Source organism: Babylonia areolata, chromosome 35 (genome assembly GCF_041734735.1).
Source record: "Babylonia areolata isolate BAREFJ2019XMU chromosome 35, ASM4173473v1, whole genome shotgun sequence".
NCBI lineage: Eukaryota > Metazoa > Mollusca > Gastropoda > Neogastropoda > Buccinidae > Babylonia > Babylonia areolata.
In genome coordinates this window covers 14,474,114-14,542,377 of record NC_134910.1, presented here as the reverse complement: position 1 = coordinate 14,542,377, position 68,264 = coordinate 14,474,114, and the positions used below count along the sequence as shown (strand labels likewise).

Sequence of the window (68,264 nt, the reverse complement as noted above, 5' to 3'; positions counted from 1 at the left end):
TTTCTCACCTAACACCATAACTATTTGATGCCTTGGGTGTCTTCCCTACCCCACTCCCCCTCCCCTTCTCTCACTGACTTGCAGTTATGATAATGTTTTAACTCTCTCCATACGAACGGCGAAAGAGACGACGTTAACAGCGTTTGTCCCCAATTACCACCATCAAAATATTACAAGCGGAAGGCTCTTACACTGAAGAGGTGAATGTTGACAAAGAATACCACAATTCTGACGACGGAAGCTAAAGGTTGGGTCATTAAAACACCCACTGGACATCCGAGGGGTCTGTGTAGAGAAGAGAGGACTGGCCGTACTGAGTGAGTTAAAACCAGTCTTATTTGGTTGTTTTTTTTGTTTTTATTTGGGCGTTTTTGTTTGTTTTGTTTTGTGGGGAGAGGTTGGGGTGTGTGGGTATATACTGACCATGACAGACTGGTGTAAGTTATAGCTGTTGGTAGTTTCTGCTCCGTTAGCCAATGTTTGAGGCTGACAATAGTAAATACAAAGAGAAGTCGACTACGCCAGGCCCACTTCTGACTCGGCCGGGCAGCCATGAGTAATCCTCCCTTCAGCACTGAGAAACAGGTTCTATGAGATACAAAACACAGATGAAGCAGCAGTGTAAGAAACTCTGTCCTGCTTTCTGGTACAGACATCTTTTTTAAGCTGATTCCCAACACTTGTTGCATTTCATATTTCAGTTCAAAATTTGTGACTGGAAACAGATGATGTTGGATTGGGAGGGACGGGCGCAATAGCCGAGTGGTTAAAGCGTTGGACTGTCAATCTGAGGGTCCCGAGTTCGAATCATGGTGACGGCGCCTGGTGGGTAAAGGGTGGAGATTTTTACGATCTCCCAGGTCAACATATGTGCAGACCTGCTAGTGCCTGAACCCCCTTCGTGTGTATATGCAAGCAGAAGATCAAATACGCACGTTAAAGATCCTGTAATCCATGTCAGCGTTCGGTGGGTTATGGAAACAAGAACATACCCAGCATGCACACCCCCCGAAAACGGAGTATGGCTGCCTACATGGCGGGGTAAAAACGGTCATACACATAAAAGCCCGCTCGTGTGCATACGAGTGAACGTGGGAGTTGCAGCCCACGAACGCAGAAGAAGAAGAAGAGGATTGGGTTGGGGGGAGGGGGGCATGGGAAGACTGGGCCATGCTTGAACAGGGTAGGGCATGGAGAGAGTTGTGTGCTTAGGTCGGTTATTAAAAAAAAAAAATTCCAACAAAATGTCGATTTGACTGGAAATAACGTCAGACCTTTGAAATATATAATAATGTCAACATATGGTTTTGAAATGTCAACGTTTGGATGAAACGACAGCTCGCCCAAAAGTCTGGCTTAGTGAAATAACATGTCCATCAACTGCACTTTGACCATGTTGTTATCATCATCAACTACTTTTAATACAAGACATAAAAAAAACTTTTTTTAAATCACACTCTCTGAAATATTCCATAAAAGGGCTACTGAAATATAAAGTTCTGACAGCACCTTGGCTGGCATTTTTCCAACATGGAAATCAAAACATTCAGTGTATCACTAGACCCAACACACACACACACACACACAAAGTGTATAGCACACAAACCATCCCCTCCTTTTCAGAGGTCTCTCTCTCTCTCACACACACACACACACACACACACACTGAAGCTTTTTTTCTGGGCCAGATTCTATTGCATGTATTCAGTTAAGGTTTACATGCTATACTGCATTCATCAGAAAGAGATACGTCAACCAGAGATCAATCTTCAGTGTTAGTACCCACAACTCGGCCTTGAAGTTGAACAGACAAACACACATACACACATGTACACACAAACACACTCGCACAAACATACACACACATCCAAATACACCAAAACACACACACACACACCTAAACCACTCAACACACACTCCCAAACACACACACACATCCAAACCACCCAATAAACATACACAACACACACCCAAACACATACACACACTCCTAAACACATACACAATTATTCCAATCCAACCACTTCCAAAAGATGAAAAAGAATACAAAAGACAGAAAGAAAAGAAGAAAAAAATTACAAAAAAACTTTCCAATACTTTGCATCCAAATGCCAAGTCCTTTGACTCGAACTTCAAGAGACAAGAGAATAAAAAATATATTAAAAAAATAAAAAGAAACTAAATAAGTAAGGGAAAAAGTTGCATCTGGTTGGCTCTCAGTCCTGAACAAACAAAAATCAGATCCGAACCCAATGATTACATGAAGAGCAAGTTAAGACTAAGCTGTCTGACAAGGAGAGTAAAAGTGTCCCACACCCCTCTCCTCATAAATAAACAACAATCTTCTTCTTCTTCTTCTGCGTTCACTCGTATGCACACGAGTGGGCTTTTACGTGTATGACCGTTTTTACCCCGCCATGTAGGCAGCCATACTCCGTTTTCGGGGGTGTGCATGCTGGGTATGTTCTTGTTTCCATAACCCACCGAACGCTGACATGGATTACAGGATCTTTAACGTGCGTATTTGATCTTCTGCTTGCATATACACACGAAGGGGGTTCAGGCACTAGCAGGTCTGCACATATGTTGACCTGGGAGATCGTAAAAATCTCCACCCTTTACCCACCAGGCGCCGTCACCGTGATTCGAACTCGGGACCCTCAGATTGACAGTCCAACGCTTTAACCACTCGGCTATTGCGCCCGTCAAACAACAATCAAAAATCAGATCCGAACCCAATGATTACATGAAGAGCAAGTTAAGACTAAGCTGTCTGACAAAGAGAGTAAAAGTGTCCCACACCCCTCTCCTCATAAATAAACAACAACAACAAACAAACCCAAATGAACCCAACTTGCCTGCTTTATGCCAACAACAGAATCAAAAACAACTGTCAGAGGCACTGCTACTAATCGCATAAAGTAGCTGGGGAAAAAAACCCACACAACCCCCTCCCCCCTCTACATTATATAGTACCCCAACACACAGCTGACAGAAAACTTTTCAGGACTACACTGGTGAACACTGGATCTGAAGTCCAGTGTCTTTATTCTTATCTTATCTGTCTATTATAATCAATGTGCAGTATAGTAGGCTATGTTTATAATTATATTCAAATAATGTTTCTTAATTCTTTCTGTTTTTACATTAAGAATACTAGTTATTACCTGCAGTGTGTGGATGTATGTATGAAACGATGTATGTGATATTTTTTACATTTGTATCTTCGTAATATTTGTAGGGGCTGTTGCTGGCTTTTACAGTTATGGCCCCCATGTTCTTTACTTGTCTATGTTGTGATAATGCACCTGACCAAATTTCTCCAGTTGGAGATAATAAAGTTATTCTTATCTTATGTTAACCAATTCTGCCACAGCGCCTCAAGATTAAAAAAGGTCGTCAACACTCTGCAGGGTGACGTACAAGTCCAGTGCACTGGGAACCCCCTGGGGATGTGTGGGGGTGAGAACACAACTCGTCAGTCTCAGTTTCTCAAGGTGTCACTGTGTTCAGACAACTCCATATATGTTACACCACATCTGCCAGGCAGAAGCCTGACCAGCAGCACAACCCAACATGCTTGGTCAGGCCTTGAGCGCATGCTTATATATTTGTGTACCTATCAGAGTGTATTTCTTCAACAGAATTTTGCAAGAGGGCAACGTTTGTGTTGCCATGGGTTGTTTTTTTTTCAGCGTGCCAAGTGCCTGCTGCACACGGGACCTCAGTTTGCTGTCTTATCCAAAAGACTAGATGCTCAGAATGATTTATTCCAGTCAAACATGGGAGAAAGGGCGAGAACGCGAATCGAACCCAGACCCTCAAGGACGCTGCACGGGCAGATGAGTGTCTTAACCGTTCTGCCGCCTTCCTCATCACCCAGACCAATAAACCACAATCCCAAGTCCACAATGTCCAAGCCATGAACTGGGAACAGTGCCAGCTACCACAGTGATCATTTTTTTTTTTTTTTTTTTTATGTATGTACGCTTATCTATCTATCTGTATATATATATATATTTTTTTAATCTATCTATATATATATATTTTTTTTATCTATCTATATATATATATATATATTTTTTTTTTTATGTATGTACGCTTATCTATCTATCTATATATATATATTTTTTTTTTTTCTCAAGGCCTGACTAAGCGCGTTGGGTTACGCTGCTGGTCAGGCATCTGCTTGGCAGATGTGGTGTAGCGTATATGGATTTGTCCGAACGCAGTGACGCCTCCTTGAGCTACTGAAACTGAAACTGAAACAGTGATCAACGCCACCACCCCTCACACACACAGTATGACAGAAAACTATGCAGTATGAAAGACAGCTGAGAGAAAACGCTGTGCAAAATATATCAAAGACAGCTGACAGAAAACTCTGCAATAAGTCACAGACAGCGGTCGGAAAACTATTCAACATATCGAAGACATCCCCCACCCTTCCTGAAAACGGATTATGACTGCCAGCATGGCAGGTGGAAAATAACGGTCATATATGAAAAAGCCCACTCGTGTACACGAGTGAACGTGGGAGTCGCAGCTCACAAATGAAGAAGAAGAAGAAGAAAATCAAAGACAGTTGTGAAAAAAAATATGTAAAACATAAATGACAGCTGATGGCAAACTCTACAATATATCAAAGACAGCTGAGTAAAAACTATGTCATGTTAAACATCAGTTGAGAGAAAACTGTATGCAATATACCAAAGACAATTGATATCAAACTCTATGCAATACACCAAAGACAGCTGATATCAAACTCTATGCAATATACCAAAGGCAGCTGATATCAACAAAGCTGATACCAAACTATGCAATAATTTATCAAAAGACACCCGAGAGAAAAAAAAAAGCCTCTATGCAATAACCAAAGACAGCTGATATAAAACTCTACACAATACCAAAGACAGCTGACTAAGCAGCAGTGCAGGGTCTCCTCTGGTGTGTGGCCTCCTGGCGACATAACATCAATGAACTGCCGATGCTGGAACCGCTACAGACGAACCCTGGTGTGATTTTATACGGGGGATTCGGAATGTGCGACGTGGGAGGAATGCCACTGCAGCAGGCGCAGATAGTGGAACAGCAAAAAGAAAAAAAAAAAGACATTAAAACAACTGACAGAAAATGTTATGCAATATCAAAATACAGCAGACAAAAAAACAAAAACAAAGAAACTTCTGTACTCTACATCAAAAACAGCTGTGAGAAAACTCTAAAAGTATGCAATATCACAGACAGCTGAAAGATAAACAGAACCATGTGATAATAAAAGAATTGTGTTAAATTCAAAAACAGGGGTGACATAAGACTAGAAACAGAATATTATATGTGAAATCTTTGTAATAAAGAAAGCTCAAAGAAATACTGATTTATGTCATGAGACAAGAAATCTGAAAGCTGATAGAAATACTGATTTCTGCAATGATACAAGAAATCTGTATTTCAAAGAAAGCTGACAAAAATACTGATTTCTGCAATGATACAAGAAATCTTCACTTTGAAGAAAGATAATAGAAACATTGATTTATGCACTGATACAAGAAATCCCTGCTACAACGAAAGCTAACAAAAAAAATAAAATAAAATAAAATAAAAAAATAATAATAAAATCAAAATTTTTAAAAATAGAAGCATGGGAAATTATATGAATATATTTCATTCACAGCTGATGAAGCAACTCATAACTGTGCCCTTTAAAAATCGTTTCCCTTTGAAACTGCCTTAGCAACATTACCCTAAAATCGTTTCCCTTTGAAATTACCTTAGCAACAATACCCACAACAGCATACTAGCTAATACACAGCTCTTGGTCAACTCTCAGGCTCGAACAATGCGATGGGTTAATGCCGAGGCCTCAGATCAGCTGTGTTAACACTGCATTGTCCTGTACGGTATACAGATACAATGATGCACTATGAATGTGGAAGATATCGTAAACGTGGTCATGCTTATAATGTGTATGTGCAACAGTCTTTATGTTCCCTTAAACATAAATAAATAAATAAATGTGTGATAGTCAGTCATGTCCTATGACTACCAGAACAACAGACGAGGCATCTGTTGTCCTGACTATCTGGGCTAGAATTTGATTATAGTGGAAAGTGTCTTGCCCTGCGAAGACGATTTTAAGACAGTCGGCATTGGGATGGTTCCCAAAGGCCAACAAGCCCCTCAGGCTGCAGCACTAAGTGCCTGAATAATCTTCCCTCCCGATTTCAGAGTCAAAGACTAAACCGTAACTGACTTGACACTGCAGTGGAGAAACCACTGATGATACAGCTCTCACTATGCTGTTGGCCCAACTGTAAGCTTACATCAATTTTATCAAGCTTACATGTGATATAAGCCGAGCGTTGGACCATAAATCAATAAATGAATGAATACATAAACAAACATATACACAAACAAACAAACAAATAAATAAAGAGAAAAGCAAAAAGACCATTCCACACCAAAATCACACTCGCCCTAAGACATTCCAGACTCCAACATGTTTCAGTAAAACAGACTTATAATAATAAAAGAAATAATAAATAATGTCTCAAAGAACACTCTTAAATAACCAACAACTTACACAAACTTTCACATTGCTGCTTATAATCCAGCTGACTACACAGGGCCATATCAGGACGGCCTAACTAGATTAAAAAAAAAAAAAAATCACATTAAACTGATTGAATCCCCCCCCCCCCCCCCTTCCCCCATACCCCCTCCCTCCCCCCCCCTACCCCCCCCCCAAAAAAAGCATACACAAAATAGTGTTCAAAACAGACACAAGTTCTTAACACCTTATGGAACAAACTATTATCATAAATATTTTCTATCTTCCTACGTCGTCATCCGGACAAGTGGGGGCTATCACACACACGACTGCTTCCTGCAGATCACTCAACCATTTCACTGCCAGCAACAACAACTTATTCCATCATTTATCAATCATGAAAATGGCTAACCTGTGCATGCGGTTGTTTCCATGATGTTATGTATGTATGTATGTATTCATACGATCGTCACTTGTATCTGACTATGATCATCTGAACAGTGGTGGAGACAACTGCTTGTCCCAAACTGAACTATCTGGGCTGGAACTGGATCAGAGTGGAGTGTGTCTCTTAAAACATCCTGTGTCATGTGTCACTGGCATTATCAGCAAGAAACAGTTCAATTTGTAATTGTATTTGTATTTCTTTTTATCACAACAGATTTCTCTGTGTAAAATTCAGGCTGCTCTCCCCAGGGAGAGCGCGTCGCTACACTACAGCATCACCCATTTTTTTGTATTTTTTCCTGCGTGCAGTTTTATTTCTTTTTCCTATCGAAGTGGATTTTTCTACAGAAATTTGCCAGGAACAACCCTTTTGTTGCCGTGGGTTCTTTTACATGTGCTAAGTGCATGCTGCACACGGGACCTCGATTTATCGTCTCATCCGAATGACTAGCGTCCAGACCACCACTCAAGGTCTAGTGGAGGGGGAGAAAATATCGGCGGCTGAGCCGTGATTCGAACCAGCACGCTCAGATTCTCTCGCTTCCCAGATGGACGCGTTACCTCCAGGCCATCACTCCACTTCCTTACAAAGTACCAGAAAAATCAAACGCAGAATCATGCCGGTCTTTACTCAACAACTGTGGTGCATCAATCGTCATTCTGTTATAAAACAATATGCTGTCGCTCCTTTTTTTTTTTTCTCTCTCCCACCTTTGTCACATAGACAAGTCATAGATATACGTATGCATAAACTATAATTTACAACAACAACAACAAACTGTGCAATTTTCCCTTCTCTTTAACCAGACTTGCCATTCTTGTGGAACCGTTTTAATTTTCACAAACTAGAATTGTTCTGCTGAAGAACAAAAAACAACAAAAAAACAAACAAACAACAAAAAAAGACTAAATAAATAAATATCTTTATATCATGAAAATCCTGGTAATTATCACATTGTAACAGGTAATTATGCCATTTTCAGGAACAACATCCTATTATATTCCACAGTCCCTCTTCTCACAAACAATATGTTTACCTACTCTTTCATTCTACCAACAACAATGTTTTCGGAAAAAAAACCCACAAAAAAACAAGCAAACAATCTCCCCTCTTCCAAACCCGATCTAACCCCCCATCCCCACCCCTCAACTCCTGCCCCTAAAAAGAGAGAGGGAGAGAGAGAGAGAGTGAGCAAGAGAAATGAAATGGGGAAAAAATCACATACGCAAACACTTATTGCATAATAAATAATTTTAATAGCCACGGTAGATTTTATATCAACATAGAAAATCAATGATAAATCTAGTGAGTATGCACACTTACACAGAAACACACAAACACACACATAAAAGTAAACCATCTCGACAGATCCATAAAAGACCAAAGCCATAGACAGACTGATCACTCACCACATGGCACCCTGACTCAATCATCCGTTAATTATGCATAATAAACCAGGAAAATAAACAAACAAACAAAAACCATTGAGAGATCAGCAAATGAACAAAAGGAGTAGTACATAGCTTCGGTGTCAAGATGGTTAATCAAAGCATGTGGACTAATCCACAAATGCTACACCACATAAAACAACAACAAAAACAACAACAACAACAACAACAAAATCGTAAACAGCTAACTGATTAAGCTCCTCCAGTGTGACTTTCTTGCCGTGAGAGAAAGAGAAGAAAAAAAAACAAAACAAAAAAAAACACCACCAAAAAGTAGTTGAACTTTCAACTTCTGCACCGCACATTTTCACAATGCAAAGGATTCTGTGTCAACAAAGGATACATCTGTGTCATAAGTACAGATACAAGAGAAAGTAAAAAAAAAAAATAAAAAAAAATAAAATTTAAAAAAAACAAGAGAGGCAAGGCCTTCAAGACTCACTTGTGATACACTTAAAAAAATTTTTTTAAAATTCAAAGCTTTTTATGTATTGAGTATACTTTTAAAATGTAATGTTTAAGATGAGAAAGATCAGTTTAAAGCAAATTAAGTCCCCTAGCATTAATTACAGAGTAATTTCCCTTTTTTACTATCTGCACCAAAACGTTTGCAAAATAAATAAAAATTCCATGCTTAGCAAAAGAAGTTCCTGTTTGAACAAAAAATGATAATAATGACTCCTCTTGTTGTTGGGTCAGAATAAGAGGTCAAAGTGCCAAGTTTAGAGAATACAAAAAATATAAATATAACAGTAAATGCAGTTTGCATATAATTAGGCTTCTTTTTTTATTTTTTTGTGCCCATCACAGAGGTGCAATATTGTTTTAAACAAGATGACTGGAAAGAACTGAATTTTTCCTATGTTTATGCCAAATTTGGTGTCAACTGACAAAGTATTTGCAGAGAAAATGTCAATGTTAAAGTTTACCACGGACACACAGACACACACACGCGCGCGCACACACACACACACACACACACACACACACACACACACAGACAACCGAACACCGGGTTAAAACACAGACTCACTTTGTTTACACAAGTGAGTCAATAATAAAAAATAAAAAGGAAAAGAAGTGAACATTTCTTAATCAACATCTTCCACTTCAAACTTAGCTGCCTGAATTAAACATTTCCTCCCCAGTTTCCCCTAGTGGTGAGGCTGCTCCTCACTCGGAGCCGAGTCATACCCCCTGAAAACAGAGTATGGCTGCATACATGGCAGGATGAATACCAGTTATACATGTAAAAGCCCATATACATGAGTGACCATGGGAGTTGCAGCCCAGGAATGCACACAAAAAAAAAACAAGAAGAAAAAAGAAGAGAAAAAAAGGCCATGCCTGGTATAGTAGTATGGCTGGTGATGAAGATCAAAAGTGAAGAAAACAGAAAAAATAGACTTCCTCAGAGAAGGCTTGATTTTTTTTTCTTTCGAAATTAATTTCCTCCACAAAAAGAAACAGCTCTTAAATTTTGAAACACACTGTGAATTTCAACCTTAAAATTGACAGTAGATTTCAACCCTAAACAAGAAAAACTGCAACTGGAGGGGGGGCAGGGGGGGGGGGGACAAGGGGGGGAGGGGGGGGTCAACAAAATGCGATGAAATGATTGGGGACAGTTGAATAGCCAAGTGGTTAAAGCATTGGACTTTCAATCTGAGAGTCCCGGGCTCAAATCTTGGTGACGGTTCCTGGTAGGTAAAGGGTGGAGATTTTTCAGATCTCCCAGGTCAACATACATGCAGACTTTCTTGTGCCTGAACCCCCTTCATGTGTATACACAAGCAGAAGATCAAATGCGCACGTTAAAGATCCTGTAATCCATGTCAGCGTTCGGTGGGTTATGTAAACAAGACATGTACCCAGCATCCACATCCCCGAAAACGGAGTGTGGCTGCCCACATGGTGGAGGGGGTGGGGGGTGGGGGGTAAAAATGGTCATACATGTAAAAGCCCACTTGTGTACATACGAGCGAACGTGGGAGTTGCAGCCCATGAACGAAGAAGAAGAAGGGGACAGTTGGCCTAACTGGATAAATGAACCGACAAGGGTAAAGCACAGAAATGAACAGCGAAAACTGAGTGACTGGCTGACAGCGACCCACCGTGCAAGTTGTCACACTGGAATCACAGCTGTGTGGCTTTGTAACAAATGGAAAGCGAAGGAACCGGGGGGTGGGGGGGCAAACAAACAAACAAACAAAAATTATGGATCATCTCTACACACACACATGTGCAAGCATGTGTGCATATACACACACATATATATATACACACACATTGTGTGTTTTGTCATACACTCTCTCTCTCTCTATCTCTCTCTTCTGTATGGGCATGACAAAATATAAGCCACCGACAAAAATAAATTCTCCAACACCAACACCAACATTACGGTCCCATCAACTCTTAATATGAAACTACTCTAAGACACACACACACATAAGCAAAGGAAAACACCGGAGCAGTACTTGGACATAAACACCACATGGACTGTTCAACATGACACTATTTCCATGAGGGGTAGCACAGCAAACAGACCGCTGGACAGTTCCGCGACCATCTTTGTTCTTGCGCATGCACGTCTAACTTTTACTCAAAATAGCGAGCAACACCAAAGGCGATCGATATATGCAAAGTCAGCAAACATTTGCTGTTCTCCAGCTCGTAACCTTCATTGCTTTAACCAAACTCATGTACAATGACGTGTCATGTATCCACAATAGAAAAACAAAATATGAAGCAAAATGTCTATATAGAAAAAAAAGTTAGAAAAAAAAAAAAGCTTGCTGTTTTGTACGTTCTGCCTCTGTTGATCGCCTTTGATGCTCGCAAGTTCGGGAGAGCCAATCAACTTTGAGATCACAGATCATGTGACAATGCCTCTATAAGTCATGAAAGCTTGCAACTCACCTGCGATACACTCAACACACATTCCTGTCCACCCCACACAAGCCATCATCAGTATCATGAAATTATTACCATTATCAATATTGCATAAGGCCCAGCTGACCACAATGAGTCACATCAGGGCTGAAAACATTGGTCTATATAGTATATTATCTGGAGACAAAAAATGAAAAAACAAAAAACAAAAAAATGCAGAGAAGACATAGTATGAATACCTAATTTTCCAGTCCATAATACAAGAATCTGAGGCTTTCAAAAGCAAAAAAAAAAAGAAAAAGAAAGTGAATGAATCAGCAAGGCATAAAACAAGAAAGGAATGGACAGAAAAGACAAAAGAAAAAAAGAAAAGAAAAAAGACGGAACCAAAGTGAGCGACAGAAAAGAGGAAAATTTTACAGTACAGAATTTCCAGAAGATGGTGAGAGGGGACACTGTTTAAACCGTGAAAAAGCCAACAGATTCCCTCCCATAAGGGACTATTATGATGATATTTGCCATTGATGCTTCAAGTCCAACCAATCACACAGGGACATTTCAGGACTGTCCCAATAAAAATTTAAAAATTAAAAATTTTCTCAACCATTTATACACAAAACTTGATAGTTCTCTGAGGAAAAAAAAAATCACTCTCTCACTCAGGTAAAGCACAAAGTCAAGGCATGGGGTTTGCTGCATATTTCAATCAAATGAAGGCTTTTTCAAGTCAAGGCACTAGCTAGCCTGTCGGGGAACCAATCTGCTTTCTGGGGACAGAACTGATGAGAAAAGGGGAATATCAGGAAAAGTTAACTCTGAAGTAGAGTCCATGTCTAGTGGTGAAAAAGAAAATAATGGTAAAGTTTAACTATAGCTGTGATTTGTGTGGGGGGAGGGGTTGAGGGGGGTGTGTGGGGGGGGGGGGGGCAGGTGGGGGGTTGTGCAGTGTTGTGTGTGTGTGCGTGTATGTTTGTGTGTGTGTGAACATGTGTGTGTGTGAAACAATACTGATTAAACCTTAACAAGGTTTTTAAGACATACGTACATGCGTGTATGTGTGTGTGTGTGTGTGTGTCTGTCTGTCTGTGTGCAGTGTGTGTGTGTGTGTGTGTGTGTGTGCATGCATATGTGTGTGTGCATGCATATGTGTGACTCTCAAAGAAACAAAAAGCAAATGGGGTGTGGAATAGCAATGGAAAGTAAAACTGACAGGTTCTGTGGTGTGAAAAGTGAAAACAAGTGCGGACACTCTCAAAGTCATCACACACCTGCAAGGTCCTATACCACACAGCATACACAAAAAAAAAAAAAAAAAAAAAAAAAAGACCTCGAGGGCCGATAGTTTCAGAATTCTAAGCAGCTTTGAAGTGAGTGAGTGATACTCTACTCAACGATCACAGCTTTGAGGTAACAACCACAGCTTTGAAGGACGTGGGTGATACTCACGACCCAACAACCACAGCTTTGGGTGATACTCCACCCAACAACCACAGCTTTGAAGGGCGTGGGTGATACTCATGACCCAACAACCACAGCTTTGAAGGGCGTGGGTGATACTCCACCGAACAGCCACAGCTTTAAGGGGAGTGGGTGAAACTCCACCCAACAGCCACAGCTTTGAAGGGAGTGGGTGATACTCCACCCAACAGCCACAGCTTTGAAGGGTGTGGGTGATACTCCACCCAACAACCACAGCTTTGAAGGGCGTGGGTGATACTCCTGACCCAACAACCACAGCTTTGAAGGGCGTGGGTGATACTCACGACCCAACAACCACAGCTTTGAAGGGAGTGGGTGATACTCAAGACCCAACAACCACAGCTTTGAAGGGCGTGGGTGATACTCCACACAACAACCACAGCTTTGAAGGGAGTGGGTGATATACCACAGCTTTGAAGGGAGTGGGTGATACTCCACCCAACAACCACAGCTTTGAGGGGAGTGGGTGATACTCCACCCAACAACCACAGCTTTGTGAACAACCACAGCTTTGAAGGGAGTGGGTGATACTCCACACAACAACCACAGCTTTAAGGGGAGTGGGAGATACTCCACCCAACAACCACAGCTTTGAAGGGAGTGGGAGATACTCCACACAACAACCACAGCTTTGAAGGGAGTGGGTGATACTCCACACAACAACCACAGCTTTGAAGGGAGTGGGTGATACTCCACCCAACAACCACAGCTTTGAAGGGAGTGGGTGATACTCCACACAACAACCACAGCTTTAAGGGGAGTGGGTGATACTCCACCCAACAACCACAGCTTTGAGGGGAGTGGGTGATACTCCACACAACAACCACAGCTTTAAGGGGAGTGGGTGATACTCCACCCAACAACCACAGCTTTGAAGGGAGTGGGAGATACTCCACACAACAACCACAGCTTTGAAGGGAGTGGGTGATATACCACAGCTTTGAAGGGAGTGGGAGATACTCCACACAACAACCACAGCTTTGAAGGGAGTGGGTGATATACCACAGCTTTGAAGGGAGTGGGACTACCCACCCAACACCCACAGCTTTAAGGGGAGTGGGTGATACTCCACCCAACAACCACAGCTTTGAAGGGAGTGGGTGATACTCCACCCAACAACCACAGCTTTGAAGGGAGTGGATGATACTCCACCCAACAACCACAGCTTTGAGGGAGTGGATGATACTCCACCAACCAACCACAGCTTTAAGGGGAGTGGGTGATTACTCCACCCAACAACCACAGCTTTAAGGGGAGTGGGTGATACTCCACCCAACAACCACAGCTTTAAGGGGAGTGGGTGATACTCCACCCAACAACCACAGCTTTGAGGGGAGTGGGTGATACTCCACCCAACAACCACAGCTTTAAGGGGAGTGGGTGATACTCCACCCAACAACCACAGCTTTGAAGGGAGTGGGAGAGGGAGGGGGGGGGGGGAAGCAAGCTATCAAACTATCTTCCTTCAAACACCCAAAACAGGACCTTTACTATGATGAACAGTTTAAGCAGAGAAAGGTACATGACAACAATGATCACACACACACACACACACACACACACACACACACACACACACAATCATCTCCCTCTTTCTATGATAGCATTCTCTCACCTACTCCCTAGGCATGGAGAGAAACAGAAGAAGAAGAAGAAGAAGAAGAAAGATGGACTGACAAAAAACTAAAAACAAAATAAAAGATCAAATAAAATTTCAGAACAGACATGGAAACCATTTGCAGAGACTCTTGCAGGCTATCGCACACAGCCAACAGACCTGGAGAAACCTGGTGAACAGTTCTTCAGTGTGGTGACAGCCTGGATTACTCTTCATTGGGTTAAGGTAGAAGAAGGAGAAAAAGAAGAAGAAGAAAGAAGAAAAAGCAGAACAATAGCAAAAAGAAGAAGAAGAAGAAGAAGCAGTAGAAGCAGAAGCAGAAGAAGAAGAAGAATAGTAAAAACAAGAAGAAGAGTATGAAAAAGAAGAAGAAGAATAGTAAGAAGAAGAAGAAGAAGAAGAAAACGCAGAAGAATTGTAAAAAGAAGAAGAAGAATAGTAAGAAGAAGAAGAAGAAGAAAAAGCAGAAGAATAGTAAAAAGAAGAAGAAGAAGATAAGTAAAAAGAAGAAGAAGAATATGAAAAAGAAGAAGCAGAAGAAGAAGAATAGTAAAATGAAGAAGAAGAAAAAGTAGAAGCAGAAGAAGAAGAAGCAGCAGAAGCAGAAGAAGAAGAAGAACAGTAAAAAGGAGAAGAAGAATAGTATGAAAAAGAAGAAGCAGACGAAGAGGAATAGTAAAAAGAAGAAGAAGAATATGAAAAAGAAGAAGCAGAAGAAGAAGAATAGTAAAATGAAGAAGGAGAAAAAGAAGCAGAAGAACAGTAAAAAGAAGAAGCAGCAGCAGCAGTAGAAACAGAAGAAGAAGAATAGTAAGAAGAAGCACAAGAAGAAGAAGAAGAAGAAGAAGAAAAAAAAAAGAGTTCAATTCAGTTACTCAAGGAGGCGTCACTGCATTCGGACAAATCCATATACGCTACACCACATCTGCTAAGCAGATGCCTGACCAGCAGCGTAGACCAACGCCCTTAGTCAGGCCTTGAGGAAAAAAAAAAAGGAAGAAGAAAAAAAGAAGAAGAAGAAGCAGAAGAAAAAGAATGAAGAAGAAACAGAAGAAGAAGCAGAACAGAAAGAAGAACAAAGACAAGAAGAAGAAGAAGACTCCCAATGGACTCTCTTGTAATCTATATTAGTGCCCCTCCCCTCCAAACCCCCAACCCACCCTTCCTTCCTTCTCCGTAGGGAGTGACCCCAATGAGCTCAAACTCAAAAAAGGTACTTCAGTAAAGGCCATGGCCAATTTAGAAACGAGATTTAATAATAATAATAATAATAATAATAATGGTATTTATATAGCGCTGGATCTTGTGCAGAGACAAATCAAAGCGCTTTCGCACCAGTCATTCACACGCATGCATAACTTATTACATCATTTTCAGTTTCTCACGGAGGCATCACTGCATTCGGACAAATCCATATACGTTACACCACATCTGCTAGGCAGATGCCTGACCAGCAGCGTAACCCAGCATGCTTCATCAGGCCTTGAGTTCCTATATATATCTGTGTACCTATCACAGTGGATTTCCTTTTCAGACATTCCCCCAGAAGACAACATTCTCATTGCCACGGGTTCTTTTTTATTGCGCCAAATGCAATACTGCACACGGGACCTCGGTTTATCCTCTCATCCGAATGTCTAGACGCTCAGCTTGATTTTCCAGTCAAACTTGGGAGAAAGGGTGAGAGCAGGATTCGAACCAACACCCTCACAGACTTTCTGCATTGGCAGCTGAGCGCCTTGACCATTCCGCCATCTTCCTCCTCCAAGTGATTTATCAGAGGGGGTGAGCAACAACAGACAGATTTTTGAAATGACCACAAAAAAAAACCAACAAAAAAACCAAAAAACAAACAAACAAAAAAACAAGACAAGACACTAATTCAGAAACAGACTGGTTTATTTAATTAATATACTTTGGAATGGCATTCCACACAAAAAATTAATCTTTAAAAAATGAATAATGAAAAAACTAAAAACTAAAAAAAAAAAAAAATGCACAGAACCACACCTGTAAAGTAAGGAGGGTGGTGGGGGGCATTATGTCAGCTCCATTTAACATGAGGAAACATGACTGATATCTTTGCTAGGAGAATCTCTCTCTCTCTCTCATTTGAGCAAACACACACACACACACAAATACCCACCATCCACTCTCCCCCTCCCTCCACACACACACACACACAAATACCCACCATCCACTCTCCCCCTCCCTCCACACACACACACACACACACAAATACCCACCATCCACTCTCCCCCTCCCTCCACACACACACACACATACAAAAGTTTCAGTTTCAAGGAGGAGTCAATGTGTGGGAACTAATCCACATACACTACACCACACCTGCATAAAATTTTTAACACACAGATCACACGGACATGAATGATAATAAGTCTACCTATTTCAAGCAAAAATACCTCTTTTTTTTCTTTTCTTTTTAACCTTTATCTACTTCACTCCTCTTAAAAACAAGGCATATATACACATACATACATATGCATTGGAGACATTATGTGTGTGCGTGTGTGAGTGAGTGAGTGAGTGTGTGTGTGAGAGAGAGAGAGAGAGAGAGAGAGAGATTGAGAGAGAGAGAGAAGAGTGTGTGTGTGTCAGCAGCAACACTGGTCTCTAAAATGCTCACAACGGATGAAAACAAAAAGCCCAAGACAGAGGACATGGTAGGTGCAAGCAACAAACACATCACTCCATGAAATACAAAGTCATTCCTTTTCCACTGATACTAACACAGACTTGAAAAGAAATGAAAGAAAATTTGGCTGGCAAAAAAAAAGGTCTTTAGGTGTAAAAAGTAATTTATGGAGAGAAAAAAAAACAGTCTCAGTGTGTTTCGCAGTGGTTATGCTGTCACCCTGAGTATGGTGTATTTTGTTATTGATCTGTTATTGATTATGTAAAGTGTATGTGTAGGCGCGCGTGCGTGCATGTGTGTGTGTGTGTTGGTAAGCATGTGTGTATGCACATGCATTCGTGTGTGTGTGTTCGCCACGCACACACACACACACACATGTACATATGCGCATGCAAACAAGTCAGCTCTCAGTCTCTTTCCAACACAAACAAACCTACAACCCAAATACGCACACACAACTACAGCTACCACAAGCTATCAGTTCATTTATTCGTTTGTTAAATGATTGTTGCTTTCACAAGCTCGGCCGCCCACACACAGGGCCAACCAACAAGTACAAGGCCATCAACCAATCCAATACAGTCACACACACAATATTCCGTGCACATCCCTCTCCCACCCACGGCTTCAGACTTGACTTTATTGAACAGGGTTACCCATAGCTGAGAGGCCTTTTCTGTTCTCCTAAGCTTATATCACAAATCGACTTCAGCTTACTGCTGGGCCAACAGCAAAGTGGGAGCCGTATGATCAATCCACCGCAATGGGAAATCATTTAATGGGAAATCATTTACAGCTTAGTCTTTTGTGAAGGACTATGACTCTCAAACTAGGAGGCAATATCGCACTGGCTCTTCGTGCTGCAGCCCTGGTGGCTAGTTGGCCTTTTGGGAACCATCCCAGTGCAAACTGTCCTAAAACCCTCTTGGCCGAGAGGGTGGGGATGTAACATGGGCAAGACTCTCCACTATAATCAAATTCTAGCCCGGATAGTAGGGGCAGCCGCTGCTTCCTCTGCTGTTCTGATGGTCATAGTTGGACATGAATGACTATCATACACCCACAGCTGTGACCAGACTTCTTACAGACCAGTCTGAAAAAATGTTCCACACCAAACACAAAAGCCAAACTGAAAGAACAATTCATCTGCTGCACTGCTGACAAAAAAAAAAAAAAAAAAGAAAAGACAAAAAAAAGACAGGTGGATATCCCGGTATCTAGGTTCAATTTTCATCATTGTTTGTTTGTTAAATGAACTTAGACACAAATGGTTTTTAGTTCTGGCACTGTCTCTGTCCATACTATTCAGCCGTTAACAAATAAAAAAAACACAGATCAACAATAGTCTGGAGCCCTCCCACACTCCATTCCCATCATGAATGTTTTATAGTTCTTGTTCTGTCAGGGCCCATACAATTCAGGTATTATCAGACACAGATAAACAAATGCCTGGGACATCATCCCCCAGTATGAATGATCTGTAATTCTGATTGTCTCAAGACCCATACAATTCAGGTATTATCAGACACAGATCAACAAATTTCTGGAAATCTCCCCTCAAACCACATATATGAACTTTTTTCTATAATTCTGGTTTTCTCAACACCCACACAGTTTAGATATTATCAGACACAGGTCAACAAATGTCTGGGACATCTCCCCCAAACCCCCAATATGATTTTTTTTTATAATTCTGGTTCTCTCAAGGCCCGTACAATTCAGGCATTATAAGACACAGGTCAACAAATGTATGGAACATTCCCCACCACCTTCTCAATATGAATGCTTTAAGTAGTGAACAGCTTTGTTACTGTCAATGCACACATCAGGTGTTTTAAGACACAGATCAACAAATATGGAACATCCTAACTCCCCCACACCCCCTTCTGAATATGGATGCTTTAAGTAGTGTAAATCTACAATACTGTCAATGCACATGTCCGGTGTTACAACACACACATAAACAAAATGTCTGTCGAACATCCCCCCATCCACCCCCCTTCTTGAATGACTTCCCCACCCCCTTCTCAATATGAATGCTTTATACAGTATATAGCTCGATACTGTCAATGCACCAGATCAACAATAGTCTAGAATGACTACCCTCCCCCTTCCCAATATTAAAACATTACATCATGTATAGTAATGATACTTTCAGTGCAAAATCTGGCATTATAAGAAACGGATCAACGTTTGTTTATTTATTTATAGTCTGTTCATCTAAGATGATGATATTAGACTGAAACGGATCAACAACAGTCTAAAATGACTCCTCCACTCCGCCCCTCCCACACTCCCTACCCCCCTCTTCCCTATACTCCTTCTCAATATGAATGCTTTATATAATGTACAGCTACGATACTGTCAATACACCAGACAGGCGTTGTAAGACACAGATCAATAATGGTCCAGAACGACTTCCCTCCCCCTACCCAGAATCAATGCGTTGTATCGTGTGCAGCGATGATACTTTCAGAGCACAAGTCTGGTGTTATAAGAAATGGATCAACTACAGTCTAGAACAACTCACCCTTCCCCATCACATTCTCAATATCAATGCTTTATATTGGGTACACAATCTGGCGTCATAAGAAACGGATCAACAATAGCCAAAAATGACTCCTCTACCCTCCCCCCTTACCTATACCCCTTCTCAATATTAAAGATTTATACAGTGTACAGCTGTGATACTGTCAATGCACAAGTCAGACTTTCCCACCCACCCCACCCTACCCCTCAACCTCCGACCACCCTCTTTTCCCTTTCTCCATGGAGTCAACAATGGTTAAAAAAATTAAGAAAATAAAAGCTTTTTTATGTTTTTTGAATCACACAGCACAGCACAGCACAAACACCATCAAATGACGACATTACACTGTGGTGGTCCTTCAACATTGAGCAAACTAGGCTGATAGTCTTTCACATAACCGTATGAAGATACAACAAAAAAAAAAGTCACACATGAGCAGTCTTCAACAAATGAACGCCATTATGCAGTTAACAGCAGCAGGTAAAAACAATCCCTCTTCTGTCTCCCCCACACTACACACACACACACACACACACTGCCTCCCTCTTCCCCATCCCCCCTTACACACACACACACACACACACACACCCTGAAGAAGCTACCAAGTCAAGCTGTGTGTGTACAAACTGCACTCAGGAAACCATGGTAACCACATCTCCCCCCTCACCCACCTCCTCCTTACTCTGCTCCCACCTTTTAACTCTCTCCATACGAACGGCGAAAGAGACTACGTTAACAGCGTTTCACCCCAGTTACCATCATCAAAATATTGCAAGCGGAAGGCTCTTATACTGGAGAGGTGAATGTTGACAAATACCACAATTCTGACGACGGAAGCTAAAGGTTGGGTCATTCAGACACCCACTGGACGTCCGAGGGGTCTGTGTAGAGGAGAAGAGAGGACTGGCCGTACTGAGTGAGTTAATCTCTGGCCAATACTGAACATTCTCACATGATCAAGGGTCTGGTGGTGGGGTTTTCTTAACGTCAATTTTTATAATCATTACCTCACACTGCTTGCACTACCACACACACACACACCTGAAACAAAGCGCTAACGACACACACGAACAGGCACTGCAATCAACGGACTTACCCCATGCCCACCATCAGTCTCAAGTCTTCATTAGATCACACAAGGCAATGACTGCTTTGTACGGGTAAGTGAAATAAATAATCAAATAAAGACAATAATGTAATGGCACAGCTGTCTGCACTCCACTCCCAGCTAAACCATCCCAACCCCTAACATGCAAACTCAACCCCACCCCCCCAAAAAAAAACCAACAACAACATTTCCTTTTCTATTACCAGTACATGCAGCTGCTCATTTTGTGTGTGTGCGCACACACACACACATACACACAGAGGCCTGCACCCCTGACAACCCCTGGACACACACAGACACACTCACACACAGGCGACCCTCTTCACCCCACCCCTCCATACTGTCCGAAAAACACACACACACAGGCACATATACACAAAACACCCACAATACATAATTGTATCATGCGTCTTTAGAGTGTGATTAACAGCAGGTCATGCACAGGTGGAAATAAGAGCTACCACACACACACATACACATACACACACGCACACCATGCGTTTAAAACTAAATATAACAAACATGTCACATGCTACTGTGAAGGACAACTTTCAAATACAATGTACACTTTTGGAATGTGAGGCTTTCAAGCCTTGTATACCTACCTTACCAATCAAATAGAAAACAAAAAAATCCGTCCAAAGATGCTGCTGATAATTTCTTGATATATTTTGTTCAGAAATATCTGAAAGTTTGCTTCACAGTCCAGGTGAACAGTTCAGTTTATATTGTTTAAAAAATAAATAAATAAATAAAAAAAGAAGTTACATGTCTGCATGAGTGTATGTGTGCACATGTGCGTGACTGAAACCTGACTGAATGACACAAGGAAACGAATGATGAGCACCAAACGGCAGCTGTCAGTCGGCTCTTACCCAGGTGGGCAGCCTGGTTGCGCCAACAACTCTATGTCTGTAAAGCGCTGAAAGCTTGGTCTCTAACCCAAGATAGGCGCTATGTAAGTATCCATGTTGTCATCGTCATATCATACATGGTTCTTGCTCCTACGTAGTTTGTACAGTTTTGTTTCTGATTTTTTTTTTCTTCTTTCTTTCTAAAATCACACAATGAGGACAGATCATGTCAAATTGATGAACACACACACACACACACAGTCTAAGTGCACGGTCAGAAGGAAACAAAAACAGGGGGGAAATTCACCTCACACCACCCAAACACACAGCAGCACATGAGCAGATGCCAAAATTAGCCCAAAGATTTGAGGGGGCCAGGGGTGTGGGGGTGGAAGAAGGGAGAGTGGGTGAGGGGGGGAGGGGGTGGACACAGACGCAAAATCATCATACAAAACATCAAAAAGATCTCAAAATGATAATTTTTTCTTTATGAAATAAATAATGATGATTGCATTTCAATAAAACCCGCAGGGGGCTGGGGGGGGGGGAGGGTTGGGGGGCGGAGGGTGTGTGTGTGTGTGGGGGGGGGGGGGGGGGGGGATGGTATAAGAGTAACCGAAAACCACAAAAGCTTATAAGTTGTTATCCAAATTAGCAGTTTTCAGACACACATACAAAAATATAAACACACCAGAATCGTGTCATAATATTCAAATGACAACATAGATGGGTTAAGGCATAGAGTATCAAAAAAAAAAACAACAAAAAAGAAAAAACAAATGAAAAGCAACCCCCCACCCTCCACACACACACACACACACTGGCCATCTGATGCCATTGTCAAGATAAATCAAGCCTCACCAATAATTTTTATCTGGCACTTGTATAGAATTCATAAAATGACCATGTTTTAATGACAATACTTCACCTGACACAATATTTTATATATATATATATATATATATATATATATATATATATATATATATATGCCTAAAAATACAACAAAGAGAAACAACTCTGTTCAAACTGTTTGGCTTAGACGCGCCAAGAGAAGACTGTCAACACATCTTCAGGTCAAGCATATTCCGTAAAATGATAGTTGATACCAAGCCAGGCATGCTATTTATGACCGAAACGGCCATGCAATGATGTGAGCAAATGACTGGTGGATGGCTTTTAAAAGGCTCGTTATTTGCTATGTAAGTAAAAATAAGAATGAAATCAAATCAAATAACATAAAACAAAATAAAACAGACATGCAGAAGGGAGGTAAATATACTAAGGGAAGTCACTAGCCGCAGCTGCTTTCAATTTCCCAGCATGATGCGGAGTTTGCACAGAACAAACCCATGCAGGAGTCTGCACAAGTAGGTCATGGTATAATGTGTTATTGAATTGATTTTCTTATAGAACTTTTTTTTTTTTAAACAAAAACAAAAAAACCCCAGGGTTTTGTTTGTTTGCCTATGGCTTTCTCTCCCCCTTGAGTGGATGCTGTCATTCGCCAACATGACAAACCCATTCTTCAATCACTTGTCTGTAGAGGTAAGGAGCGTCCAATGTGGACTGCTGCTTTTGAATGCCCCAAGAATAATAAAAAAGAAAGGAAAAGAAAGAAAAAAAAACACAAAATAATAATAATCATCATGAATGGTATTTGCATAGCGCATTTCTCCTGGCAAATTTTGACTCAAAGCCCTGGCAATCGCCCATTCAAACACAGCAAACAACTAACCACACTCGACCATAAAAACACACACACACACACATGAGCAGAAGGCAGCTCAAATTAACGGTGGGGGAAAAAAAATCACAAAAAACCGCCTCACAGGACAGATTGAGGGGTTTTTTTTTAGCTGGGATTTGAACAGAAGGATTGTTAGTTGGTGCTTAAGACTCCCAGGCAGCGGATTCCAGACAGTGGGAGCACAAAAACTAGAACTGCGGTAGCCAAAAAAGACTTTGAAGTTCATTTTGGGTAATTTCAACTAGAATTTGCCTCTGAGGACAGGAGGGAACAAGAAGGCTTGTATGCAAGGAGTGCTTTAGACAGTTATGGTGGAAGTGTCCCTTCAAAATGGTGGTAATATTTCCTCCCTTCTCCTTCCTCCTGTTCAAGGAATGCAACTCCCAACTTCACTCATGTCCATGGTTTGGATTTTACCTGTATGGCCGTATTTATTCCACCATGTAGGCAGTCATACTCCGTTTCCAAGGGGTGTGCAATGCTGGGTATTTTTGTGTTTCCATGGCCCTTCATGCTTTACACTGGTTCCCAATATAAGAAAGAATTACTTACAAAGTTGTCTTTGTTTCAAGTCCATTGAAGCTTCTGGTCCACAGTATCTTTCTGATCTCATTCATCCTTACATACCCTCACGCCAACTCCGCTCTTCTTCTGACACCCATAAACTTAGGATCCGCCCTACTTGAACCAAAATGCATGGCCAATGCAGTTTTCCATACCAAGCCCCCTTTCTTTGGAATCAACTTAATCAGCCTCTCCATCACTCATCTTCGCTGCTGTCTTTTAAATCTAGTCTGCAGACTCACCTTTTCCCTCCTGATTAAATCTCAACAGCTCATCTTTTTCCAGTATGAAGTAAAATGACTATTAGTGAGTGAGTGAGTGAGTTATGATAGTTTCAGAAATTGTTGGCTGTATTTTTGATTGAGTACTGTTTACGATTGTGTGGTATGACTTGTGTGTTTGCTGAGTGCACGTGTGCTTGTGTGTATTATGTGTGTGTGTGTGTGTGTGTCTGTGTGTGTGTGTGGGGGGAGCGGTGGGGGGGGGGGGGGGGGGGATGAATAATTTCTGAACTTCTTCTATGCCCTTTGATATGGCTATGCTTGTCTGTTTTGGGGTAATTAATTAATCAGTTTATCTTATTTATTTAACTATTCGTTTATTCATCTATTTTTATTTGTTTACTCATGTTTGACTGTTGGTTGCTGGTTGGATGTGTAGGGTGTTCTCGGAATGCATCAACATATTTTTTTTTTAGTATCTTTGGATGCTGATATGTGTGCATACATGTCTCATTAGTGTACGTGTGTGTGTGTGTGTGTGTGTGTGTGTGTGTGTGTGTGTTTGTGTGTTCATATTGTGGGCAGTGCACACAAATTTCTCTTTAAAGAGACAATGATAAAAGTTGACCAGAGTTGCATACCGCTCTTTCTGCCTGTGCGTATAGATCTTCTCTGTTTGCCTTCCACCCCCCTGCCTCAGCCTCTCTTTGTCTTCTGCCGCTCACACATGAATCAGCAATGGAGAGAGCTAATTCCTCTTCTTAAGTCTCTGAATGTCTAATCACCCATCGCTCAACAGCATTCATTTCTAACAAGGCCATGCTCACTCTTACCTGCTGTTCAAACTAAGATTAATAATATTAATGATGATGATAATAATAACAATAATGATGATGATGATGATAATAATATTAATAACAACTAGAACAATAATAATAAGTATCTATACAGCAACGAATCTTGCGCAGAGACAAATCAAAGTGCATTCACGCCCAACTTTTGCACCCAAGACACTCTCAAAACAAAGGGAAGAAAGACAAAACTTATAAAGACAGGTAGATAGACGGCTGAAGAAAAAACAAAAACAACAAAAAACAACAAACAAAAAAACCCAAAAAACAACTATGTATGAAAAGAGGGAGGGGAGGAAGGGGGGCTATAATTTTGGTAAATTAGGTTTATAGGCCAGACTTGAAAGAGCCGAGCGCAGAAATCTGACCAAGAGAAAGAGTGAGATAATTCCAAGTGTAATGTCCTGTAACAAAGAAGGGCTATTATTTTGGGAAGAGGTAGGTTTTAAGGCCAGACTTGAAAGAGCCAAGTGCAGAAATTTGACGAAGCGAAAGAGTGAGTTCATTCCAAAGTGTAAGGTCCCGTGACAGAAGAAAGAGTGGTGGCCCGACTGTGGAGTGCTGGAATCTGGGACCTCAGAAGAAACAAGAGTGGGTCTGAAGCTGATCATAGAGAGTTGAGACACAGTGCAGAGGTGGAGGCAGTCACTCTGATAGGATGAGGGGCAGATTTGTTGCAATGCTTTTATGGCGGCGAGTGCAGATCTCATACTTCATTCTCTGTGAGATAGGAAGCCAATGGAGAAACTGCAATCGAGGAGCGACACGTTCAGGCCTCTTCTTTCTGAGGATGACTCTGAAATGTTTTCTATGGATCAGATAAATTTCTCCTTCTGAAATGTTTTAGAAATACAGAACAGTGATTTATCATGCATTTCCTGCTTCTGCAGTCCTGTTACCGGCAGCTTATCAAACTGTAAAACAACCCTCCCTTTCTTACGACTGATCCAAAACTTTCCTTTTTCTCAACAAAGTTGCTATGTCATTGCAGCTTTCTACTGATCTAAGAAAGCTTTATTGTCAGAACATGCAGCAGTTACATTCACCTTTGAATAAATAATCCATTACATAGTATCACAAAGATAACCACATGTACAGGAATTAGTACCATCCTGTTCCTGCATCTTGTGTAACATCTGGTATTTTCACCTGCTTCAACCCTTCTCTCCCCTTCCCCATATGTAATTCTCATCAACACTCCATCCTACGCTTTCTTCCCTCAGGGACTTGAACGATGGTTGAGCAGGATCGTCTTCCATGTCAGCTTTCATAACACACACAACACACATCATGTCATGTGGCATTCAAATGCTTCTGGATTGTCTAGTGTGGCCCGTTTCTTCTAGGTTTTGAGAGCAACGTATATGATTAAAAAAATGATAAATGAATAAGCATGAACATAACACAATATGAATGACAATTCATTACATTCAGGTTCAACATCAACACCTGCATCAGATGATATTTGCCAACAGGGGAAAACCCTCCCAGTACAAGTGGTGGAAGGGAGAAGACCTATCTAGCACACCACACTGACACCACCAGAACAAGACAGCCAGCGACAATTCAACTTTATGTATGTGTGTCTGTGATTCAAACTCGCAACATTCTGACATTACAAATGGCAATATTATAGCACAAGTGAACTGACATGCAATGGAATTATGAATATGATCTACAGGTGACCAGCTGTTAGAAAGGTCTGTCCGTTCACAGCCTTGGCGCCGGCAGCTAACACACACACAGACACTGACAAACATCACATCACACCTGCCTGCCCTAAAATATACATGCTTGAGTACTGGTCAACAAAAATGTGCAAACTTACAGAAAAGAAACAACAAAAGATATGTATGCCCCACATACACTAGCAAAATAACTGGATGTTTGTTTTAGCCTAACCTGGACCCTCATCTGCCATGCTTTCACTCTGGTATATCATCATTTTCTTCAATGTGGTGCATCATTTATTCACTGTGGTATATCATTGTATTCAATTGCAAAGCTGCATACAAAATGTGCAAAAATTGTCCTGGTAAGCAGGTGTGTTTTCACAATTCAATGGACTGCAAGAAACCCCAGCTGCCACTTAAAAAAGACAACAAATAAACGAAAAAAACACAACTGCATTGACTGACACACACCCGCAACACATGATGATGTTTTATCACAAGATCTTGTGTACACAGCTCTATGGCAGTATGAACTAATGAGAGATGCCCACCCCCACCTCCCCCCAAAACAGTTAATACTGTATATGGACCAAAACAACAAACTGGCTGAGGACCATGGAGTATGGTGCCCTTTGACTGCCTCATGCATCCAACGACGCAGAAGCATAGATCTACATTCAAACTTGAGTCTTTTTTTTTTGTTTGTTTATTTTTATTTGGCCACCCTATCACCTGCTCAAGTTAAGAGGTATTATATCCACACCAAGAGTTCCCTCCCACACACATCTACATGCACATTTTCCCTGCCATAGTTTCAGCACTGGCACTAGCGGCAGTCTAGAACTAGGTGCACTTGTGGCACTCTAAAGCAGCAACATCTGTCTTTACCCTGTCTTGATCTGATGATCAATCCACAGAATTCTGGTGGTCCTCTACAGCCAACAGTGTCATGAGAGCTGCTATGAAGCAAACCGTTCACAATGTTGGGAATGTGGACTGATGAAAAACACAAAGCATTTCTTAAGTCTACACTGCAGCTAAAAAAAAAAAAAATGCAAGCTCAGAAAGACATAATTATTTCCGACTGGTCTCTGATAATGATACCAACTATAACAACAACACATAACTTTCCTGTGGCGCAATGTAAGTACCACTGATGCTGCTCACCTGACAAGATCCTCACCTCTCCCAGAAACTCTGAAGCAGGCGCACTATTTGAACTGCATATAATATATATATATATATAAATCTAGACGTGCTTTTTGTCAGATCAGAAGCGTTTGCTTATTGCAGGCAGGCATGCACTGGACAAGCACTGACAACTAGTTCTCTCATTCCCTGCTTACCGCCATCATACCAAATACTCCCAGCCAATCAAAATGAAGCAGGCTGTCAGTGTCTCCAGTATAATAAAGGGCTGCCACTCATCTGACTAACCTACACACAAGCGCACACACACACACACATACTAACACCACAACAGACAACCCACACCCTCTCCCCATCTTCAATCTTCACATATATATATATATATATATATTATATGTGTGTGTATATGTGGCAGTCAACATTTCTCCATCTTCATCATAGATAATACCAGAGTCGAATGTTCCATATAGATCTATATATGTGACATTCATTCAATATTTCTCCATCTTAAAGTAACCAAAGTGTGGGCTGCATACATTGTCCGGTTCAAACCGCAAGTAATCACTCCTAAAATTAAGATATCTGTGAATCATTCTTTTTAAAACATCAACAACAGATATCAGTACTTTACAGAATGGGTGGGGGGGTGGGGGGGTAACAAATAATGATTTACTCATGCATAAAAACAAGATGACAAACGTGTGGGGTGGGAAAAGTTGTGGTGAGGGGCTTAGAGGTGGTGGGGTGGGGGTGGGGGAAAAATTTTATCCTCATAAACTTCAGCCTGGAATACTTTGCAGGCTGCATGCATGCAACCCTGATGTACGCTGCAATCTTTCACATCTATACTTTAAGATAAGAAAATAATGAAATAAAATAATAGGGAGATGGAGGGGTGTTTAAAAAAAAAAAAAGGGGGTGAGGGTTGGGGGCTGTGTGCATGTGTGTGTGTGTGGGGGGGGGGGGGGGGGCAACAACAACCTTGTACCGCTCCAAGGTGTAGAAAAACCTTCAAAGACGTAGAGTTGTCATAAAAATGCGAGGCAGTTGTTCTCTCTATCTCTCTCTCTCTTTCAAGCAATACAGACATCACTGCATCATCATACAGCCTGACCTAGTTAGTCTCCTTTGAAATGCATCCCCTAAAAACCAATGCAATGGAGTGGTGGTCAAGTTGTAGGCACCTCCGACTAGGGAGTAAGCGCCCTTGGGTTCAAATCCCATGATTTTAAATCCCCTTTCCACTCGGCCTTGAGTGGTGGCATGGGTGCCAGTCTTTCAGATGAGACAATAAACCCCGAGGTCCCCTGCGTGTCCCGTCAGCGAGCGGAAAATCACCCACAGCAATAAAAAGGTTGTCCCTGGCAAAATTTGGTACAAAAGTCCACTCTGACATTAAAAAAAAACATTAAAAAAAAAAGTGTATGTGTTCTTAAAAAAACAACAACCCCACACTAGCAGACAGGAAGAAAAAAAAAAAGAAAAAAAAGAAGAGTGGTGCTGTGCTGATTATGCATTCTCATTCCCCTTGGAAGTGCAGCCCAAATTTCACACACAGAAATCAGTTGTGGTAAAAATGTATTACAATATAGTACAATACAACGTCAGTTTTTTTCAGCTGTAGATCATTCGATAACACCACCAAAACCATCCTGATATAACAACATTTCTCTTTTAATAGTTTTCTCCTTTTTTTTGTTGTTTTTGTTTTGTTTTGTTTTTTTTGGTTTTTTTGGTTCACCTCCACATGAATACATGAATTGCACTCGTGGCACTACCAATGTACATGATGATTAATGCGCAGCAACAACGTAGATACATCTGCACACACACATTCACGCACAAACACCAAAATTCATAATTCACTTTCCATGACATAACACTAGCGTGGATCTTTTATCCTCCAACAACACCAACAAGACAAGCATACAATAAACCTACCTCTCTCTCCAACATGAATAGACACACACATACACACACACACACACACTCTCTCTCTCTTCTCTCTCTCTAAACAGGGCAAGAAAGCTGAACATTAAACAATAAGCAAAGTACTCTATCTCTGAAGAAAACACATGAAAAACCCAAAACCCTCATAAACCGAAAGCAAATCTTTCAGGATTAAAAAAGAAGAAGAAAAAAAAAAGGTCTGTGGTGTTTTAAAATGGAGGTATCAGCCCAGTAAATAAATATACACATACAAACAATACACACACCGTCTACAGTCAAACACCCAAACGCTGTATGCAAAAGCTAAAGAAGTGCCTTTTGCCAGTCAAAATTGAAATAATTTTGTTTAAAAAATGCTTGCAAACCTTGCTGACAGATCTATACAAAGAGCAGCGAGGATATCAGCATACAAGATGAAAAGAGAGAACAACAGCACAACACATGAGAACAGTCACACCAGCACACCAAATACACACTTTTTTTTTTTTTTAACCAATTGCTTTTGTTTTCATAATATTTATAAAATATACTTGCTAATAGAAAAATCACATGTTTAAATCATGCATCTTATGATGGCAACAGCACAGCAGAGATGAGTGAAAGACAAATCGTTTAAGGTTCTTAAACACACGCAATTCTTTTTATATAAAAAAATAAAGGGCTCAAGGAACCACATAAAATTGCTCTTAATTAGGAAAAGGTGTAGAAAAAAAAGACGGGGTTTTTTTGGGGTTTTTTTTCTTGTTTTTCAATTACCACAACCACACACACAAAAAAATAATTCAAAAATCCCAAACACCAGTTTTAATCATTACAACAACAAAAAAAACCAACATCATAATTCCATCTTCCTCAAACCTTTCCTTTCATACCAAAACCCCCACCCTACCCAACCCAACCCAACCTGACCCATCCCATATTCCTCACATCCATAAAAAAAAAGAAAAAAAGTTTTGAGCATCCAAAAAGTCACCCATCCACCACTCTAACCACCCCACCCCTAACCCTCCCCCCGAATCAGTCACACACACTGGACTGGGTGAGGGCAGAGGCAGGGGCGGGAGAGGAGGAGGAGGAGACGTCTCCCACACCCCCACCTACTACCCCCTGCTCGCTGTCCGGGTCACTCAGATCACAGCCCTCATCGTCATCATCATCGTCCTCCTCACTGCCCTTCTCCTCCTGCAGGCAGTTCTCCACCCAGCTCTGCACGCGCTCCTTGTTCATCAGCCGCCCTCCCGCACTCACACCTCCTCCGCGGGGGGGGCGGCCCAAGCTGTCCGGGGTGTGGGGGCGGCCGGGCTCTGCACTGGGGGTGAGGCTGCCCTCGCCCAGGGTGCGGGAGGAGTGGGTGGAAAGCGCCTCGCTGTTGTCCAGGGTGCGGGAGGAGTGCTGTGACAGGATCTCCGTGCCCAGGTCGTACTGGCTGCTGTGGATCGAGTCAATGTGCAGCGGGGGTGGTGGTTGTGGGGGCGGAGATGACGGGTGTTGGTGGTGGGGGTGGGGGTGGTGGTAGCTGTTGCCCACGGCTACCACGCTGCCGCTGTTCCAGTGCTGCGAGTCGATCTCGCTGTTGGAGTCCCCTTCCTCACTGGGAGGCGCTTCCAGGGCCTCCTCTGCTGCTGCTGTTCCCAGGGTCGTGGTGTTGGTGGTGTCTGGGTGCTGCTGCTGTTGGTGGTGGTGGTGGTGGTGGTGGTGGAGGTGGGGGGCAGGGGAGGGATAGGAGACAGCCTCCCCCACATGGTTTGCCAACGAGGGAATGTCGTCCACCGCGTCAAAAAACTCCTCAGAGTCTGTGCACTCCGACTGCCTCCCTTTGCTGCTTCCTCCACTGTCGTCCCCTCGGCGGCCACCAACACCACCACCGCTGCTGCTGGCTTTCTTGCGCAGGGGCACGTCATTGATGTCCTCCGTGTCAGCCTCGTTGCCTTCATCAAAGTCCTCCACAGATGGCTGGTAAGCTTGCAAGGCGCCGCCAGCGCCACTCCCACCCCCATTCTGGTAGGAGGCCCGGGGTGTGGAAATGACGTTGCCGTCCTCGTCCCGCACAATCTCGTACCCTTTGCTGTCCGTCTCGGGCTCGGCGTGGGGGTAGTTCTCCGAGATGGGCTCGGATAGGACGCTGGAGGTGAAGGAGATGGCGCTGCAGCCCGAGGGGGTGCGGGAGTGGCCCATGTGGGCGTACAGGGAGGGCACCACTGAGGACACGCCCGACATGGAGGGCGGGGGTGGGTTCTCCGCTATCTCGCGCTCCACCGCCCGCACCATGTCCGCATACGCCTCCCGCCCCTTGTGGGTCAGCGAGATCAGCTGGTTGAACTTCTCCTGTTTGTCACCAGACACACACACACACACATAGAAGCAGTCAGTCATTTCAACTTCTATTACCCCCCCTCCCCCCAAGCCCTCCCCACTCCCCTCTGCACACACAGCCAACCACTCATGTCTGAGCCCCCACCCCGTCATCCACTCATTTCTCCTTAATGATAAGCTTCAACTAGCTGGGTAAAAACATGACACTACCAATTTGACAAAAACAGGATTTATAACCCCCCACAACTCACAGACATCCACAATGCAACATAGACTGTACATAAACAACCAATAACAACTCTGTATCACAGAACACACTGATGGCAACATCACCTACTAAAGCACACACTGCCACACTCGAGGAACACACATCACTCATACACCCATGTAAACAAACAAAAAACCTTATAACTTTAACAACAAAAATGCAATCCACACTGCATCCTACCAACAAAAATTTACACTCTTCACTCCAACTCAGCCCCCCTCCCACACACACACACACACCTCCCCCTCAAAACACCCACAAAATTTTATTTTCACAGACCTACACTTTAACTACATCAGTTGTCAATATGTCGTTGACGACGTGTCAGTATACTTCACTGGTCAGGCATTTCCTTGGTAAATGCTCTCTGATTACTGATACATAGAGCAGAAAGTTTCCTTTTGCACAGAATCGAAAATTCCAACTTACTTGTATATATGTTCCAGTGGTCTCTCAACACCTTCCTCAACCATTCTACTTTTCTAACTGTTTTCTGGCCATCTCAATTTGCACTGATGTAAAATTTGATGATTCTGGATACATAATACATAGAAAGTTTCCTTTAACACAGCAACCAAAGTCTGAACTTTGCTATTTGTGCATACAGACATGCCAATCCCTGTCAAGTGTTTGTAGGAACAATCAGGAAATTTGGTAGGAACACTTTGAATTTGGTAGGAACACTTGGACTCCAAGCCACTCCAGCAAACGTACATTTTATCGACAAGGCATACAAACACTTGGGCATACCTGCAACATGGTGTAACTGCTACAATTAAGCTGACTGGTCCACTCAATGCTGTTTCAATGTTAACACACATGCGATCAGCTGAGCATCGTCATGTAAAACCAAGGTTAGTAGTGACTGCCTTGGCCTCTTGATCGATAGCTCTAGAGCACCTGGTTAATGTTACTACAGGAAAGCATGTGAACAGGCTATCAAGTCGAAAATGAACTTGGAATAATTTTGACGTTGGTGTAAAATCGGAACAAACTGCGATCGAGCATAATAAATACAGCGAAATAGTAACAGTTGGCATCTCTGTGTATGCGGGTGGTCTCTGGCTACCTCCCCCTGGCTTTCTGAGGAGTAAAAAGAGAAACTCTTCTATCTACTGTGGCAAGGCACTTCACACTGACCTCACAGCCCTCGTAGTTGAAGATGCCTGCCACGCTGACTGGTACCAGCTTGGCGCATGCCCGACCCAGGGCCCGGCGGCCAAGGGCAAAGACAAAGGGCACGTTCTGCTCCTGACACATGTTGAGGATGTTGTTCAGAGCTTCGTCCAGGCCACCTGTCAACACGTTTCACGTTTTTGTTAATCTAAAAATAAAATTCCTATTGGGCGTGGAGGATTTTACAACATTGCTTGACAAAACGTGCCCCACTCAAGCACACATACTAAATAGCGAAGTTATTAAAATAAAATAAAAACTGTCGAACAAAATCAAACATCATTTCACCTTTAAATCCTACAGAGCGTGGAGATTTTACATCACTTGACAAAACATATGCCCAGCTTTTGCACACATGCTAAATAGTGAATTTTAAAGAAACTGTTGAACAAAATGAAACATAATTTCATCTGTAACTCCTACTGTTGCATGGAGGATTTTACAACATCACTTGACAAAACAACATGCCCAACTCAAGCACACATGCTAAATAGCAAAGTTAAAAAGAAAAATTTGTTGAACAAAATCAAACATCATTTCGCCTTTAAATCCTACAGAGTGTGGAGATTTTACATCACTTGACAAAACATAAGCCCAGCTCATGCACACATGCTAAATAGCAAAGTTATGAAGAAACATTTGTTGAACACAATTAAACGTCATTTTGCTTCAAACTCCTACTGGAGCACGGAGATTTGACAACACCGTTAAACATACAACATGCCCAACTCATGAACACAAAGCAGTTGAGGTGCCAGATGAGAGGCAGCAGTCCCTCACTCACCTTTGGACTGGATCTTTTCCAAGTTGGGAGAGATGATGACACACTTGATCTTCTTCAGCTTGAGGTGCTTGGTTACCTCCCTCAGCCCCAACACCACCCGCCGTTTGCCTTTTGCCTGGAAGGAGGGACAGACACACATGCATATGCAAGCACACACACACAAACCGACAGACACAAACACAGAACACACACACACAGGTTTTATACAGGTTTAATCACAAATCTTTTAAACCTTCATGAAAAAATATGCTTCAGAAACACCTTAAAAACACCAAACACCAAAAATCTTAAAGCTACTGAGTATTGACTCTTCAATATTTTGAGTGCTGACTTATGCCCCTTGCATCAATTCTCGTCTGCTTCACAAGATGAGAACCGTGATTTTGGTCAGAAAAAATCCTTTCTGGATCAGCTCTTTTTGTTTTGTTTTTTGTTGTTGCTAATTTTTGTTGTTGTTTTTGTTTTCTGGCTTTACTTTCAAATTTTAATTTAATTACTTTATCACTGACAGAAATGGTACACTCTGATTTCAAGGTCTGTGATACAGAGAGCAAAAATCAAACTCTTTAAAAACCTGGATCATTAACTTTTTGTTTTCAAAAGGGCATGTAATTTCTAAAAAAAAAAAAAAAAGGCCTGAAAAAGACAAAGCAATAGACAAGAGAAGAATCACTGCACAAAATTTCCCCAGAAGGTAGGGATACTATTTAGAACTGGGAAGTCCCCAAGGCACCCCTGTGAGCAACCCCCACTCTCCACCCAAGATTTTCTACACACCCCTTCATCACAAATCATTATTTTCATTTGCATGATTCAGCGATCTCCAGTAGAGGGGCTTTTACAGTTTTGAGTGATCAGACTTTGACATTTTTTTATTTTTTTATTTTTTTTCAAAACATCCAAGACTGGCAAAATTTTTAATCATAAATTCCCCCCCCCCCCCCCCCCCTGAACAGATGGAATCAACTCGGGTTATAACCAATTTTGAAACTTGTGAGTACTTTGAAGACCTGAAATATCTGGCCAATTAAATCACACCTGGCAAAATTCTGCGAGAAAAATTAACTGTGGTAGTAAAAAAATACACCTGCAGACAGGAAAACAACACGACATATATAAATATATATATATATATAGAGAGAGAGAGAGAGACAGCCAGATAGATAGATATAATATATATAGATATATATGGGTAGTGCTGTGTTCTCTTTGGGGAGAGCCGCCTGAATCTTACAGAGAAATCTGTTGCAACAAAACGTACCACAATCTAATATACACTTTATAGATAATTGAACTTACATAGTCTATATGTGCCATCATGCAAAATGGGAGCACATGTTTACTCTGTGTGTGTGAATGTGTGTGTGTGTGTGTGTGCGCACAGGAACATACAGCACACATGTATACAATGTGTCTTGACAGTATGGGGGGACATGCACACGTGTGTCACAGTGGAGGGTTGGGGGTGGGGGGTGGGCAGGGGAGGGCGGGGCCACCCACCTTGTTGGGGTCCTTGTGGTAGACACGGTCCTGGAAGCGCACCAGTTCGTGCAGGAGAGCCGTGCAGCACATGTCAATGTCCTTGTCCAGAATCTGTGTGCAGTACCTGCCACAGGGTGAAAGACAGCCACACTAAAAGGAAATTTTCTATCTAAAATTACGTTTAAATAACATACTTACCATGACCCAACTAGTGCAGACTCCGGCAGGGGTCTGACATTCCTGTCCTGTGCAAACTACTATCCACCTATGCGGAAGTAGGTAACCTCCCCTTTGTCCCGCTAGCTAGCGCCCTCTTTTTCCGGCAGCCATCTCGACACCTGTTCCTGTGCTCCGCATACGGCAAAGTTTTTTCGTATTTCTTTCTGTCTATCGACTCCTTGGCGTCGTTGTTGTTTGTCTAATTATGCCTTCCAACAGGTCGCATGATTATGTAGCTCGATTGGGCCATCGGGCTAAAATTAAGGCGCGATCGCAATCGATTCGCGGACACTCTGGGCCCTCTACTTTGGGCCCGGTAAACAACAACACTGACCTGCAGCCTCCGCTTCCTCCTCTACCTCCGGTCGACTCCAGGCCCCCACTGCCTCCGACGTCTCCTCCGCCGACTTCTAGGGGTTCGTTACCCCATACTCAGGTCAGTGGTGCCACACTAAAGCGCTTTGACTCTTTCATTGCCACAGGCGGTTTTAGTTTACGCTGAGGGATCATGTTGAACGTACCATTTTTTCAAGCTGTAACAAAGCTTGACAGCTACAACCAGCTTTTCCCCACACAATAGGACACTGACTAATGCCCCCGCCCCCCTGACTGAATTTGAAGTGAACAAGCCCACTGTGTTGTTTTGACATGAACTGAAACAAATGACTGAGAGTATCCAGTGTAAAATATTCTAGGCGAGGAGTGTTTTTCACACAGTGAAAAGAGTTAAACAGGTTTTTTTGGGGGGGTGCAGGGTGGGTTTGGGAACATGTTAAACACACTACAGTAACAAACACGACAGCAAGAAAATCTTATACAATGCCCTGTCCTTAATGTATTGTATCCTACTGTATCTGAGTATGTGACACATCGTCTTCACTCATATTGAGGCATTGACATTGACACTCTTCCTTTTAGTCCAGCCAACCCACACAAGGCCATAACTATCAGGACTGCCCCCCCCCACCCCCCCAGCGCCCCCCATGCCCCCCCCCGCCCCAACCCACCCTCCCCCCAAAAAAATTCAACCACACTGAACACAATATTCTGTCATATTTTCTAATTCAAAATCACACTATATGAATAGATGTTAAACTGAAGAACACACCTCTCTAACACTCATACACACACGCACACACACACATGCACACACACACTCTCCCTCCCACCACCACCCCCAAATACACGTATCACACTCCCACCCCCACAACACCAACCCATCGCCACCCACTTCCTCCAACATAATCAGCACCCACCACCACCCACATCATTACCCCACTCCACCGCCTCTCCCCCCCCCCTCCCCCCCCCCCCCCCCCCCCCCCCCCCACACAACTCACTCTCTTATTATGAGTAACATTATGATGCGTGTCTTTTGTTTTAACATGCATAAAAATGTTTGTTCTCTTAATGCTTCTTCTCGTAGATTAGTGTTGTTCTTTGTAAGGGATGTAAACATACAAACCTCTATTCATGCTTCTCGTAGATAAGTGTTATTCTTTATAAGGGATGTTAACATGTGAGCCTCTACTCGTGCTTCCTGTAGATCAGTGTTCTGCTTCAAAAAGTGATGTTAACACGTGAGCCTCTCTTCATAATTCTTGTAGATTAGTGTTGTTCTTGATGAGGGAAGTTCAACATGTGAGCTGCTATTTTTTTTATTCTTACTGATTAACGGTCTTCTTTATCATAGATGTAATCACGCAAAACCCAACCCCTTTCCCATCCCATACTGTCATGGGCTTAAAAAAAAAATAAAATAAATAAATAAAATAAAATAAAACATTAAAAAAAAGACCAAATCCACAAACCATCCAGACGACGACAAAACGAACAAACTCACTCTCTGAAGCGACGGCTGTGGATGCGGAGGACAACGGGGTCTCGGCTGAGGTAGCCAGCGATGGGGGAGCTGATGGGGGAGGCCCCCGGCGTGAGGGGGCTCATGCTGAGGGGGGAGGTCTGGCTGATAGGCGACAGGTCTGCCCCTGGGGACACCCCCTGGTCTGTGTCCAGGGACCGCGAGCTGAGGCCTGCCAGCACACGTCAATCACATGAAGGAGCAATCTTTTCACACACATTAAGTCCTGAACAGAATACCTCATTCAGACTGTCAGTGTGAAGACCGATTTCTGTTACAACACACTATCTATCACTATCTATTATAAATTAAAAGAAACAAACAAAAAAAAACAAAAAAACTATAAAAAAAAAAAATTAAAAAAAAATCCTAAATGATCTGCCCAGTGCAGCTAACCTCACTGACAATCACCTCAAACTCAAGGGTCTTCTATTAGTTCTAGCTAGCTCAAGTCATGGAGTCAAAGTGAAACCATGAACATATGAAAAGAAATCAAACTGAAAGTTGGTAGGTCCGGCCAAATTTTCAAATTCATAGCAGAAGCCTCATATTTGCAAAAAAATGAACGTGTGCAATAAAATAAGAAGCCACACCAAATTTCAAAGCAATATCTCAAATAGTTTTTGAGATACAGAGTTTTGAATTTTCTAAAAATTCTGCGATTTTAGCCAATCTCACAAAATGGCATTTTAGACCCCATGTAGAATTGCCACTAATGCATTCTCATAGTCAAAACTCTTCATATATGATCCATATAGTAAACAGAAGACCTCAGATTTTTTTTTTAGTTGGCTGTTAATGTTATTGGCTGAATGCCAGTGTTGTACATTCTGAGGAAAATCCTTATTTTCGCATGTCCGATCCTGCAGTTTTGATGGTAGCATTACTAAAATGACTGAAACTCAAAAACTATTGCATCTACATAAACATTTAAGATATTTTAAAGTTTAAGAAAGACTGTAGACTTACAAGACAGCAAATGTTAATAATAAGTCTTGACAAATGATAGCTTTTGATAAGATTGTATGAAAAAAATAAGCTTTATTCAAGACGATCGGGGATAATGTGCTCCATTAATGCTAAAAATGATTCTCCTTTTAGCCAAGATATTTTTCAAGATTTGTGTGTGTGTGTGTGTGTGTGTGTGTGTGTGTGTGTGTGTGTGTGTGTGTGTGTGTTTCAAAATCAATATGTATGCATCACTTTATGTAACTGTTTTCTAGTTTATACATCATTATTAACTATCAATCAACACAGCTGATCGTACCAGTTCTAAAGTACAGACATTCAGCTGAACTAATGCATGCTCCATATCAGTGCTGAAGTATAAAAAGGTAGAAAGGAAACAACAGTCTTACAATAAAGCATCAAATGTACCCCTGGTACAGTTATTTGATTAGGTTTTCTTCTCTCTCTCTCTTTCTATATATATATAGATATATGTGTGTGTGTGTGTGTGTGTGTGTGTGTGTGTGATGTATACTTCTCTCTCTGTAATATATATATATATATATATATATATATATATATATATATATATATATATACAGAGAGAGAGAGAGAGAGAGATTTCTCTCTCTCTCTATATATATATATATATGTGTGTGTGTGTGTGTGTGTCTGTGTGTGTGTGTGTGTGTGTGTGTGTGAAATAAAACAGAAGAAAGAAAATAAAGTATGTTCTGCGATCACAAATTTGAAGAAGACCAATAGAACTTCTCACTGAAAAATTCGTCTGCTATTCAGACGGAGTTCTTGGCTGTCTTTCATTGTCGGAAAGAAAATTGTTTCACAACAGAAAACGATGATACTAACTAAAATTATGAAACCTATCATTCAAATACTTACAAAATAAGTAATGTAAAGTTGGTTTCCATTTTAAAAAAAATTCCCCCCATATTTGGATCAAAACTTCAACAAGACTTCCACGAAGACGGGCATTGAAACGTCAGATCTGAAAATAGATCTAGTTGATCAGTGATATAAAAAATACGTCTCCACTTTTTCGTTAAACGGATGCTGCTCCTTAAAAGCTTTCAGGTCATTTTATAAGACATTTTAAAGATGAAAGAATGAATTTTTCAGTGGTGGGTTTGTCTGGAAGCGCAGTAGAGCGTCAAGAAAAATAGGTACATTTTGAGCCACCTTTTTTTATAAATCGAGTAAAATATATCAATTGGAAACTTAGCTCACGTAAAGTAGACAATGTGACCTTGTATTTGATAGGTCTCTAAAGTCGATTGGTTGTAAGGAGCAATGTCCGTAACCTATTTTAGTCACCAACCCTCTCAGACCAGAAGCAGACATCAGCAAACTTGTTTACTACACTGCGTTTTGAAGAGCGAAGGATACTCCACTTCGAGCGATCAGTTTCACTCACACTGTCTTGCACACAAAAAAAGAAACACTTACAGGAACAAACAAAGGTGGTTTTATTTTCTGATATATCTTTCAGCTCGATGTGTGCAGTATTGCGCTTGCTAGGGTGAAGTGAAAAATTATAAAAATATGATCCATTGGCCATAGTTACACAGCATTACATAGCTGCCTGACCTACCTCCAGAAAGGTACTACTAATATATGAAAACAAATCAAACTGCTTGACAGTTACGAAAACTGAAAACTAGCAAAGAGAGAGAGAAAGTAAAGTGAGAAAGACGAGGACAAACAAACAGAACTGACCGTCTTGGGACAGATCGCTTTCTCCCAGACCCACAGGGTTCCTGGAACACATGTAGATATGCAAGCTTTACTTACTGGAACATAGCAGAGCTTATTTTATTCTTTTTTTTTTTTTTTTTTAAATTGTGTCTTGTTAGTGGTCCAGTTCAAGTGTTCATGTGAAGAATGTGCTTTCATCTGTTAGTAAACACGTGTGTGCCACTCTCTCACACGCACTCACACTCACACCACATATGCATGCACGCACACGCATACACACACACACACATGTACACACATACATGCACACCCACACATGCACACACAAAAACCCATGCAACACCTCTCTCTTCCCCCTCTCTCTCCTTCAGACCCACCTCCATCCCCCTTTCACACACACACAAAAATTTACCCAGTATTTCCGTCCTCCAAGTCATCGTCTTCCCCAGCAGGGTTGGCGCCCTCAGGGTCAGTGTCGGGGTCAGGGTTGTCCGGAAGGTCGACACCAGAATACACGTCCACCTCGCCACCCATCAACCGCATGCGTTTCTTCTCCTCCCGCTCTTTCAGGATTATCTTTGCCACAGCATCACCATCATAATGGTAACAACAACCACAACAATAATAATGATAATAATAAAAATACTAATTATGTAAGTTTGTGCCTGCCTATGTGTACGTATGTGTTAGGGTAGCTGTTAGATACACATGTATTGTTAAAATGTGTGTGTAGTCATATTTTGGTGTGTGTATGTAACATAGATGTAATGTTTTATGTTAACAAAGCGTTTTTGTAAAGCACCTAGAGCAGATTTCTGGATAGTGTGCTATATAAGTATCCATTATTATTATTATTATTAATAAACAAAAATGAATAACAAAAATAATAAAGATGAAGGGGAATTCTCGATCTTCATTATCTTCCCATGACCTCATCCTGTCAATGTTGAACCCATGATATTGATATTCTTGATTTTTTTTTTTTTCTCTTCTGTGAAACATATACTCTCATTAACTTATGAGCTTTTAATTCTTTCTTTGGTGTGATTTTTCTTTGTGTGTGTGAGAGTGAGGTTGGTGATTATGGGGGTTGTGGGGGTGAAAGCAATAATCACAAGTAGTTGAGGGAGTCAAAAAATTAACAGAGCCAGGCAACCAAGTAAGGTATTTCACAAAAGTTTTTTTCCCAAATGCGTCCTATAATATGGTGCATCCATTATGCAGCTAAAATCTGTCCAAACGAAGTTGTGTATCAGATTCACATCGTACAGACTGACGTTTAAACCCAGATCTCAAGTTTGACATTCAGAAGGGAACCATGAATCAGAATTAAAAACAATAACCCACAAACAATCCACTTTCAAACAACATACCAAGCAGCACACATCACAAAGCGAGTTAAAAAAAAAAAAAAAAAAGCTGTCAAAAGTTTGAACTCCTTTCCAGCAATCATCCCCCACCTTTTTCAGCGGGCTCGGCTTCTTTGGTTTGGGCGTCTCTCTCTCCTTGCCTCGCTTAGCCGGGGCATTGCCATCCAGGAGGTTGCCAGAGACCGTCTTCTTATCGGTGCTGGGCAGCAGTGCCTTCTTGGCCACTCCCCCTAAAACGCCGATGGCCTTCTGGTCCACGCTCTTCTTTTTCTGAGAGACACAAGAGTTCAGGCCCCCTCAGTGGTGTGTGTGTGTGTGTGTGTGTGTGTGTGTGTGTGTGTGTTCTTTTTATTGTGTTTTTTGTTTTTGTTCAAGAACAAAAGGGCAGGATTCATATGAGGGTTACTGAGAAGTTTCCTCTTTAGCAATGGCAGGGACTTCTGGCATGCATGAGGAAGATGAGCGGGAGAGGGTAGCCATGCTCCGCACACCAAACAAGCAGAGCCAAACAAGGACCATTCATTTTCATTCCCCCCTTCTGACATGTGTAAACCCTCTGGTCTCGCACCAAGATGAAGTTCAGCCTGGGAAAATCCACATTGGAAAACAGCCTCTCTATGTCATGATTTCATCACTTGGCATGTTCTAAAGGCAAGAATACCAAACGCCATCAAACCTAAGCACAGTGGTTGACACACACACACACACACACACACCACCACCAGACACCTACCTCAAATGCATCCAGCATGTCGGCGATGCTGAGAGAGATGGGTTGGTGGAGGCGTTTCCCTGACGACGACGATGAGGACGGTGCCTGACCCCCACTGCCGGCCCCTTTGGCCTGCTTCACCACTGCCTGGTCCGTGATCAGCCCACCTCGCGCCGGCGACCTCTCCTCCCGTGACCCTGAGCCCGGCCTTGACCCCTGGCTGCTGGTGACTTTGTGACGCAGCATCTGCTGCTCCAGGGTGATTTCCGCCAGCTCCGCCTCTGCCGCCCGGTTGGCCAGCTCCCTCCGCTTCCGCCGCTTGCGGGCCTTCTTGCTGAGGGGGGTCTGCTCCATCGACCCTTGACCTGTTGGGGGGTGGTGGCATGGTGGGGATTGGAGTGGAGAAGGGAAGATGCAGGTAGGTGTGGGGGGGGACATCAACCATTCAATTTACCACAGAAAACAATAAGGCTACGACTGATAATATCAACTATTACTAACTCTACTTCTTCTACTGTTACAACAACTATCACTACTACTACTACTATTGCTAAGTAATAATAATAATAATACCTCTACTTCTACTACTACTACTGCAACTGTCACTACTACTACTACTGCTAAGTAATACTAATAATAACAATAATAATACCAATGCAGATTGACACTCACACCTTTCAGTCTCAGGCAGGGAGATTGTGGCGTTTGTAATAAAAAGTTTTCTTATATATACATACACATATACATATATATATATACATATACTCATCTAGTACACCACCATACATGAACAAGCATGTACACACACACACACACACACACACACACACAGACACTTCTTTGTGTTGTCTTTATTCAACTCCTGCCAAGGGGACGCCTGAGAAATGCTCTGGCACTAATGTCACACTGTCCCCATCCTTTTTTTGTTTGTTTTGTTCTCCTGTAATTCGCTCAGTAACAGTTTACACAGGTGGGAGTGACTGACTTGTACTTTTACTGTCAGGGTCCAGGGGGTTGTTTAATCAACAAAAGTGCATACATGTCTTAATACCCAAACCAAGCAAATTAAAGGAGAAAACCAAGTTGTTTGATATCTTTCAATCGCCTAAATCAGTAAATGCCAAAAATGAAAGCTGCATCATACATGAATACTCCCACCATGCTTTTCATGCTTCACATACGCATTGTGCCACTGGCCGATTTCTCTGTGCCCACAAAACCCCAGACCTTGAAGGGTTTGAAGGCAAGGGTGACTGACTCACCTAGCTGAGTGAGAACTTCAGTTCTCACCCCCTCCTGCTATGCCCTGTGCTCCCAGTGGGAGTGGCGCAGGCTTTAGAGCCAGGAGCTAAGGGCGAGGTAACCCCCTGACAGAAAACCTAGAAGGGCTGAAGACAACGGTACCCTTGCCAGCGTGCACCCTCTAGGAAACCATGGCATCCTGCATTTACAAAGATGCTAACCGCTGTCAAGGGTTTGTAGGAAGCATCCGCTGTCAAGGGTTTGTAGGAACAATCAGGAAATTTGGTAGGAACACTTTGAATTTGGCAGGAACACTCGGACTCCGAGCCACATCAACAAAGGGGCACAGACACTGACTGAGACACAACTTGATTAAGCCACGTTCTCTCTTGTTTGGGCAAATGATCAAGCTGATTGGTCCACTCAATACTGTTTCAATGTAAACATGCACACAATTAGCTGAGCATCAACACATGAGGCCAAGGTAAGTAGTGACTGCCTTGGCTTCGTGATCTGTAAGTCTAGAGCGTCTGGGAAATGTTAGGACAGGAAAACATGTGACCATGCCATGTAGTGGAAAATTAACATGTCAGAACAATTTTGATGTTGGAATAATGTGGGAACAAACTGGGATTCAGGGTAGTAACTAAATATGGGGAAATTGTAACAGTTGGCATCTCTGAATCTATCACAGTATGACTGTGAACGCCAAGAAGAAAGAAGAAGACCTGATCCCCTTCCTCCTCCCAGGAGAAGGCGAGGGCGACTTAACTCACCTGGTTGAGAACTGAAGTTCTCATCCCCTCCCTCTTCCCCAGATAGGCATGAGCCAGGAGCTGACTGTGTGCGACTGCGGACATCATTCACTGATGGTTTCTGAAAAACACACACACACATGTATATAAAGATACACAGATAGATAGATAGATATAGATCTATAGACAGAGATCTACAGAGAGAGATACATATATAAGATCTAGATCTATGTGTGTGTGTGTGTGTGTGTGTGTGTGTGCATAAGAAGAGCTCTCTCTCTCTGTCTCTGACAAAAATATCCAAGAAAGAAAGAGTCATCTCCTGCAGAATGTGTGGTCACGATTCTCTCATCACGTCGCAAAATTCTCCATAACCTCAGAAAAACAAAATTCTCCATGATTTCAGAATGAGTCATTTGACCCTGTTCTAATTCACAAACGTGGGACTCTTGAAACTGTGAAAGTGAAGCTGACAACTGAACAGCTGTGGTCTGGTTGGAGCACGGCTTAAACTGTCCAAATAAACATAAAACAATATATCAAACTCCATAAAACAATATATCAAACTCAGCAGAAACAATTGAAATACACGACAACTTTATCAGAAAGTACTATCATGTTTTCCCTTTTCAACTATTTCATTCCTTTAATACTTTTCCCATTTCTTTTTCCTGGGTTTATATAAATACGATTTCCTTTAACTGTTCAAGAAACACCATGACACTGGTTTGTTTTGTGAATTTACTTACAAGAACTCACTGCCTTTTTCTCAAATTCAAGTCAGATTTTTTCACCTGTACTAATGATAACAGTAAATTTATACTGAATTCAGCTTTGAACACACACGGGGCCTCCCTCAACCACCCCACCCCCACCCCCACCACACCACACCACATCACAACACACACACACACACACACACACACAGAGTAACAGTCTTCAAAGAAAATATTCCCCACATGAAAGCTTTGGCTGACTACAAATTAATGAAGAATGTGTGATACCTCTGTACACTATATACATGACAGTCATAATCTCTGTCAAACACTCATTTTACACACAAAAAAAACATCTGAAACAAGAGTATTATCAGGCTCAGTGAACCACCTTTCTTCTGCACAATCATCTGTGCCATTTCACAGGCATCACCCACACACCACTCTTCCCCAGCCTCCATCCCCCACCCCCACCCCATACTCCCTGACCCCTCCCCCCCTCAAAAACACAGTCACTCCCTGTCTGTCTGCTGAAGTCCCAACGTTGTTAGTTGACAGGGATTTAATCAGACTTTAGTTAAACAAACATGCAGTGTGTATCTATCAGAGCGGATTTTTTCTGCAGACTTTTGCCAGAGGACAACCCTTTTCTTGCCATGAGTTCAGTATCAGTGCACGAAGGGCATGCTGTACACAAGACCTTGGTCTATTGCCTCATACAAGTGGAGTGATGGCCTAGAGGTAACGCGTCCGCGTAGGAAGCCAGAGAATCTGAGCGTGCTGGTTTGAATCACCACTCAGCCACTGACATTTTCTCCCCCTCCACTAGACCTTGAGTGGTGGTCTGGACACCAGTCATTTGAATGAGCCAATAAACCGAGATCCCGTATGCAGCATGCACTTAGCGCACGTAAAAGAACCCACGGCAACAAAAGGATTGTTCCTGGCAAAATTCTGTAGAAAAATCCACTTCGATAGGAAAAACAAATAAAACTGCATGCAGGAAAAAATTATATATAAAAAAAAGGGTGGCACTGTAGTGTAGTGACGCGCTCTCCCTGGGGAGAGCAGCCCGAATTTCACACAGAGAAACCTATTGTGATAAAACGAAATACAAATACAAAAATACAATTTACAAATACAAATGACTAGACTCTGTTTGATTTGGGAGAAAGGGTGAGAATGAGAATAAACCCCAGACCCTCAGGGTCACTGAATTCACAGACCAGCGTCTTAACCATTCTATCCTCTTCCTCCTCTGCCAGGAGGCTACACACCAGAGGTTGACTGTATTTCTGCGGAGTCGCTTCAATGGCGCAGTCAGCAGTGCCTGTTCTGATTTTTAAAAAAAACAAAAAAACTCAGGACACCACCAAGTGTGGGTCCCTTACTGATGACAATAATCGCTAAGTTCTAAAAGTTGTGGAGTCAGGCTTGAGTGAGCATCCCTCCCAGAGTGGAGACCACCACCATGTCCCTCTAACAACAGTGCCCCATGAACCTGCTGACAAGGAAAACCCTGAAAAGAACTTACAGCCACTGTTACAGAGGATGGAAAGTAAAAAAATGAAGCCACCATGATTGAGAGAAGGTCATGAAACGCCATAGAATCTGAAGCAAATATTTCTACTGTTTGATCAAAATGACGAGGAGGACGGTGATGCTGCTGCAATGGAGATTGATATCCATTTAGATTTCAGACTACAGCGCATGACAAGGCTGTTTTCTGCGCTTCCTTTCATGTCATAATATCCTGGCGTGCTGGCCAGGAAATCTGAGCAACATTCCCAAAGATGCATGTGTGATGCTGATGACCCTCAACTATATGACCCCACTACTCCTATTCGTTTCCAAGATATATATCTCACAGATATCATCCACATATCATACATCCCATCCTGCCAGCTCTGTTTTCTTTTTCTTCCCATAACCGACTGCTTTGCATCCCCACTGTCGGAAAAAGTCTGTCAGTAAGCATTCTTTCTCTTCTCATGGCCCACTGCCCCACACCATTGTTCTCATCTGTGTGTGTGTGTGTGTGTCTGTGTCTGTGTTGTGTGCATGCGAGTGGGTGCGCACACACGTTCTTGTGTGTGTGTGTCTTTGTGCATTTGTGTTCTTGAGAGAGAGAGAGAGAGAGAGTGTGTGTGTGTGTGTGTGTATGTGTCTGTGTCTGTATCTGTCTGTGTCTGTGTTGTGTGCATGCGAGTGGGTGCGCACACACGTTCTTTTGTGTGTGTGTGTGTGTGTGTGTGTGTGTGTGTGTGTGTGTTTGTGCATTTGTGTTCTTGAGAGAGAGATTCAGATTCAGATTCAGATTCAGATGGTTTATTCATTAAGGCCAAAGCCCCATATGAACGAGGGGCGATAACAACATTAGTGTATGTCATCAGAACTATATCAATCAATCACGACATAATTATATCTCTTAAGTGAAAAGCTTTATATAAATATAGAGCCAAATTACGTATAAGTCCGTCATCTGTAGATGCCATCAGCAGATTAAATCAAAATGAACATGGATATATATAATATTTCTTTGGGATAAATTTTTCACGAAGAACACACAAAACGGGGCATTTCAAAACAAAGTGTACTTCATCTTCTATCGACTCTTTACACAATGGACAAAAGAGATCAGAATTGTGTACATTTTTATATCGGTACCTGTGAGTGTTTATTTCCGATATACCAAGTCTAAATCTTGCCAAAATGAATCTGAGATGTCTATCCATATTAAACAAGAGATAATTCTTCACTAAATGAGTAGAGACATAACCCCTGTATATACTAAACCTTTCACTAGACTGAATATGGTTTTCCCAACTCTGCCATCTACAATCTATCATACGCTGGCGAAGAGTTTGCAAAAATACATTATCTAAACCTACATTTTGGAAATACCAAGCATACCCAAACCCGAGTTCACAAATACATATTCGTACATTTGAAACCCAGTTTCTTTTGCCTCTTAAATCTAAGTCATATAACATGTTGTACGATTTTCTTGGCAGTCGATCTGCACTCATTTTCAGTAGCTTTAGCCAATAGCGAATACAACTGATTGCAGAGTTTATATAAACTGGATGTCTATTTGTTTCTCCATATACTAAATCATTTGGTGTTTTCATATCAATACCCAAAAACCTTTTAAGTCCAAATAAATGTAAAGATTCACAATGCACAACAGCATTCTTATCCAAACCCCATAACTCTGACCCATACTGTACCATGGGCTGAATCTGGGCATCAAACACTCTAGTAAAAAGCTCTAGAGAATTATTATTTAACATGAAAAGTTTTTTTCATAATATTTAGTAACTTATACTTTGCTTTACTAGACAAATCTCTGCAGGCAGCTACAAAACTCAAACGAGTAGAAAATATAATCCCAAGATACTTATAAGCATTAGCAACAGGCATAGCAATACCATCATACACCCATCTTTCCCTCGATGCTAAATAACCCCCCTTCCTAAAAACAATTATACTACTTTTATCCATGTTAATTTTTAACTGCAATTCATTTGCTGAATTTTTCAAATTATTTAGTTGCGTTTGCAGACCTACAACTGTCTCTGAGAGCAAAACTACATCATCAGCCAGCAGCAAAATGAACAATTCCATAAAATCCACAGTAAATCTAGCACCATGTCTCCCTTTATCAATTACATCTAACGCCAATTCGTTTATAAATAATGAAAACAATATAGGGCTACATACATCTCCCTGCTTTACCCCTCTTGTACAGTTAATATAATCAGTTAGTTTATCGCCACACCTTATTTTCGTTTTAACTACACTGTGCATGCTCTTCACACATTTATAGAGCTTCCCACTTATCCCACTTTTAATTAAGATAGGCCATAGTAAGTTTCTGTTGATGGAATCGAATGCCTTCTCAAAATCAATGAATGCTACATAAAGTTTACGATTAAAAGAAAATTGTTTTTGAACGAGTGCTAAAAGAGTAAACATATGATCGATTGTTGAATACCCCTTTTTAAACCCCGCTTGGTGCTCACCTGTCGTATTATTATAATCTACATCTTGAGAGAGAGAGAGAGAGAGAGAGAGAGAGAGAGAGAGTGTGTGTGTGTGTGTGTGTGTGTGTGTGTGTGTGTGTGTGTGTGCATGTCTGTGTCTGTGTTGTGTACATGCGACTGGGTGCGCACACATGTTCTTGTGTATGTGTGTGTGTTTGTGCATTTGTGTTCTTGAGAGAGAGAGAGAGAGAGAGAGTGTTCTTGTGTACGTTCTTTTGTGTTGTGTGTATGTGTGTGTGTGTATGTGCGTTTAGTAAAACATTGTTTTTAAGTAAAAAAAAAAAAAAAAGTTTGTCGGCTCTAAATGCCTGACCAGCGTGTTTAGTTAAAATGTAGGTTACGCATATGCTGGGGTTAAATGATAAAATTTTTGCTTTAGTTGCTCAGCTCCATTCATTTTTCTGTCATGATAATGGTGTTGGTTTTGGAGGTTTTTTGGTTTGTTTTTTTATATATGGCAGCATACTTGGCTAAATGAAAATAAGTAAAATAAATATCAAAGGACAAAAAAAAGGTTTTCTCTGGTGTTTTGACCTGAATATGATGGAACCTGAACAATGTCAACAGGTCAAAACATGTTTTTCGTAACCGTTCACCACTTTTTGTCACCATTATCCAGTGATTTCATTAGCCATATATATTAATTTATCTTTATATATATATATATAATAATACTCATGCTAATGCTACGTTTCAACACTGCTGACAATGATTTGTTCACATTGTGTTTTGACAGACCTGATTTTACACATGTGTACGTATGCACTATTCAAACTCACTGAAGTGGAACAATTGCTCTGAAGTGTTAAAACCAGCCTTCACTGATTTTGACTATGGTCTCAAACCAACGCCATGCCAGGGCTTGCTCTGGCTCTATGTATAAATGAAAAGGTCATTCTATTCAGTGAGCCCTTCACCCTATTCAATCTACCCCCCATGCCCCTACCGCAATTCTACCTCCTTACCTTCTCCACCAATTTTCATGTATGTGTGCACAATTATCAGCAGAGTCTGCATCATTTTTGGGTTTTTTTTTTCTTCTTCATTCTTTCATATATATATATATCATGATGATGAAAAATAATATTGGTTGATAAACATAACAGATTTTTTTTTTTTTTTTTTTTAAGGTATACCCATAAAATTTGTAAGTTTCAGTTTTAAGAGGGTGCCAAAGTGTATGGACTTATCCACATATTTAAGGAAAAGAAAAAAGGCAACAGATGCCTGACCTACACATAAACTGGACACACCAATCAGGCCTTGACGGCTTGAGAGCTAACAAACTTTTTTTTTTTTTCATCAAGAAACACAACCTTTTACTAAATGAGACTGAAGGAGCCTATCTAATTTTCTCAAGCTTTCGGGTATTGTGGAGGGATACAAGCATGCACCATCTACACTGATGTGCAACTGATTCTTAGCTAGGACTTGAAGAGGAATTTCAGTTGAAGTTTTGTGTGTGCATCAATACACACTTCTCAAATCCAAAGCTCAAGTACTTTAAGTGACTAATGCCATAATGGCATCCTTAAAAATAAAAAAAAAATATGGAAAGAACCTTATCATGGGCTGCAATTTCCACATTCACTCATATTTTCATGTACAGTCATTCTTCACCCTGCCATTTAAGCAGCTATCCCGAGAGATAAAATGATTATTAACAACAAATATTGTGTGTGGTTTGTAATGCACACAACCATGCAAAGCTGAAAAAAAAAAGATCCTCTCCCCCTCTCCTTTCCTATATAAGAAAGAAAGAAAAAACATGCAATGAAAATATGACCAGCAACTTGGTCTAAGTTTTCAGTTAGGAACCCACTGATTCTCACCAAGCCTGTGGTGTAAGTTTTAGTTAGGAACCCACTGATTCTCACCAAGCCTGTGGTCTAAGGTTTAGTTAGGAACCCACTGATTCTCACCAAGCCTGTGGTGTAAGTTTTAGTTAGGAACCCACTGATTCTCACCAAGCCTGTGGTCCAAGTTTTCGTCAGGAACCCACTGATTCTCACCAAGCCTGTGGTGTAAGTTTTAGTTAGGAACCCACTGATTCTCAACAAGCCTGTGGTCTAAGTTTTAGTTAGGAACCCACTGATTCTCAACAAGCCTGTGGTCCAAGGTTTAGTCAGGAACCCACTGATTCTCACCAAGCCTGTGGTCCAAGTTTTATTCAGGAACCCACTGATTCTCACCAAGCCTGTGGTCGAAGTTTTAGTTAGGAACCCACTGATTCTCACCAAGCCTGTGGTCTAAGTTTCTCACCAATCATGTGGTCTAAGTTTTAGTTAGGAACCCATTGATCCTCACCAAGCCTGTGGTCTAAGTTTTAGTCAGAAACCCAGTGACTCTCACAAAGCCTGTGGTCTAAGCTTTAGTCAGGAACCCAGCAACTCTCACCATGCCTGTGGTCTCAGTTTGAAGTCAGGAACCCAGTGACTCCCACCAAGCCTGTGGTCCAAGTTTTAGTCAGCAACAAAGTGACTCCCACCAAGCCTGTGGTCCAAGTTTTAGTCAGCAACAAAGTGATTCTCACCAAGCCTGTGGTCCAAGTTTTAGTCAGCAACAAAGTGATTCTCACCAAGCCTGTGGTCCAAGTTTTAGTCAGCAACAAAGTGATTCTCACCAAGCCTGTGGTCCAAGTTTCAGTCACGGAAGCACTGATTCTCACCAAGCCTGTGGTCTAAGATTTAGTCAGGAACCCACTGATTCTCACCAAGTCTGTGGTCTGAGTTTTAGTCATGAACCCAGCGGTTCTCACCAAACCTGTGGTCTAACTTTCTCACCAATCCTGTGGTCTGAGTTTTAGTCAGGAACCCAGCGGTTCTCACCAAGCCTGTGGTCTAAGTTTTAGTCAAGAGCCCAGTGATTCTCACCAAGCCTGTGGTCTGAGTTTTAGTCAGGAACCCAGTGACTCTCACCAAGCCCGTGTTCTACATTTTAGTCAGGAACCCACTGATTCTCACCAAACCTGTGGTCTAAGTTTCAGTCAGGAACCCATTGACTCTCACCAAACCTGCTGCTCTCCACTGCTGCTCAAACCAGTCCAGCCCACTACTCACCCGTTTGAGGACGTCGCTGTAGCTGATCCAGGCCAGGGGGTCCGGCTTCCTGAAGGGCATGTTGTGAGGCAGCAGTGCCACCTCAGGGTCCCCCCCCACAGGGCTCCGACCCCTCCCGTCATTGCTGCTGAGGATGGAGTGAGCGCCGCCGCCGCCTTCGTTGCCACTGGCCGCCCCCACTTCCGGGAACTCGTCCTCATCCTCAAAGTGCAGCGTCACGTCCGAGGAGCGAGAGATGTTGGAGCTGGACACGGTGCGTTCCATGCCAGACATCCCGTCGCTCAGCCCCCCTCCACCTCCACCCCCTTCCCCACTCTGAGACTTGCCCCGCCTCCTCCGTCGCCGTTGCCGTCGCCGTTTCTTCTTTCCTTCCTCCTCGTCCGTCTTCTCGTCCCCGGAGAGAGCACTCCGTCGGTGTGCTGAGTCGGTTCGGTCACCACCGCCCTCCTTGTCAGAGGCTCGGTCGGACGATCGGCTCAACCTGGTGGCGAAGCCCGGGGAGAGGGAGTGGGCCGCCCCTGTTTTCTGTGCTGCGTCTGGAGAGGAAGGGCTGTCAGCCACGTGAGAGGAGGAGGGGGGGCCCCCTTCCACAATGCTGAGGTAATTGGTTCTGTTATCACAATGTTGCTTGGAAATGTCTCTGTGCTGTTGCTGCTGCTGCTGCAATGGCCCTGCTGTGCTGTGCTGCGACCCCCCAATGCTGCTGCTCCCCATATTGCCCCCCTCCGGCTGCGGTGTGGTGACTGATGGGCAGAAAGGATCGGAGTCTGCACTGCCACCAGCCCCGGCTCTGCCCCTGGGGTTCTCCGTCTTCTTCCCCTTCAACACGGTTCCTTCCTCTCCCACCCATATAGGTCCCCCTTTCCTCCCTGACCCCTGTTGTGAAGGTACTGAAGTGCTGCCTCCTGCTGCTGCTGCTGGTCGGGCTGCCTGGGAATACAGCTTCCCCACTTTCACGCCTGCCGGTGGTGGGTCCGGTTCCTGCCCTGCCAGCGCAGGCACATGTTCCAAACCTACTGGCTGCAAACGCACCCAGCCGTCATCAGCGCTGTGCATCTCCCTGCAGTCCCCGCCGAGCTGTGGCTGCAACAGTGTCCAGGCCCCTCCGGCACTGCCTGTCGTTTGTGAGGGGCCAACGCCTCCACCACTTCCTCCTGCCACTGCTGCTCCAACACCCACTCCACCTCCCACACATGGCACCGACGGCTGAGCCTTGGATGGACTAGACAATGACTTGACGATGGAGGCGTAGCTCTTGACAGAGTCGGCCACCATGCCCATGAACCCTCCGCCGTCCACCTTCTTGCCCTTGTTGGCATTGGGGGTCAGGGACCAGGGCGGCTCGTTCCGCTTGGCTGGCTTCAAGATGGGGAAGTCAGGAAAGGCTGGGGAAGGGGCTACACTTCTGCGACTGCTGCCCGGACTGTAGGGTTGCTGCTTGGCAGCCGACGGCTCTTTGCTGCTGCTGCTGGTGGAGGAGGGGGCCCCAGCCGTGGCAGGCGGGAGAGGGGCCATTCTCACTGCACTGCCGCCGATGGTCCTACTGTTGGTGGCCACAACGGCCGCAGTTTCGCGTGGGGGGGCCAAGACGCTGCCGCTCTCACTCTCCGACCTGGGTGCCTCTATCGGTTTCACTGGAGTCCTTGCTCTTTCCTTCTCTTTCCCTGCTGCTGCTGCTGCCGCCTGAGCCACACCCTTTCCGTCCAGACCAGGCAGCATTGGAGAGGCTCTGATAGGGTCCTTCTGCTCCACACTGGGAGAAGAGGAGGGTGCACTAGGCATCTCCCTGAGCCCAGTCATCCCCACTGACCCAGCGGAACCTTTCGCAGCCTTCCTCAGAGTGGAAGAGGAGGAGTTCTTCCCGGCAAGCGCGGCCATGCCGTCCCCTTTGCTGGAGCCCTTGGCGTGCTGGTCACAGCCAGCTGCTGCTGGCACCGTCGCCTTCTTCCCTTTCTCCCCGGTCGTCTTGTCTAGCTCCCGCTCCTCATCAAGTGTTGCCCCCTGCACAGGGTGGGTGCCATTGGACACCAGGTTGCGGCGGTGCAGGGGGCTGCTGTAACCACTGTCCGAGTCCACCTCCTCGCTGTCCGTGCTGGTGATGGGCCGGTTGCCCTTGTTTCGCCGCTGCCCGCGCCGGTACAGGACGCTGGGCTTCTCCTGGAGCGTCAGGTTGGCAAAGTCATTGTTGAAGTCTGCAACAGCAAAAAAAAAAACGACAACACACACACACGTATGTATAGATATATATATATATACACAGGTGAGACTTTGGCAGGAATCTTTTTTTCCCAGTCAGCACTGATACATCTGGACTTGTGCTGACACACTGTTTCCTTCCTTGTAAATGTGTTTGGTGGCACAGTGTTTGGCAAATCCATGCTCTTCCTTGTACATGACTTTTTGTGTCTACTGCAGAACTGTTACTGTTACAACCTTCAAAGGCTACACAAATGTACTTAACCTTTAAAGTTAAACAAATTAAGAACCCATCCCCCTCTAATGTCAGTACAGGAAATGAATTCACTTAGAACTTCTTCCTCCACCACCAAGCACTCCACTCACCAGTCTGTATGGAACTGTCTTTCATGATGATGGTGTGGGCTCGAACACCAGACGGCAGACTGGAGGTCTCTTTCTGCGTCCCCCGACTGACACTGGCACTGTGACTTCGGCCACCTTGACCCTGGTAAACCAGAGCAGAGAAGAATCAAACACGCCTTATGATAGTATGGTGACTGTTTGCCAATGCTTCCTAACAACCCCAAGCATGTTTTGCACATCGAAATATTTTTTACTAAAAAAATAAGGGGAACTTCCAATGCTCCCTCGCACATTGCAATTTGTGTGTGCAAGCAGGAAGACAGGGTTTTTTAAGTGGGTGCATGTGTTAGCAAGCACATACACACAAACACACACACATCCACAGGAACTCTCACATAAACAACACACAATCACTTAATCAATCTGCTGCAAAAAAAAGAAAAGAAAGAAGAAAAAACGCACCAAAAAAACCAGCTGATCTCCCTTAAAGTTAAAAGTCAGTCAGTCTCTCTCTCTCTCTGTCTCTCTCACCAAAACTCCAAGCCCACCAGCCTTCAGTCACTTGATCAATCTACATCATATATATACAAACCAACAAACAGCAACCTCCCCTTTTAGTTTAATCCCTCCCTCACACCACACCCAAACCCCATCACCCTCCCCCTCCCTCCATCCCCAAACCAATCCACTCACTCACCCTCGCACCACCACCACCAGCAGAAGAAGAACCCTTCCGGTCATGAGGGGTCGGAGGGACGCACACCGGGGTGGCAGCAGGGGACGGGCACGGCATCATGACACCGGGCACCGTCGGGGGGCCGCCCAACACATGCGGCCCGTTCATGGGGGGACGGAAAGTCGGGGTGGGCAGCAGACCGTCCTGCTTGGGGACCGGCAGAAGTCCTCCGGCACCGTTCCCCCCCAGGCCGGCAGTGGCAGTCATGGGGGGCGTCCCCCCGTCAAAGGGTATGTGAACCCCGGGGGTCAGCGGCGCCATGGACAGGGCGGGGTTGAAGGCGGCCATGGGCTGCAGGCCCGTCAGCCAAGGAAGGTGGTGGGGGTTGGCGTGGGGCGGGGTGGTGGATGGGTGGTGGTAGCCCATGTGCTGTGGGGGGAACATGCCTATGTGCTGGTACGGGTGCTGCAAGTTTCCTGCTGTGCATACAAGATGACAACAGACGCATGTAGTCACCCACAGATACAGACGCATATTACAGACAACAGAGATAATGAATTGATGCATATACAGACAATAACAGGTGCTAATAGACAACAGCATACGCACACGGACAAAAATGTCTGCAGACAACAACAGACCCATATAGACAACAACCAAAGACCTGTGATTGTCTGCTGTGCATGCAGGTGTACGTACATGCAGTGATGCTCACATTCATGCGCATATGTATACGTGTGTGTGTGTGTGTGTGTGTGTGTGTTTGTGTGTGTGTGTGCACATCCAATGAAACACACTCCTTCATTCTGTATAAAGATACAGCACCAGGCATGTATAAAGTGTACTTGGGCAAGAATGGTCAAACACACATATCATACACAATAAGACACAGACATGCACTACACAAACTTTGAAACAAAAGACACAGACTTCATTACATCTTTTTCTTTTTTTCTTTTTGTATAACAAGGCCGTTCCTCTGACAATCACATTGACTAATGCATAACCATCCTCTGAAGCTGAAATAAACCTTGCTAAAATATCTAGTTACAAAAACTTTTTTTTTTCTCTTTTTTTTTTGAAGCAGAGGCCTGCCAAAAAAACTAACAAAATTTCACATTGGTGCTCACACCCCAGTCTGACTTACTCTACTACAAGGAGTGTAAAACAGCAAATCGCTAAACACACACACACACATGTAATACATTAAGCTTGTGCTTTTTTTTGCTTTTTTAAAATTTTACAACAGACACATAAGTACACACACAGCACACTACACAAATGCACACACTCACACACACACACACACACTCTCTCTTTTTCTCATAGACACAGAGTCAACACACACACACACACAACCCTTTTCACCCACTCACCAGCCCCAAAAGGAGCATTGGTGGCCTGCCTAAATCCCCTTCCTGCTCCTGCCACAGGCCCTGGGCTGTCCACATCCACCTTCAGCCTGACAACATGATTCAACAACCATTCCGTTACAACTACAGTTCACTGATGCGCTGTGTATTAATAATCATATTATGTGGAGGCTGCTCCGAATAGTTGATAGCAAAATTGCTTGCCTTATGATTTATTTCACTGGGTAATTTTCTTCTGTGTATTTGTTTGGTTGTTTGGTTGGCTGTTTTTTGGTGGGTTTTTTTGTTTGTTTGTTTTTGTTTTTTGTGTTCGGACTATTGTGAATCGAACAACGTTATTTTCTGGTTTGGTCATTCCTGCATTTCTTGGGTGGAACAGCCATGTGAAATTTCATTTTTGCATTTCATGAAAGAATCACAAAGAATAAACAGGCTAAAAAATGTTCATTTATTATGTCTGCTTTTTAAAGAAATAATCTACAATATGTTTTTTTATTCTAGCTGTACACCATCAATTTCATCGTGATATTGGTTTATGGTTTTTCAGCATGGCTGCCATGTCAGGAAGTTTGTTTTTGCAATCTGACAACTTGAACTTCTGATAAATCAGAAGAGACTCCTTGGAAAAGTTGTGTTAAAGTTCAGCAAAATCATTAAAAGACATCACAATTTTTTTAAGCACTTATGACTTATGTAAGTACTGCCTTATCTTTAAGTTCTCTACTTGTTAGAATGCATTCCAACTGGGTTTCGTTTTACATGTATTACCTTACCGGATAAATAACTTTATAAGACTGATGTGATTCAGTCAGAGGTAAGATCTGTTTCAAAATATTACAGTAACAAAATATTACAGTAACATTTATGATAAATATTGTATCTGCATGTAAAAACATCACTCCAGTTCATGAGTTTATGTTTACCAGAGAAGTTCTATTATTTCTAAAACAATATAATGAAGTGTAATTCATGACAGATTCTAAGAAAATATTAATTTCTAAACAACAAAATCATTAGTTGAAATGTCTACTGAAATAAAAATGTGTGACTTTCACACAAGAGGAGCATCCTTATGATTAATGGTGACTATGACTAAATAGCCTTCAGGTTTGAAATAAATTATCAATTTAGCACCATCAGAAGAAATCCACTCTGATAAAGTGATTGGTGCCTGACTAAGCACGCTGGGTTATGCTGCTGGTCAGGAATCTGCCTAGCAGATTGGGGAGGGGGGGGGGGGGGGGTAGCATACAAGGTTTTGTCCGAAACCAGAGATACATCCTTGAGAAACTGAAACTGCATTTTAAACTCAGTAACACTAAGTGCTAACACTAACAGACAAACTTATCTTTATTCCCTTTGTTTTAGCTGATTCAACCCTGCACCTGAGCACTGAAATCTTGTACACGTTTACGGTTTGGACTACACATATATGCAAAAAAACGCAGGCAAAGGGAACTAACTTCTACATTATTTCTGGCTGTGTCCATGTGTCAATTTGGAGGAAAAAGTGACTGATTTCAGTATATTTGTTCTTCGTTTTTACCTAGCAGTATGGTAGGGAAACACACCCTGGGACTGAATGGGTTATAAGAACATTCACATGGATGCCAAAGGATCAATCAGGAAATTAGGAACATTTTGAATTTGGTAGGAACACTAGGGACTCAAGCCACATCAGCAAACAATACAGTTTATCTACAAGCATACAAACACTTGGACCTACCTGCAACACGGTTAACTGCTACAATTAAGCTGATTGGTCCATTCAATGCTGTTTCAATGTAAACATGCACACAATTAGCTGGCTTCATGATGTGTGTCTGGGTAATGTTACGACAGGAAAGCATGTGGCCATGCTAAGTAGTCGAAAATGAACTCATCAGAACCATTTTTACATCAGCATAACATCGAAACAAACTGCGATCAATCAATCAGCAGCTGGATTCTCTGCATTCTTTTTTTTTTAATTTTTATTTTTATAAGAAATAAAAAAACAAAACAAAAAAAAAAACAAAAAAAACCACAGCGCTCATCAGGTCCGTCAGTCCAGAGAACAGTCCACTCACCCTTGCGGGGAGGCCAGGTTGACGAAGGGGTAGCACGTGGTGAGGAAGCGGGGCACCTCCGCCAGAGGGTTGTTGACGCTGCCCCCGCCACCCCCACCTACCCCAGCCCCAAGCTGTGAGCCGTCATGATGGCCGTCACTGTGGGACAACCGGCGACTGGGCACAAACTCCGCCGCATTCACCGACAATGTGGATCCCAAGGCATGGGTGGTGGTGGTGGTGGTGATGGTGGAGCCAGAGGCCTGCTGCGACACCAGCATCATCCGTTACAAAATTATAATGTATTAATTAAATAAGGATAATAAAAGTAATAATGGACATCATTTGTATAAATTATACTATAATAATAATAATAATAATGGTATTCATATAGTGCTGAATCTTGTGCAGAGACAAATCATAGCGCTTTCGCACCAGTCATTCACACGCATGCGTAACTCTAAAAGTGTAGAAACTAAAGACAAGGAAGGGCAGGCATGGGAGGCTATTTTGGGAAGAGGTGGGTTTTAAGGCCAGACTTGAAAGATCTGAGTGTGGAGACTTGACAAAGCGAAAAAGGAAGTTCATTCCAATCGCAAGGTCCAGAGACAGAGAAAGAATGACGGCTAACAGTCGAGTGTTTGAATCTGGGTATGCGTAAACAGAGTGGATACGAAGCCGATCGTAGTGAGCGAGATGGAGTGTAGAGGTGAAGGCATCCACATAATAATTCTTCTTAATAATAATAATAATGCACATAGTGCCCTTCCTCTCTAAGAGCTCATGGTGCTTTACATGAACAAAAATGTTACAAATTACATGAATCATTTATCCGATTCATAACCACTCTTTCTCAAAACCCCTCCCTCCCCCCATCCCCCAATCTCCCTCTCTCATTCGTCATGCATCCAAAATGAGCTGACATTAGTGACAAGGATGGTGTTGGAGAAGAAAGAAGCTGAGAGCGCTTACACTGTAACAGATATAGGTTTTAAAAAGATAAGTTTTTAGTGAAGAGCAAAAGGCAGAGATAGAATCTGATGCACGGATATATGATGAGGAAAGTTGGTCCAGACATGAGGAGCAGCAAAGACTGAAAGAGGAAAGAATGTTCACCAGAGGTTCTTGTATTGACACAAGGAAGTTTCAGAAGGTAACAGTCAAAGGAAGAGCGGAGAGTTTTTATGGTGTCCTTCAGCGTGTAAGCACTGATAAGGTCAGAAAGATAGGTAGGTCCTGTGGAGTGGAAAGCACTTAATTCCTCTATGAAAAGTTAGATTCAAATTTCAATCAAATACACTGGCAATTAACAAGATTCACACAAAAATGCGCTCAAAAATGACTTGCCTCACTCAACCATACACACACACAGGTCGGTGAGCAGAAAACAGCTCAAATTAACAGTGGAGAAAATATATATATATATATCACAAAACACATTACAGTTCAGATGAGTTCTTAGCTGGGATTTGAACAAAGGGAGTGTTTGTTGGTGCCGAAGATGGACACAGGACAGGCAGCCAATTTCAGACAGTATGGACACAAAATCCTAAAACTGCGGCAGCCAAAGTTAGTGATATTATCTGCTCACAGATTATATAACCCTGGACTCCATTAAAAATTTGGTTTCCTTTGGGATCCTTGTGTCAGCTATGAAAAGCACACCTCTTAACATAAACAAACCAGTGTTTCTTATAATTTTGTGCTTGATATATTTTGTTGTTGAATGACAATGCAGATCTGATACAAATAATCTTGCACAATATGTGAATTCTGGTTACAGTACTTACAAAATCATTATCTACAAGTACAACAGTACAAGTTTGGAAGGGATTAGAATATTTGAAACTGAGGCTTTGTCTTATCCCTGTATTTTCATCAATAGTAAACTTATTTTCTTCAACTGTTCATGGTGGTTGTTGTTGGTTTTTGTTGTTTTTGTTTTTTTTTTTTTTTGGGGGGGGGGGGATGGGGGAGAGGGGAGGTTGCTGTTGTTTTTCACCTTAGATTTAGAATACAAAAATGTGTGTGTGCTTTTTTTTTTTTTGCTTTTTTTTTCTTCCCCAAACCACCATCATGTGTCCTTTCAGTTTCTCACTTTCTGGAGAAGTGACATGGAGAAAAAAGTGTTACTATCACACAGTATTAGTAACAGATTAGTAACATCTTTTACCTGCAGTATAGTAATGATCGACTGACCTGTATCCAGTCTACTGTATTATGAGAATGGGGGAACAACGGAAGCCAGGAAACTGGAAAGTACTCTTCTGAAGTTCTTTTATCACTCCTTGGTTTCAGCCAGACAATATCTAAGCAGTTCAACTCAGTTCAAGTGTGTGTGTTGTCAAACTCGAACTTAATAAAATTTTCTGTTTCTTTTTTGTTGCTGTCTTTTGTTGTTGTTGTTGCTCTGGTATTTTTGTTTTTAAAAAATGTTAAGGCTGAGACTAACCATTGCCACCATGATGAAAATCAGCGAGGGAACAAGTTTTCTAACAAATGTTTAGTTTTGAAGAAATATCAATGATTGAACGAAAACTGTGCAGCCAGTACATGTGTACAAATTCTTAATTCAGCTTCACATAAAGAAACCTGTCTTCAATAACGTGTGTTAAGTGGATTCCACTATAAAGGTTTCTATATGTACAGGTGTTTTAAAATTCATTAACCCAGGGCTGTTAGCTTGAAACTGATTGATTAACAGTTGATGACCGTTAGCTTGAAACTGATTAACAGTTGATGACTGGTTGCTTGTTTGTGTCGTTAAATTTTCACATAAAGCATGTATCTTTAACACACTTTCTGCATGCCTTGAGTTGAGCAACATTTGTGCAACACATTCATAAGAGTTAAATTTACATGATGTAAATGTATATAAAAAAAAAAAATTAAATGTGTGTCTCAAAACAGTGTACTTATGACAAGTTCATTCATGAATTCATTTTCATAAATGATAAACTGCATTATTTCATAATCACAATGTAATGATAATAATACGATATGTTTTAACTTAAGTTAGGGCTCTGGGTTATCTGTTTCAGTGTTTGTAATCAAGGTCAATCATGCACCTTGCTGTTTTACACTTTAAACATTTATATATTATACCTGTAAAGTATGTGAGTGTAGTATAAAAAAAACAAATACAACACCAACAACAACCAAAAATCATATAATTATAATAACTCAAAGTCTTATCATCTGTTAGTGTAATGCTGATGATGCTTCAGTTCCACATCAGTCAAGTGTTGGTATACTATATTACTGTATTAACAACAACAAGAGAGGTAAGGCCTTCAAGACTCACTTGTGACTGAGAGTAAAACACACAAGCTTTTTATGTATTGAGTATAATTTCAAAATGTAATGTTTAAGACGAGAAAGATCAGTTTAAAGCAAATTAAGTCCCGTAGCATTAATTACAGAGTAATTTCCCTTTTTTACTATCTACACCAAAACGTTTGCAAAATAAATAAAACTTCCATGCTTAGCAAAAGAAGTTCCTGTTTGAACAAAAAATGATAATAATGACTACTCTTGTTGTTGGGTCAGAATATCAGATCAAAGTGCCAATTTTAGAGAATACAAAAAATATTAATATAACAGTAAATGCAGTTTGCATATAATTAGGCTTCATTATTTATTTTTTTGTGCCCATCCCTGAGGTGCAATATTGTTTTAAACAAGATGACTGGAAAGAACTGAATTTTTCCTATTTTTATGCCAAATTTGGTGTCAACTGACAAAGTATTTGCAGAGAAAATGTCAATGTTAAAGTTTAGGGCTTTGGGGGGGGGGGGGGGGGGGTAGAGGGGGGGGAGGGGGAGGGGGTTGGTGTGTGTTTCATTGTTGTTGTTGTTTTTTGTTGTGTGTGTGTGTATGTGTGTGTGGTTTGCTCAATGCACAGACACACACACAGACAACCGAACACCGGGTTAAAACATAGACTCACTTTGTTTACACAAGTGAGTCAATAAAAAATAAGTTAACTTCACTTTTTTTTAATCTTTTTTTTCCCCCCTTTCTTTAAAGATTTGACACCCAAGCACAGATGACAGGCAAAATATAGGACTACCCACTTGTTCTCTGTCACACACACACACACACACACACACACACACACATGCTCACAGAGAGAGAGAGAGAGAGAGAGAGGAAATCAAACCGTGTTTAGGTTCTGTGCATGATCATGGTTCTCCTCCATATTTTTTTTTCTCATCTCCAAGTCCAACACATATTTTTTTATTTTTCCCACAGAGAATATGTACAGCACAGACTTTACTGACACACTGCACAAGTGTTTGACAAATTATGCCTTATCTGGAACAGACACTGACTGACTGAGACAGGGTGAAACTGACTCTTCACAGTTTCAGATAAAATGGCATACATTGCTATTGGGTATTACACAATCTCTTCGAGATCATGTACTTGGGCAGTTTGTGTCATAGATAGATCAATCTACAAAACTGGAAACAGCTTGTGTGTCCCTGACTTCATTGAGACAGGATGAGAGATAGATATATATCTATATATCTTGAAAAAAAAGAGGAAGAGAAAAAGGAAGAAAATGGAGAGAGAGAGAGAGAGAGAGAGAGAGAGTTACAGAAAGTGTTCACCGAGTGACAGAAGATAAAAGCAGGTTCAGAAAGTCTGTATGCATGTATGTATACTGGTGCCAGTGATCATGTCATGTACTAAAAAAAAAAAAAAAAAAAGAAAAAAAAAAGAAATGAAAAAGAATAGTATGTACTATAATACTATTCAACTTAAGCAATACTTTTCAGAATACTATTAACTAAATGCTAATAATACTTTTTTTTTGGGGGGGGGGGGGGGGGGGGGGTAGAGGGGGGGAGGGGGAGGGGGTTGGTGTGTGTTTCATTGTTGTTGTTGTTTTTTGTTGTGTGTGTGTGTATGTGTGTGTGGTTTGCTCAATGCCTGTTTGTTTGTCAATGGACTATAGCTTTTATATCATGCAAGTACTGAACATTACACAGTTTTAGCTTTTTTTATGTTCAGCATTTCTGGTTCCAAAAGCTGCACCTGCTCAATCAAGCATGTGTCAGTCACAGTGTGTGTGTGACCTTTGTAATATAATAAAATAATAAAAATGATAATAACATAAACAAAGAAGACTTACACTATAGTGCCATATTCTAAACGAAACTGCTACTGCATATGCACTGTGGGTGTTTTACATCAACTGACAAAATTGATACAACATTTTGATCATATAATGATATTACAACATGCATAAGTTTGCATAACACAAGCAGATACACACACACACTCATAGACACATACATGTATACACATCACACACACACAGACATACATGTATACACATATCACACATGCACACACACACACACACACACACACATGCACACAAGAATACTTTACACACTCACAATATGATCAATTGTAAAATTAACATTAAGAATAGAAAAATCAAATCACTTTTAATTCTGGCAAAAAAATAGTTTACAGTTCATCCATTTGGATAAATTCATACATTATCTTAGTTAAATTAACAGCTTTTTGAAACGGATAAATTGTACTAAAGTAGTCAAATGTAATTCTTTTTTTTAAATTAGAAAAAGAAAATATTTTATGTTAATCTAACTTTTGGGGCCTTTTTTTGTTGTTATTGTAGTTTTGTTTTTAACCTTTTTTCACTAGCAGAATTTGACTGACAGAATACAAGAATATTCCTTAGTTCAATCATGTTATTATAATCTATCATTCTATGTAAGTTTGATTTTTTTTTAAATATGTTGGAGAGCTATTTGTATAATTATCAATTAAGTTTAGGAAGTGTTCAGATAAAAAGCAGAAGCAGTGAACTCTAGAGCTTAATCTTTTTCTTCTTTTTCACACTGCAACTTCTTAATATTTTGTAACTAACACAAAAACTTTATTCCCAGGTCCAAAGGACACTTTCATAAGTTTCAATAAATCAAGTTAAACAGGATTATCATTGATCAATAAATGAATAACTTAAATCAGGTTAGAGGTTAGTCCTTTCACTTGTTCAGTTTGGTAATAAATTATAATTGTAATAATGACAGATTTCAGTTCTGAAAGATAAAATTCGCCCTAGTTTATAAGCATCATCTGATGCTTATAAAATTGTAAAATGGGACACAGATGATCACAATGATGTATTGTAACAATAAATAATGCATTATACATCAAATGATCAATATTTACTTTAAAAATAAAATGTTGGGTGTAGTCCTCTGAAATTACCACCTCAACCCTTCCCCAACAAGCCTGAATTTACACTAATTTTAACTAAATTTTCCCTAAAGCAGAATCAAAAATCAAAAACTACACTTGCTTATAAGTTATAATGACAGAAATGTATGGAAAATTATCAGCACTGTTCTGCTAGTATCAGCACACTGAAATAATGAGTGGGTATGACAAAATAATGGTAATGAATAAATTCATAATATACAAAACAACTGATATTTGCTTTAAGTTAATGCTATCAACCTAGAACAAAAAATTGTGTGGTTTCCTTACTGTTTTGTAAACAATACAAGATTGTGCACAGCGTTAGAACTACAGATCAATCCAAGTCCAACCTTTAAATTTAATGAAAAATAAGAATTAAGATCAAAATAAAATTAAAATAGGATTAAAATTAAACAGTGACCCGTGTCAGTAACTCGACTAATCATTGATTGAAATTAGGATGGTAAAATGCGGCATCAACGATTAAAGGTGTCTCCACAGGTAAATAAATGATGCAGTAAACACTGCAACATTGCGTCGCAGACGACAGATTGCGAAAGTGCGGAGTGGGTGTGACCAGTTTCGACATGATTTTCCTGGTCAAATACATTTAAAACAAGGACATATACCCGCAGACCAGTAATCTGTCTATAACTGACTGAGGGCAACCAAAGCATGATGTGACATGAAAACATAAAAATATGCGCAGCATAAGTCATGGCAATCGTCGGGCGGTGCCGTATAATGGCTGCCCAACCGTCATTTACATCACTATTACTTAATATTTGATATATTTCAGCTTACATACCGTAGTACCAGTCTCATCTAAAGCAGTCGACATTGTTGACGACTATTTCTTCATGGCTGACTGATGCAACTGTTTCCAAACATCCGTACTTCACAATCATTTCCACAGAATAGTTCGCGACACTGTCATGTTGATTCAGTCTTGGCAATCCCATACCAACGCGGACAATAATAGTATCTATCAACCCCAAACTTGCGAAAAGGATTATCAACCGGAATCTGTTTTCATGTTATGTTTTTGTTTTGTTTTGCTTTTGATAATGATATTTGCGAATAAAAAGAAATCGAAAAGGCTATGCAGATCTTTCTATATGCGCAATTAATGATAAATGAAACCCATCCAACATTACTGACTGCAGTGAAAACTTAAAAACATTACAAATTCTACAGAAATAAAAACACGAGAGACGGAACCCATCACGATATCTCTGTTACGTACCATCCGTATATGCAGTCTCAGCTCTCTCTCGATCTCTCTCGATCTCCCTCTCTCTCTCTCTCTCTCTCTCTCTCTCTCTCTCTCTCTCTCTCATGTAAATCGTTCATTTTATTGATTCTGTTTGTCAAATGTGTATGGTTGACTGAGAACCTTCCTCACCCTCTATCCCCCATTCTGATGTGTAGTGCGGTGTGTGTTTTGTGTGTTTGTTTCTTTCATTTTGTTGATTTTTTTTCCTATGCAATTTACTAACACCATGCTAGTCCCTGTAAGCCATGTGTGTGTGTGTGTGTGTGTGTGTGTGTGTGTGTGTGTGTGTGTGTGTGTGTGTGTGTGTGTGTGTGTGTGTGTGTGTGGTTGTTGTTTTGTTTTGATTTATGTATATGTTTTCCTCTGTTATGTATCTCTACTAACACCATGCTTTCATTTTATTAAATATTGTGTAGTGTAGACCTTATTCAGGGTGGGGACTGGACGTAAAAAAAAGCACACCAGTGCTCTATCTATTATCCTCGAAATAAAGAATTTGTCTTGTCTTGTCTCCCTCCCCCCCTCTCTCTCTCTTCATAATCTTCATAAACTGGAGCTCAAGCTGGTACTCCTTAAAAAGACTTCCCTTTTAGACTCAGACTATAAGCAAGCGAATATTCTCCCACTGATCCGTAGATTAGAGTACAATAAAGAAATCACTGATGCCAAAGATTACAGTGACAGGTAATGAACCACCAACATTAATATACAAATTTTCCGTAAATTCATCAAGGAACACCCCCCACCCCTCACCCCAAATCCATATCCCAATCCCAAGAACTGACTTGTTCAAATCCAGTCTGGTTTACTCAGGCGCCACCCTATGGAACTCACTCCCAGAAACAATTAAACAACACCATTGTCCAGCCACCTTCAAAAAACATTGTCTTTCCCGCCTTCTGCCATAATGTGTTATGTAAATCGTTCATTTTAATGAAACTGTTTGTCACATGTGTATGGTTGACTGAGAACCTCCCTCTCCCTCCACCCCCATTCTGGTCTGTGGTGCGGTGTGTCTTTGTTTCTTTCATTTTGTTCATTTTTTCCTATGCATTTTACTAGCACCATGCTTGTGCCTGAATGTCATGTGTGTGTGTGTGTGTGTGTGTGTGTGTGTGTGTGTGTGTGTGTGTGTGTGTGTGTGTGTGTGTGTGTGTGTGTGTGTGTGTGTGTGTGTGTGTGTGTGTGTGTGTGTGTTCTTTGTTCTTTTTTAAGATAACTTTTTCGATTTTTTGTCTTCTGTTTTGTATTCTACTAACACCATGCTTTAATTTTATTTAGTATTGTGTAGTGTAGACCCTATTCAGGGCGGGGACTGGATGTAAAACAGCACACCAGTGCTTATCTATTATCCTCTAAATAAAGAATTTTGTCTTGTCTTCTCTCTCTCTCTCTCTCTCTCTCTCTCTCTCTCTCTCTCTCTCTCTCTTTCTCAGTCATACACACAAACACACACACACGCGCGCGCACTATATATATATATATATATATATATATATATATATATATATATAGAGAGAGAGAGAGAGAGAGAGAGAGAGAGAGTGTGTGTGTGTGTGTGTGTGTGTGTGTGTGTGTGTGTGTGTGCGTGACTTTCAGTTTTTGCCTGTTGTTCAGTTATCCCGGTCTCCTATCAAGTCCACTGAATGGCTTTTTATATAGTAATCTTTTTTTTTCCAGAAGTGAGTGGGCGTTTTAACAC

At 41.8% G+C, this 68,264-nt stretch overlaps 1 protein-coding gene across 3 annotated transcripts; it reads right to left on the bottom strand.

Annotated features, from left to right (window-relative positions):
- Positions 1-30,701: 30,701 nt before the first annotated feature.
- On the bottom strand, positions 30,702-66,234 carry LOC143277972 (uncharacterized). Of its 3 annotated transcripts, none has more exons than XM_076582959.1 (16): positions 66,095-66,234; positions 59,065-59,309; positions 56,999-57,084; positions 55,644-56,101; positions 54,968-55,088; positions 52,406-54,597; positions 44,606-44,705; positions 42,609-42,952; positions 41,966-42,145; positions 40,918-41,081; positions 40,527-40,567; positions 37,827-38,016; positions 35,783-35,888; positions 34,283-34,397; positions 33,463-33,617; positions 30,702-32,066 (listed from the first exon to the last, which is right to left on the bottom strand). In XM_076582959.1, the coding sequence occupies exons 1-16, from the start codon at positions 66,125-66,127 to the stop codon at positions 30,759-30,761; spliced, it is 5,838 nt and encodes a 1,945-aa protein (XP_076439074.1). In that variant the 5' UTR covers positions 66,128-66,234; the 3' UTR covers positions 30,702-30,758. The 3 variants fall into 3 exon arrangements, with proteins under 3 accessions (XP_076439074.1, XP_076439076.1, XP_076439075.1); XM_076582961.1 differs by having other exon boundaries at positions 55,644-56,098; XM_076582960.1 differs by having other exon boundaries at positions 59,065-59,306.
- Positions 66,235-68,264: the final 2,030 nt, after the last annotated feature.

Coding starts and splice junctions, on each gene's coding strand:
- LOC143277972 (XM_076582959.1), bottom strand. CDS start 66,127: ATGTCGACTGCTTTAGATGAGACTGGTACTACG. Junction 59,310..66,094: donor TAGATGAGACTGGTACTACG/GTATGTAAGCTG, acceptor CTGGTGTCGCAG/CAGGCCTCTGGCTCCACCAT. Junction 55,089..55,643: donor CTGGTGGTGGTGGTGCGAGG/GTGAGTGAGTGG, acceptor CTGGTTTACCAG/GGTCAAGGTGGCCGAAGTCA.